Source organism: Plectropomus leopardus, chromosome 2, assembly GCF_008729295.1.
Source record: "Plectropomus leopardus isolate mb chromosome 2, YSFRI_Pleo_2.0, whole genome shotgun sequence".
NCBI classification, from domain to species: domain Eukaryota; kingdom Metazoa; phylum Chordata; class Actinopteri; order Perciformes; family Serranidae; genus Plectropomus; species Plectropomus leopardus.
The window spans coordinates 2,514,149-2,586,237 of record NC_056464.1 but is presented as its reverse complement, the minus strand read 5'-3'; the positions used below and the strand labels follow the sequence as shown (position 1 = coordinate 2,586,237).

General features: G+C 41.2%; 2 protein-coding genes across 2 annotated transcripts in view; both read right to left on the bottom strand.

The window, feature by feature from the left end:
- Positions 1–32,359: 32,359 nt before the first annotated feature.
- LOC121950534 (Krueppel-like factor 15) lies at positions 32,360–48,316 on the bottom strand. Its single transcript, XM_042496567.1, has 3 exons — positions 48,229–48,316; positions 43,733–45,212; positions 32,360–32,919 (listed from the first exon to the last, which is right to left on the bottom strand). Exons 2-3 carry the CDS (start codon positions 44,980–44,982, stop codon positions 32,751–32,753), a joined length of 1,419 nt encoding a protein of 472 aa, XP_042352501.1. The 5' UTR covers positions 44,983–45,212; positions 48,229–48,316; the 3' UTR covers positions 32,360–32,750.
- A 21,118-nt stretch (positions 48,317–69,434) lies between these two features.
- Positions 69,435–72,089, bottom strand: part of si:dkey-156n14.3 (zinc finger protein ZXDC) — a 19,029-nt gene continuing 16,374 nt past the window's right edge. The window contains exons 9-10 of the mRNA XM_042498350.1: positions 72,035–72,089; positions 69,435–70,169 (exon numbers count right to left, since the gene is read on the bottom strand). The exon at positions 72,035–72,089 is cut by the window's right edge and continues 47 nt beyond it. Of these exons, the coding sequence (XP_042354284.1) occupies positions 70,083–70,169; positions 72,035–72,089 (142 nt within the window). The 3' untranslated portion in view covers positions 69,435–70,082. The remainder of the gene's footprint in view (positions 70,170–72,034) is intronic.

The following is a 72,089-nucleotide window of genomic DNA, read 5'->3' as shown; positions in this document are numbered from 1 at the left end:
GAAAAGAAGGACAAAACCCTCAGACCCTGTATTGACTATCGCGGCATCAACAACATCACTGTAAGGAACAGGTACCCTCTCCCCCTCATCTCAACAGCCTTCGAGCTGTTGGAGGGGGCCACGATTTTTACCAAGCTCGATCTTCGCAATGCTTACCATTTGGTAAGAATTAGGGAAGGTGACAAATGGAAGACGGCCTTTAACACTCCCACGGGTCACTATGAATATCTTGTCATGCCGTATGGTCTTACTAACACTCCTGCTGTCTTTCAAAACCTGGTTAATGATGTGCTTCATGATATGTTAAATGTTTTTGTTTTTGTGTATTTAGACGACATCCTGATCTTCTCCCCCGATGAGGAGACTCACCCCCACCATGTCCGCTTGGTGCTGCAGCGGTTGCTTCAGAACCAGCTGTTTGTGAAAGCGGAGAAATGCAAGTTTCACAAGCCCTCGGTCTCGTTCCTTGGGTTTGTGCTTGCTGAGGGGGAGATCAGGATGGACCCTGGGAAGGAATCCGCAGTTGCGGATTGGACCACTCCCAGTTCACAGAAAGAGGTTCAACGGTTTCTGGGTTTTGCCAATTTTTATAGAAAATTCATTCGTACTTATAGCACCATAGCCTCGCCTCTGCATGACATTTCCTCTCCTCACAGACCATTTGTTTGGAGCCCTGAATGTGAAGCCGCATTTCAGGGCCTCAAGAAAAGCTTTACCCCCGCCATTGTCCTCATCCTCCCAGACCCCAGCCAGCAGTTCGTGGTGGAAGTAGACGCTTCTGACGTTGGAGTCGGAGCGGTTCTCTCACAAATTAATCCCAGGGATGGTAAGTTGCACCCTTGTGCATTTTTGTCCAAGACACTCTCTTCGTCTGAACGAAATTATGATATTGGTGATCGTGAGCTGCTGGCTGTGAAAGTGGCCTGGAGGAGTGGAGACACTGGCTGGAGGGGGCTTCTCAGCCATTTCAGGTATGGACAGATCATAAAAACCTTGAGTATTTGAAAACTGCTAAGAGGCTTAATGCAAGGCAGGCTAGGTGGGCTATCTTTTTTAGTCGCTTTGACTTTACACTTTCTTACCGACCTGGTTCTAAGAATGTGAAGCCTGATTCTCTGTCCCGCCTGTTTGCTCATGAACCAGCCGAACCTGAACCCAAATGTATCTTACCTGAAACCTGTTTTGTTGCTATGCTCTCATGGGAGGTGGAGAGTAAAGTCAAGGGGGCTAATGAAGGGGTCACCATTCCTGTGTCCTGATGACAAGCTTTTTGTGACTCAGGCCCTCAGGGGGGAGGTGATCCATTGGGCTCATACCCATAAGACTGTTTGTCACCCTGGTATAGGTAAAACATTGTTTGTAGTGCAGCAACGTTTTTGGTGGCCTAAAATTGCTCAAGATGTTTCGGACTATGTCAATGCTTGCTCTGTAGGTGCCTGTAACAAAGTCTCTCACCAGAAGTCCTCAGGAGAACTCAGGCCCTTGCCCATTCCTCGTCGCCCCTGGTCCCATATTTCTATGGACTTCATCACGGGGTTACCCCCCTCTAACGGTAACACAGTGGTTTTGACGATGGTTGACAGACTGTCTAAGATGGTTCATTTCATTGCCCTTCCTAAGCTTCCCTCAGCCAAAGAAACGGCTGAGGTGATGATGAATAACGTTTTTCGAATTCATGGTTTCCCCAAGGATGTCGTTTCTGACCATGGCCCTCAGTTCATCTCCCGATTTTGGAAGGAGTTCAGCAGCTTCCTTGGTGCCACAGTCAGGCTCTCTTCCGGGATTCACCCACAGACCAATGGACAGTCCAAGTGCCTCAACCAGGAACTGGAGACCGGTCTGCGCATCACTGCTGCCCAGAATCCAGACACATGGTCACAGAAACTGGTTTGGATTGAGTTTGCTCATAACACTCTCCCGTCCGCTTCCACTGGTCTATCACCATTCCACATTGTTCATGGTCATCAACGTTCTCTGTTCCCCTCCATAGACTCTGAGTCCTCGGTGCCCTCCGCATTGGCCTTGGTGAGACGCTGCAGGCGAACCTGGGAGTGAGCTCGCCAGACACTCCAACGTCAGTCCGACCTCTACAAGGCGGCTGCGGATCGCAAGAGGACGCCTGCTCCCCACTATAAGGATGGCCAGAGGGTGTGGTTATCCAGGTTCTTGGTTAACCAAGAACCTGCCCCTTCGGGTGGAATCCAGGAAGCTCGCTCCCAGGTTCGTCGGCCCGTTCCCCATTACCAAGGTCATCAATCCTGTCACCGTCAAGTTGAAGCTCCCAAGGTCAATGCGGGTCCACCCCACCTTCCACGTCAGCCATGTCAAACCCGTCAGGACCAGTGGGCTGCCCCCTCCTTGTCGGTGTGCACCTGATCCCTGATTGTGTTTCCCGCACCTGTTTCTCATCACGCCCCATTAGTCCCGTATATATTCCCCCTTTGTGTCTTGTCTCGTCGCCAGTTCGTTGATCCTCCTCATCCACGTTACAGCTTAGTTCCGCAGGTCTTTTTTGTGTTTGAACCTCGCTTGTTTTTTTGACCTTGCTTTCTGCCTCGTGCTCTGGAGTGCTCAGCTGGTAATAAACCTTGTTTCGTTGCTCTACCTGGTCTGAGTTTTGCATTTGGGTCCTACCTTCCTGCGCCACAGTTCATGACAGGATGGGTTTACATTGGCTTTGGTTGAAAGCACGGTGCATCTCATATAGGTGCTAAAGGTGCCTTTAGCATCAATATTATACGCTGAGGGGAGTGACAAAGCGACCTGGACATAAGAACGGGCTAAGATACCCATTAACTAAGCTAAGCATGGCCAAGCTCACTAATGAAACTGTATCCAGAGACATCAAAAACAGCAAAGAAGGCTGAATACAATCTCCTCCAAATCCCTACTGTTTTCTTTTTTTGGTGCTTTTAGCCTCTGAAACAGTCTTTATTCAGACACATCATTTGGGGAGGAAGTCAGCAGAAGTTTCAGCTTTCATTCATTTCCAACCTTAATAAAAAGGATTTGTGTTTCTGCTGTAGTGTAATGTCTCTGGTTTACATTAATCATCATGAGGAAACATTACATTACCAAAACGTAATTTTCTCATCATGAAAAAACACCATCAAACCGCTGTTTCATTGTGTTATTGCATAACTTTTGGCTGTTTGAGTGAGCGAGTTTCCAAAGGGATATTTCAGACTGTACTCTCCAAAGAGAACACGCTGCACCAGTAATGCACATTCCTCATATGGAAATCTTTATCATCATTTTGGGCCATGTTGTATTCTTTTAAATGTAATTGAAGACATAAACTGTTGTGCTGTTCACCGAGTTCTTATGTGGATGAGGAGTTCATTTACAGCCGAGGCATTCCTATCAGAAACATATGTTACTGTTGGGAGCTACTGACACTGAAATTGCAGCGTTCTACCCCCCAACACAAACACACACACGCACACACAACTGTGTATTTCTATACTTATGAGGATCCTCACTGACTTAACGTTTTCCCAGCCCCTAACCCTAACCTTCACCATCGCAATCTATGGGGCGTGTCCTTCAGCAGGTTGGTTCTGTGAGATTTCACAAAGGAATTGTGGATTCAAAACTTCTCAATGTCCGCTAAATTTTAAAGAGTTTAAAGAGTAGCATCTGCTGCATCATGCCTGAGGGAGACAGTTCCTGCTGACAAACACATAGCCATAGTATCATGTGACCTAGAAAAGCCTGAAAAAGTGTTTCCATTGAAGTTCTGCAAAATATACTTTTTTCTAATTGTGTGAAATACCACCTCATGCGAGCATAGACACTTTTTTGCAATAAATGGGAGGGTTTTTTTTTTAAGTTGACGCAATTTAAATTTGCGCAATTTAAAGGTTAATAAAACCCGCCTAGTGTCATGCTCACAGCCTTTCTCTCCTGTGTTTTCCTGTGTTTCTCTTCTCTCCCGTGTGTCCCCTGTTTATCTCTGTGTGTATATGTGTCTTATTACTGTCTTGTGGCTCACCTGGACCCAGCTCTCCACACACTTGAGCTTGTGATCCACAGTTTATCTGCTGCAGCTCTCCTTCCACTCATCATGTAATCACAGTTCCAGTCTCAGTGGTGGCCACACTCAGGCTGAGCTCTTACAGAACGCTTTTTTTTTTTCAGGCTGAGGTAAAGCTAGATATCAAAATCACTACTTGAGTTAAAGTACAAATAATTACTGGAGTTACTTATTAAGTAAAAGAAAAATAACATCACGATTCTAACTTTGTCCCCTGTCTTTTCAAACACAGATAACTAATAATTCTTAGCGCTGACTGAACTGACACAGTTACTCCTCTGTCAGTTCTCTGACAACATACTGACCTCAGAACAGTGATCACACCCACAGCCTGCTGCAAGGTGTGCTGTAGTCTGTTGATATCAGTCTCTAGCGCTGTTTGAAAGCTGGTTGAGAAAGAAAAGGATGTTTTATCTCATATGATTCTTAAGTGACTTTTCAGCAATTATTATGCTGTAAACAGTCATGAGTGGGCCTGGCTGAAGCAGGAGAACAAAGTGTCAGCAGACCTGGAACCAACAGATCTGTTCTTGGCAGGATGTGCATGAATGCATGGAAAAATACATGAATCAAAGCAGCACTAAAAATATATCAAAATGTATCTGACCAAAAATACATAATTTTCTCTAAAAATCTATTAAAGTTGAAGTATGCTGCATTAAAACCACTACAACAAGTACAATTTACAAAAAAATAAGAATAAAATTTTAACACGTCATGGAGAAAATGCACCATGTCCCTACCCTCCTCTGCTTAACATAACCCTGTCCAGCCTCATTACCTCTATCATGGAGCTCACCAGGTCTGTTTGTCTGATCAACTATTGACTTTATTTTCATGAAACTTGTTGGAATGATGGAGCATGGGTTCAGGAAGAACTCATTTAATTTTGTGACAAATTTGAAACACATGGCAGATACACTCATTATTTTTTACCTTCTCTGACACTGAGAGATGAGAGGCATTTGACCTCTCAGAGTGCCGTTCTAGATAAACCATAGTTTTATTTTATCATTGGTCTGGAACCATCAGCTTTCTGTAATTGTGTCACAGCAGCTGTAATTTGCATTAGTTTTCTCTCTACAGTGGTAAATAATTTGTGTGATGTTGATTATACATAACTGTTTCCATGTATCCAACACGTTCTCATTCCAAGTCGTCACAATTGCAGCATCTAGTATCATCACCTTCTGTGTCTGCTGGTTATGTTTAGACAACAAAAGCACATGGTCACCAACAACGGAACGTCAACAGATGCACGTGGTGGCGTGGATGGTAAGGAAAAGACAACAAGGGCACATGGTAAGGTGTAAAAAAAACCCATCAAATTGAGATTAGAAGTTAACACCACACTCAGGCATAAAAGTCCAGGGTTTGTTGGACCCATCCACCACCCCTCCCGCCCACCTTACACAAACGTTTTTGCTCCTTATATTATGTTGTTACTGGCAGTGTTTCAACCTGACACCGTGTAGCTGCCTATCATGTGGTCACAGCAGGTTCCATGTCATACTGCCACAGCAGGTGCCGTCCTTCTTTTTGCATATATAATAACACCTTAAACATTTCTGTCCGGAGCGGCGTATCATGTGGACATAAAAGGTGGCTTTTGGGGTTGGGATTGTGCTGAAAGCACTGCAAAAGTGGCAGTATTTGACAACTTCAGAATGAGAACAGGCTGATATATGTGATGTTTGCCACTGTGTTGAGACTGTTGTCCACTGTATTATATCATGTATTATATCATGTATTCTTCAGTCACCTGAAGCAAAAAGCATCAAATGTATCAATTGAACAGTCATAATGGTACCTTTAAAGAAAGAGCTGAGAGAGGTTCTATAGAGTTCAATGCAATTCAGCCAGCAGGGATATAAAAAGTCTCTGACTCATGCAAACACACACACACACACACACACTTTCACCCTTGAGAAATCCCTACACAGACAGCTGACACTGCATGTCAAAATTTTGCATGTTGTGCAATTGACCCATCCCTCTGAGCCCCTCTATTTGATGCTTCATTACATAAGTGATTTCAGAGGGCCCGGTTAGCCTGACCTGCTCACCTTGGCAGCCCTCAGATGAAGAGATAATTCACAGGCGGTTGGGCCCACACCTGCTGGTGGGAAGGATTGGCACTGCAATAGGTTTATCAAAAATACAAAGGAGGAATGCATTGCACACTCTTCATATTGCCTCTTAATTTTAATGCTACTAAATCTGTAGCTACAAATATCCTATTTAGTGGTAGTTACACATTAAATCTATATATTAAATATAAAATAATACGCAAAAGCAAAGGAAGAAGTAGAGCGACACAGTTAGTGCTCGACTTTGACATAAGACACTAACAGAAGCTTGTTTCCTACTAAAACTAAATGTTGGCATCATTTAACCATAACTATCAGGGACATGCACGGGTATGGGGTATGCTACTTGCTTGAGATGCTTGCAAGTTGCTTGAGCACCAGTCTATTTGCCCTCTATTTGAAAGAGATTTACAAGTAGCCCATAATTAAAAAGGTGATGGAATGTGATTTAAAACACTGGCTCTATGACCCCTATCACACAGCACATGTTGCATCCAACATTGTGTTCTTGTTCCAAGTTGGCACATTTTGCTGCTTTGTAGTAAACTTCTGCGTCTATTTATTTTACTTACATTTATTTAAGGTAATCATCTGTGTCTGCAGTTTACATTCTGGGATGGCACCACTGTGATGTCAACAAATGCACATTGTGGGCTTACGCTGTATGTGGTTATGTTTAGGCAACAAAAGCACATGGCAACCAATACCTCGTCATCAACAAATGCATCTACTGGCACAGATGGTTAGGGTTAGGCAACAGGGGCACATGGTAAAGTGTAAAAAAAACAATCACATACAGTCAGGAAACAAATACCAGACTGCTGCATGAAAGATGAAAGTCCACGGTTTGTTGGTTTTTGTTTGACCCATCCACCATCCCTCCCACCAGCCCTATAGGGACCTTCGTGCTCCTTATATAACACTTTTACTGGCAGCATTTCAATCTGATGCCATCCAGCAGCGTATCGTGTGCATGCAAGTTCCGTCTGCTGGTGTATAAATGGTAAATAGACTGTACTTGTACTGTGCATTTCTAGTCTCCCAACCACTCAAAGGGCTTTTGCACTATATGTCGCAATCACTCATTCACACACACATTCACATAGTGTTGGCCAAGGTCACCATACATGGTGCCCCCTGGTACTAAGTTACGAATCATGCACATTCACATACCGATGGAACAGCCGTCAGGGGCAATTCGGGCCTCAGTATCATGCCTAAGGATACTTCAATATGTGGAGTGGAGGAGCCGGGGATTAAACCACCATCTACTGATTAGTGCACAACCTGCTCTTCCTCTGAGCCTCAGCCACCCTCTGTATACTAACACTGCTACTGGTTCTGTCTGGCTGCGTTTTCACCAGACACTGTCCAGCAGCATTTCATGTGGCCACAAAAGGTGGCTTTTGGCGTCTGAATCTTAAGCCAAAAGCTCTGTTAAAGCACTAGTATGTGATGACTTAGAAATGAGAACAGGTGTATCCACACTTGGTATTGCTTTAGTTGTGAATCTTTTTTAGTTGTGGAAATGATTAAAGATGAAATGTTTAACGAATGGGATGCTTGGCAAGTGAATCTCTACATATGATTACAAACTATCAACAGCTTGTCACTTTTGCATCACAGCATGCAAAAATGCCATAGGTTATGTTATCACATGAACTTGACAGCAGACTGCATGCAAGAGACACACGCTGGCATGGATGGTTAAGATTAGGCAACAAAGGAACATGGTAAGGCATAGAAAAAAAACCATCACATTCAGACAGGAAGCAGGGACAAAGTCCAAGTGTCTCACCTAATGCTGATCGTGCACCTGTAAAAGCTGCTTTTTGGTGTCAGGATTGAATGCCGAAAGCACTAACAAAGTGGCTGTATCTAATGAGTTTGGAATGAGAATGGGATGGGTGGTAAGGTGTTACCATGTTACACCTTACAATGTCTGTGCACGTCTCTGATGACTTTTATTCTTTCCTTTTCTTAATCAAACAGCTTTGGTGCCTAAATCTAACCAGACCTTAATCAGAGTGATGGCAGATGAGGAAGCACTCACATTGACCATTTTGGTAGAGTTACAACAACATTTTCTGATGTTTCCAGCAGAAAAAAAGCTGCTGCTGGGATCAGTCAGTTCCCACTCTCAGTGAAAGTCTCTCTAACCACTAATATTTTTAGTCTGGCAGTTTAATTGAGCTAAAACCCAGGAATTAAAACCTCTAAACCACACTGGACAGTTGACCCCCATAAAGAGGCATTCAGTTGAATGGTTTCCAAAAAATCTGAGCAGTATTTTTAACAATTGTGTTGGCTAAGAGTTGGCCACTGTTATATTACTGTACTGAGTTTGTGCTTCTTCACTTTGGTTTATAACCACTAAGACAGTTTTTTTCTTAGTGTATGTCTTTTCACATCTTTTTTTCTTTGCCTTAACTTTCTCCTCCTTTCTCTATTTCCAGACTACTCCTACGCAGATATGCAACCTCTACTCTTAAGCAATTGTCTGTCCACTGAGACGTCTGCAGCATCTATTTTCACTCCTCTTCTCTGTCTCGTTGTGTTCTCTCCTTCTGAAACCACACAGTAAGGGGAGATTTCAACAGTAAACCGCTGTAAACAGGACTGCTGTAGCACTGTACTGTACACTAATGCCAGGAGGGATTTATGTGGGGTACATACCTGTTCGGATAACACCATGAACCAATTTGTCACAGTAGACTTCTGTGTCTACTTCTATTGCTTATATTTATTTAAGGTATCCTTCTGTGTCTGCAGTTATGATGCTGGCAAAAACGTACTCCTCATTATTTTCTTTTCCATGTGTCTAAATCAGTGATTGTCAATTTACAGCCCGTGGGTCAAATCTGTCAGAAGGGTGCCAGGCAGCTGCCCAACCATTTTGTAATTCACAATGAAATAAAATTGATTCACACTGGGAATTGGATTTTATTTTTTTGTACTTTATGTAAATACAGTGTCAGTGTGCATTTTAAAAGGCAGCAAAATAGAGCTGTTTAAAATAATAATAATTTGATCAAGAAATCCACTTGCAAGGTACATCGGCTATGACTCGTGTTCCAGCTCCTTTGTGCAAACCCAAGCACTCACATGAGGCTGGAAAAACTTTAATGAGGTTTATTTGGAAAAGCAAAAAAATCCCCCCAAAATACAGCAGGCTAAGTCCATCCAAAATTACATCTTGACTGGTCCACAACTGGCTTGATGTCCTGAAATGATAAATAAAGCATGCTCCAGACTGTGATGCACAATTATGCATGGTGATGCACGAAAACTTATTTCGAACTGCGCCTATGCCGACTTCTTCTTTCCAAGCATGATGTCATCACATCCATGTTTGTCATATGCACTACACAAAAGCTGCGGTACACAGGTAGCCCGCATTCTAATAGAAACACTATAGGTAATACAAATATAAGCATGCACACCACTCAGAACACACAGAAACTGCTAAGTAAACCTTAATAAATCAGAGCCTATATTATGCGTCATAAGCCAGCACAAACATATTTACCAAGTATGAAACCTGTAATCAAGTCGCTCCTACACTGAATGTCCTCAAATCCTAAAGACGCCCCTTCAGACACCATAGCAAAGTGGGAACAAAGTGTGGGCATCCGTTTTAAGCGTTTTGTGTCAGTAGGTAGGTTTCCATTAACCCTCAAAATGCACTAACTGAAATTGCAAATGTATAATACCCCTATGGAAAAAAAACAAAACCTCCCTATTGCAAAAAAAGTTTTTACACTCACATGAGCTGATTTGAAAAAGCTATATTTTACAAATTTGCAATGGAAACACTTTTTTGGCTTTTCTAGGTCACATGATGCTATGGCTATGTGCTTGCTAGTAGGAACTGGCTCCCTCATGATGCAGCAGGAGCTACAAGAGCTGTTACTGCATCGCCTAACTCCTCAAACAAACCCCCCTGGAAATTTTGAATCCACAAATTCCTTATATGTGGCCACTGCCAGTATAAGGGGCTTGCCTTTCCATCACTGCTACATAACTTGGCTACGTGGCCTTGGATTGGAAATAATAATGGTTAGTGCGGTGGCTGCAATAGAAATAAACCTGCAAATTTTTTGAACATCCATCACCATGCTTCTTGGAATGTTAACACCAGAGGAGAAGTTGCAGAACATCACTCAGTGGAAACACAGTCATCTCTGAACTGTATTTTATTTTCTGTCCCCTTGTGCTCAGATCACAGAAACACATGTTAATACCAGGGGTAAACAGGCTCTTGGTAGAGCAGTACTCTGTTGCTGATTTGTGCTCCGAAGCACTTTGCAGCAAATCATTGCAAATATGGTTTTACATGATAAAATGCCTCTTTTCTTCACTGTAAATTCAGTTTAATGCAGCTGTGAAGTGTCAGTGTTTAAATGGTGTACTTGCAGTGTAATGGATTGTTTGATTAATGATCTCATGAGTTTGATGTTAAAGGTTCTGCTGATTTGCAGCTTCATGATGTTCAGTTAAGCTGTTGTTTGAAATTCCCTATGAGTTATAAATGATTTCCTCCTACACGCTGCTGCACAAAGTGCATAAAGAGGTGTAACTGCAAGTCATGGAGAATACTGCTAGCTTTGTTCCAAACTTGTCATACTGGTAGTTAGGAGGACGTCAAAATCACACACACGCGTACACACACACACACACACACACACACACACACACACACACACACACACACACACACACACAACCACATGATCATATGTGTAATGGCCCACAGATGTGTTCTCAGCTCTGAGGAGAGGATATCCTGATGACTGCCTGTTGGAGCTGCCAAATCTGCACTCAAACACAACAAAAGAATAATGCAGAGACAAGATGCAGATGAGAGCATTACTCACATTTAATGTTTTTTTTTTTTAAAGACACTGAAATTGGACTTATTTTGTTAGAGCCAACATACTCTATATATAGTGTTGTGTGTTGAGATGGAGCAGAGTACAGTCTGAAGGGAACATCTGCACACATGATGGAACAAACTAGACAAAATAAGTTCTTTATCAAGTCAGTCTTTACCTTGCCTTGGTATTATGGTGCTCACACCAACAAAAAAATCAGTTTAAGTGGTATTTATTTTACCTACACCAAGAAATGTTTATATTGCTTCTTGCGATTAAGGAGCTCAATATTATATTGTTTTGGGATTTTAAAGCTTAATTAGTGTTCCTGGCATTAGCAGGTAGCAGCAAAGTCAGACACGTCAGACAAAGTGTAAAGTAAATTTTTATCTTGAATTAGTTGGCGGGTTTCCATTACAGATTTGTGCAAAACTTAAGTGATATTTTCAAAATGTCAATAATACACAATTTCCACTGAGTAACATTCTTCAACTTCTTCTCCACTTGGATGTTCAAAACATCAGCAGCTTTATTTCTATTGCAGCCACCGCACTAGCCGTCATTAATCTCAATTGAAGGCAACGAAGGCGTGTCATGCGAGCGATAATGGAAAGGCAAGCCCTTATACGTGGGAGAGGTCATGGGAGGTGATAGTCCACGATTTCACAGAAGAATTGTGAATTCAAAACCTACAGATGATCCGCTGAACTTTTGAAGAGTTATGTGATGCAATAACAGCTCTTGTAGCTCCTGCTGCATTATGTCCGAGGCAGCCAGTTCCTACTGAAAAGCACATGGCCATAGCATCATGTGACCCTAGAAAAGCCAAAAAAGTGTTTCCATTGTAGTTTTGTAAAATATAGATTTTTTGAATCTACTGACATACCACCTCATGCGAGCGTAAAAACTTTTTTGCTATAAATGGTCATTTTTTCTAAATGTTTCCATTAGGATTTGCAGTATCAATTTGCTGAATTTTAGCGTTAATGGAATACTACTGACCTAGTATCACATCCACAGTCTTTCTCTCCCTTGTTTTCCTGTGTTCCTCTTCTCTTCCATGTCCTGTTTGTCTCTGTGTGTATGTGTGTCTTGTTATTGTCTTGCGGCTCAACTCGACCCAGCTCTCCACACACCTAGCCACAATCAGCTCATCATCCACAGTTTATCTGCTGCAGCTCTCCTCCCACTCATCATCAGATTGCAGTTCCAGTCTCAGTGGTGGCCACACTCAGGCTAAGCTCTTGAGTCTTACAGAATACTTTCCTTGTGATGTTGGTAGCAGTACAAAAGTGGGTTTGTGGTGATGGAGAGAACCTTTATAAAGCATTGAAGATTTCTAGCAAATTGGTTCCCAAAAAGGTTCCTTTTCTTGAGGCTTCATTTGGACACAGTTCAAGGTTTCTTTATTTGCAAATCCATGTTAAAACTAAAACTAAATTAAACTTTACAGATGAAAAAAAATAACAAGAAAACATTACAGCGTGGTACAAAAGCCAGTTTTGGTCTCTGTAGCTAATTCAAACATTCGTGAAAACTGTACAGGATATTTTCTCTTTTCTTTGTCATTTACATTTTTTTATTAATTTTCTTTTAATCAGACATTCCACACAAAGACGTGTGGCTTATAAAACAACAAACAGAACAACACAAAACAAACAACAACAATACAATGACAGTTTAAAACTACACAAACACACACACACATTTGTATATAACTTAACTGTTCACATTTTATTAAGGCTTGGGGTTACACATTTAAGAGCATGGTTCTGCTTGAGTGACAGACTGTCTTTCTGTCATGGTTATAAGTCAGATCCACGCCTCGCTCCTTCACATCTCCACACTCTAATCCAAGTATAGTCATTTCTAGCTCCAAAAAGCCTGGATAGCGAAGTCTGAAAAGCAGACCACAAGGCTTCAAAACAGTCGTCTTGGATCAATTGGTGAAGTCAAGATAGCACAAAAACCTGACCGGAAGCTTGTACATCAACCTCTGTCCCTTGGAGGGGTCCTCCAATTGTCCAGTGCAAAGACAAGTACAGCTGGACCACCATCATGCCATCAGCCATCACATTTTTGGTACCACACTGTCGTCCATATGATGCCACAGTTTGTTACCTGAGATTAAAGCAGACCGTGTTAGTGAGTGTAGTATTTATTCCAAATTGACCTTAAAACCAAAAATAAAAATGACCTAGGGTTACAGGTTCAGCATCCTGTGATGTTGATGGCTGTTCTGATGGTGATTCAAGGGCCTAATCATGGCTGCACACTCAGATGAGATGTAATAATGATAATATTTTTTCTTTAAATGGTAAATGGACTGTACTTGTATAGTGCTTTTCTAGTCTTATTGACCACTCAAAGCGCTTGCACACTACATTGTCACATTCATCCATTCACACACACTGGGGGCCGAGGCTACCATACAAGGTGCCACCTGCTACTCAGTAATCATTCACACGCACTCACATTCCGATGACGCGGCATTGGGAGCAATTCGGGGTTCAGTATCTTGCCCAAGGATACTTTGACATGTTGCCAGGAGCTGGGGATCAAACCGCTGATCTTCCGATTAGAGGATGACCCACTCTACCTCTGAGCCACAGCTGCCCCTAAGTATGTAACATCACAATGCCATCCATGGGACGCTAATATGAATCAGCCCGTTCTTATTCCAGAGTTTCCAAATACTGCCACTTTTGCAGTGATTTCCACGTTAAATCCTGACACCGAAAGTAAGCTGCATTATACGTATGTCGCCAGATGGTGTTGGGTCGAAATGCTGCCACTAATGATGTAATATAAGGAGCATAAAGGTCCCTATAGGGTAAGTGGGATGGTAGGTGGATGGATCCAACAAACCCTGGACTTTCATGCGGGAGTCCAGTGTATACCTCCCATTTGACTGTGTTATCCCAACCATCCGTGCTGGCATGTGCTTTTGCTGATGTCCTAATGTTGGTTGCCATGTGCTTTTGTTGCCTAAACATAACCAAGTGCAGTATCATCCCATCTATCTACCATGCCATCATGGTAGATAGATAGAGTGACTTTATTGTCCACCTCAGTGGAAATTTGTCTTTGACTTGGCTGTCAATGCACAAATTTACAAGATAGAATAGTGCAAACAGGTATTTATATTTATATATAAATATAATCATATTATAAAAGAGAGCACATAAAAATAGTAGTTTTTCCCTTTCCATTCTAGAATTTAAACAGCAGACACAGAAGGATACCTAGAGCGTAAGATGTAGGCAAGAAAGTCCAATGACAAAGCAGCAACAAGTGAGGACTTTGAATGTGTTGTAAGAAGCATTGTATGAGGATAAGTGACAGAGAAAGGCCCTCACACTGGTGTATTCACCAGGTGTCAGTGTGAGGATATCAGTGTGTAGAATAGCTAAAGCTGCCCTCATTGGCTCTCTGAGCTCCATCAGATGAGGCAGCATGTGGTAAGTGCTGCTCTCCTTTTTAAAAAATCCAGCATTTACAAGTATCCTAACACAACAGTAACACAAAAAATAATAATAATAGCTTTGGATTTAATGCCTTTTAAGAGACCAGAGGATGCTTTACACAGTAGAGTAAACTAAACAAAACAACATACAGAAACAAATACCAAAAAAAAAAAAAAAAAAAAAAAAATGCTATGATAAACAATAAAGACAAAACATAGTATTATAGAAAATTCTCAAAATTGTCAAAGAGCATACCTTAGCAGCGGTGCTGCTTCTGAAATATCTCACCAGTATGAGTATGTAACATCACAATGCCATCCATGGGACCAAGTTTCATGAAAATTGGGCCAGTAGTTTTTCAGTAACTTTACAGACAAACTGAACATACTGAAAACACAGCTATAGGTAATAAGTAAGCATACAAATGGTAGTAGGCATATGTACTCCTCCCAGTCTGTACAATAACCAAATGCATCATCTTTTAAAGGAAAAACCATGGTGCCCTACAATTTTAATCACAATCATTGTCTGGCTTTGTCCTATTGCTGATTACACAATGTATAACTATCAAAAAATTGTGCAGCTGTTAGTTTATAGAAATATATAGATACGTCGTGATTTATTAATAAAATTCAATTGCATTAACATTATTCAATTCAAGCCCTGTGGTCCCTACATCCCAAGGTACATGCCCTTATGTAGCAACATACAGGATAACAAGGATTTGCATAGTATTTTGAATATATTCATTTCCCAAAGCATGTGAGTTTTTTTGCATTTTGCTCTGCAACTCTGGGAGCTGCAATCTGACTAAACCAGTTTACAAGTAATAATTGTCACTGCACAGTGTGTGGTGTTGATTGCATCATGCAGATGTGCATGAGGTGATGTGTTCAAAGTAAATGAGAAAGGAGGAGCATGAGCGGTCCATTGTCTGACTCTTTCCCCTCTCACAGGAAATGTTGTTCCGTGTGAGGTACCTCACGTTGCTTGGCAGACATATAGATACACATGTGAGTAGAACAAGTGGGCACTCACATACTCACTTGTCCAAAATAAACACGCTTCCTTTTGACACACAAAGTGCAGAACACTCATCAGCCCATGCTCTATCTATCATTATGTCTACAGTATGAATGATAGATCACCGAGATTCTGCACAGCACCCGACAACTGCAGATCTGCAATCCTTGAAGCCAGTTAATCAGACCAGACTGCTCAGCCCTGGCTCACTGAACCCCATTCAGACATAAGCTATCACCATGTAACCTTGAGCCTGTGTGAACACCATAAAGCCAGCTGGGACACTGATAAGATACAGAAAGTGTATGCACACCATACAGTTTCATGTGTATGGCACTCAGTGTTACAGAACACGGTGATGTTACAGAACACTGTGATAGGAAATGAGTTTGTGGACTTAAATAACCTCTGGTTAACAGAAGTATTGTGCTGTCTACAAAAAGTGGGGAAAAGAAACAGTTTACTGAATGCTTCCAAAAGACATCAAGACAACTCAGTCTTTTCAGCTGTTAGCATTAGCCTCGAGATTGTCAGATGTGTAGTGCTTAAGTGTAAGGCTGCAACAAACTATCAACTCTTTTTTTTGTATTGAATATATTTTACTATTAGTTGATTCATTTCTCTCTCCAATAAACTCTGTCAACTCTGCTTAATTTGTGCTAAATTTGGGCTCTTATGTCTATTTTGCAAGTGTGGTGGTGCTTTTTGTGGTCGGCTTTTGATGGTGGTTGTGTGTGGCTGTGAGTCACTCATCAGGATAAGTAAATTAAATCACCAGTCTGTAAACTCTAGCTGACTTCTAGCTAGCTGCCAGCTAGCAAGGTCAAAGTTTTTTAATGTCAACATCAGGAAAAGATGGAGGAGATGGGCACCCGCTGAGCTAGCATCCTGCCCTCAACTGTACAGGCAGTGGATATTAAAGAGGATGACCTCCATGCTGTATCAGGTTGAAACAGGAACTTAATATCCTTTGATTCACAGAAACTTGACTAAATAGCTGCGTTCATCAGGTGATTCTTTTTCTAAATGCTGATCTGACAGAGCAGAGGACTCTGAGAGAGAATTAGAGGAAGCCTGTGCTATATGGTGAATGGACTGGTATGTCAATGGGAATATGAGGTGTTGTCCTGTTGTGCTGTGCCACACTCAGAAACTATAAATTACTAGAACCGTCTGGAAACATAGACAATCATGGATCATTGACCAGCAATGTAAGAAGACGCAAAAAGGACTAAATTATAGAGCACAAGCTAAACACTTGGGATGACATTTCACTGGAGTTGTACTGTGATAATTCCACAAATAAATGACAAATATATTATTGATTGATTAAGTCCAACATACTTTTAGGCCAACATGGATAGTGTATAAAAAATTTGTAGATCATGTGTAAGGGATTGAAATGATGAGTAGTTTAAGTTACAGTTCAAAGAGGTTGCTAATCTAACTCAATATTAAACTTTGCTCAATTCTTAAGGGACAGCAAGTGTTCAGTTAGCATTTCAGTGGAGGAATGTTAGCATGTCTACATGCTCTGCAGTCAGACTCACTCTTTTCTTGTTTGTGTATCCTGCAGCTGAGAAGAGGTGTTTTGGATGTGGTTGATGTTGCAGACAGAACAGTGTGATTTTCCAGGATGGCCAAGGTGGGAACCTTGCTTCATTTTCCTTCTACCATTTCAAAGGATTCTCATTCTTTGCTATAGGTGGTTTTGCAAAGTATATCAGTATCTCTTTCCTCACTGTTTTACTGTTAATGTTATCATCTTAATCAGTGTCTTCCTTGCTCACCTTAATCAGCACTGACGGCACGTGCTGTCATTCTGTCATTCTGTTCCAGCCAGTGATGCTACTGTGTTTCCTCTCTCTATGATCTTTTTGCTTGCTGTGCAAGAGCTTGAACTATGATTTGCACTTGTATGTGCTCCTCTGTTGACGGGACCATCAGTTTAAAAAATCATATCTCAAGGACAGCTGCAATAGTATACACATTTTGTGCATCATCTCTGAATGTGGTCTCCAGCTCCCATTGTGAAGTCATCTCCTGTGCAGCTGAAGGCTGGAAAGCCTAGACAAGCATGGTCTGATATGGTGTCCTCCGTGTGGACTTTTGGAGACCCTTCACCATCTGAGGCAGAGCAGAAACAGTGACCTACTGATGGTGGCCTCTCCACTCAGGATGACAGTGGCACACTCCAAAGTAGACTCTACTAACAACATCAACCTTTCTTAGTTAAAGAAACTTAACTAATAAATGAATATGCTGACAGATGTTAACAACAACTCTTTATGTGGCTTATTTTGTCAAGTAGCTCCTGAGCCAAACCAGGTGCAGCCTGTACACAGTGTTTGTGTCTGTGAGCAGTTGTCAAGGTAAATGCTTCTGCAGCGGACGGATCATATGGGATGAATTAACTGTTTCTTCTCCCACCTACCAGCTCTCTGTGCTCTCAATAACTACTCTACCAAACTAATACATGTACACACACACACATACATGCTTACCCCTTACATGCTGCACATCATTACCACTGTTCAGTCTCCAGACAAGATCTCTATGAATGGTTAGTCAGGAACTTCTTGTGACTTTAAGGCTCAGACTGTGGTGGTTTTGTGCTGTCTGGGAGTGTTTGTTACTGTGTGTCTGTGTTCTTGGTGTGTCATCTCCTTGTTCTGTGTTTCAGGGGCTGGGCGTGGCTTCCAGGTGCTGGAGCTCACGACACACTTCCTCACCTACTCCTCATCAGTGATCAACCCTCTGCAGTATATATACCGCGGCTTCTCTCCTGTGCGGTGCTAGCTTGTCTTTCCACCTTACCCGTGGTATATCAGCAGACTCTCATGAGTACTTTTTCCTGTGCTTCTAGTAACCGCTACTACTTTGAGATCTATTCTTGTTTCAGTACTTCCGCCTCAGAGCTCCAGGACATCGCCATCCAGTCCCCACCGCCTTTGTGTTTGGAACCTCGTCACTCACCTACAAGGATCTGCACCGCTCAACCAGCTCCACCGCTCAACCAGCTCCACCATTCCCTCCAGCTTCACCAGCCCTCACCACCTACCTCGCCCCTTCGTTTCTCCAAGCCACTCCAGCCTCCTCCGCCATCTCAGCCACTGGACTCATTCTCTCAATACCATTCCCTTCATTCATTCCCTACGCACATTAAAATCATTGTTATATGATTTAACTCCTTGTCTATGTTTGCTCTTGGGTCCTCCTTTCGTTTAGTGAACCCAGAGTCCATTAAGGACGTCCTTTTCTGTCAAGGAGCCCTCATTGCACGCCACGACGACATGCTACGTGTAGTTATGGAAACCCTGCAGAATCTTAATGGCCACATCTCCAATATCACTGCTCAGCTCTCCCAATTATCACTCCACTCTGCAACTTGCATTACCGCCAATCCTGTGAGTAATCCACCTGCTTCGGCAGCTCTGACTCCCCTTTCCCACTCTACTGAAGAGCCCTTTGTTCCTCCGCGTGAGCATTATGGGATTTGGGTTCATGTAGCCATTTCTTGCTCAAGTGTTCTAGTATTAGTATTCCAACAATAGCCCTCCAGTTACCCTTCCGACAAATCACAGGTAGCCTGTGTTATGAATTGTATAATAACGACACGGGACTCGCTGGACTTCTGTCGGAACGTCTGTATTCATACAAAAACAGGAAGTGCCCCCCCCGTAGGCACAAAGCATTATGGGACGTGTAGTCTAACAGTCCTACCATTACACCTCCTCCTTTTAGCTAAAGTCATACTCATTTTCAAGCAAACAACAATAAAGCATTTGACAGCTTATATGAACATTAATGTACTGTATACTCATTTCAACATAAACATTGTAATGTTTCTCTGTGTTTTCTTTCCATTAACACCATAAACACAAACTGTTTCAAACAACTGCATAAACAGCATTTTGAACATTCGTTTTGTCATTTAAATGAACAGCTGTCCTCTATTTCACCAATCTAGCCTATAAGGAGGTCTTACGACTCGACCAGACCGTGTAATGGAACCTGTAGGTCTAAGGTGACTCCTGTTTCTCCTTAGAAAACCTCTATCAGTCTCTACCACGTAAGATCTGGGAGTACTGGCAGGTCTAACTACTGCTCCTGTAGTTCCTTCTGTAGTAATCCAAACTTTCTGTCCCGGTGTTAGTTTTGGAAGTGGTCTGGTACGGTGTCTCCGGTTGTAGTGTTTTGCCTGCTCACGCCTCCCCTCCTCATCCTTCTTTCGAAAAGCTTGCAAGTCCGGCCACTTAGGATCCAGCTTGGCTGTGGGCTGAGGTAGAGAGGTGCGCAGGTTTCTCCCCATTAGCAGCTGAGCTGGCGAGAACCCATGTTCCAGCGGGGTGGCTCTGTACACCAGCAGTGCTTTGTTGAAGTCATTGTCCTTTTTCCACAAGTCCTTGATGGTGTGAACAGCGCGTTCGGCCTCCCTGTTGGCCTGGGGGTACTGGGGGCTGCTCGTGATGTGCCTGAACTGGTATTCCTTCGCAAACTGCTTGAACTGTTCTGATGAAAACTGCGGTCCGTTATCTGATACCACAGTCTCTGCAGTTCCATGTCTAGCAAAGGCCTCTTTAACAGCACTGATAGTGACCTCTGCCGACGTGTGTTTGAGTTGTGCTACTTCAATATATCTTGAGAAAAAGTCAATGATCAAAAGGTACTGTTTCTTTGACCACTCAAACAGATCCATGCCTACCTTCTGCCATGGGCGGTGCGGAAGTGGAGTGGGTAACAGTGGTTCACGGTTCTGTAGTCTGTATTTTTGACATGTTTCACACTTGTCCACCATTTGGCCTATCTGTGCTGAGATGCCGGGCCACCAGACTGACTCCTTGGCTCTAGCCCTGCATTTCGAGATCCCTTGATGGCCTTCGTGCAGACACTGCAGAACGTCTCCTCTCAGAGGTGATGGTATCACAAGTCTGTCTCCTTTCATGAGAAGGCCATTAGCGATGTGTAAATCCATCCTGTGTTGCCAGTGCGCTTTGATGTCTGCATCTAGCTTGTATTTCTCTGCCCAACCTGCTAGACAATAGTCCTTCACTTTTCTACACAGTTCGTCATTGTCCTGTGCTGACTTTATCTCCTCCAACCTCTTGTCCGTGGCTGGGAGACAGGATACAACTGAGTCCACAAAAACCTCCACCTCTTTCTCCAGATGAAGTTCACCTGCAGAGGGTGGACCTCCCACTGGAGCACGTGACAGGGCGTTGGCTGTGACAAGGTTTTTACCTGGAACATGGATGATTTTGAATGAGAAACGTAGCAGCCTCAGCCGAAACCTTAGGATGCGTGGAGGAAGGTCATCCAAACCTCTCGTGCTCAGAAGAGGGACGAGGGGTTTGTGGTCAGTAATCAGTGTGAACTGTAGTCCCATGAGATATGACGAAAGTCTTTCACATGCCCACATGACCGCGAGAGCCTCCTTTTCTATTTGCGCATAGTGCCTCTCAGTGTCTGTCAGCCCTCTTGAAATGTATGTCACTGGTCGCCACATACCATCTACCTGCTTCTGTGTAAGTACGGCTCCGATCCCGTACAGGGATGCATCTGCAGCAACTCTTGTGTCTGCTGTATTAGAGTACTGAGCGAGCACTTCAGGGGAGCTTAGTATGTCTTTTAGTTTCTGAAACGCTGTTTCCTGTGGCTCTGCCCATATCCACTCATTTCTCTCTTTTTGAAGCTCCTTAAGCGGTGTGGTTATCGTGGCCAACCGTGGCATGAACTTAGCGAGGTAATTAGCCATGCCCATGAGATGCCGTACATCTTCCACACACTTGGGCTGTGGCAGCTGCTGGATCGCTTTTACCTTGTTAGGGTCAGCCTCAATGCCTTTCGCTGAAACTTTGTGTCCAACGAACATGATTTCTTCCTTGGCAAACTCACACTTCTCGTTGAGAGTGAGGCCCTCCTTTTGGAACTTTTGGAGCACACAGTCTTTGGTCATGCTCCTGTCTGTCTCTACCATATACAAGCACATCATCAGCATGACAGACTATTCCATCAAAGTCCTCCAGCATCTGTGACATTCTCCTTTGGAAATGTTCTGGTGCTGATGCTATGCCAAAGGGAAGGCGGTTGAACTGATACCTCCCAAAAGGCGTGATGAATGTTGTGAGGGACCGTGACTCTGGTGTGAGAGGTATTTGCCAAAATCCGGAACGGGCATCCAGCTTTGTGAACACTTAAGCGTCTTTCATCATAGCCAGTGTTTGATCCACTGCTGGGAGGATAAGGCGTTCTCTTTTCACTGATGTATTCAGAGGTGTGAGATCTACACATATTCTGGGTGGCTTTTTGTCTGGTCTGGGAATGACAACAATGCCTGAACACCACTCCGTAGGCTCAGTGACTTTAGAAATAACTCCCATCGCTTCCATTCAGTTTAACTCTTCTCTCACTGCATCTCTGAGAGGGAGGGGAACACGTCGTGGGGCAGAGAGAGCTATTGGTATGGCTCCCTGTTCTAATTCTATGTGGTAAGGGTCTTTCAGCTTGCCTAAACCCTGAAACACATCTCGGTACGCTGCTCTGAAATCTGTCAGGTTCCTTGACTGTGTCTACTCTGTACACTAACCCCAATTCCTCACAGGCTGGTCTGCTTAACAGTGGCTGCACTAGGCCTGACACCAGGTAGACTTCTTGTGATGTACTGCGTTCTTTCGCTACCAACTGTGCCCTAAAACAGCCCTTAACTTTGAGTGGGTGGTTGCCTGGCCCTAAAAGTTTCTTTTTGGGTTTCTGCAGCTTACCGTCTCTTTTGGGTTTGTACAGTTTCTCTGGAATAGACGTGACATCTGCCCCAGTGTCAAGTTTAAACTCCACTTTTGTCCCATTCAGTTCTACCTTTGCAACCCAGGGTTCTGATGTGTTTGTGCCTACTTCTCCCAGGAACACACAATCCTCACAGTCTGTGTCGTCTTGATTTTCTGTGACTTCCCGTAATCCTGCAGCTTCACTACTGCGACAAACTACAGCAAAATGTCCCTTTTTCTGACATTTTCTACACTGTACCTCTCTCGCTGGGCAGTCTTTCCACGAGTGTCTGTTCTTACGACCACAGCGGCCGCACTCTTTTTCGACCTGCTGAACTGGCTTTTGTCCCTTCTTTAACTGTTGCCATGTCTGAGTTCTTCCTTTTTTCATGTTCATCCTTACAATGTCCATGTTCAGTGTTTTGTTTTCCACAGAGCTGCTATGTAATATTGCTTGTTGCTTCTTTACAGTTTCACTCTGTCTGACTTTCTGTATGGCTTTAGGAAGTGTTAACTCTGAGTCCAGTTGTAGCTGTTCTGAAAGTCTTTTGTCCTTTATGCCAACTACAATTCTGTCCCTTATGAGTTCATCTTTAAGCACTCCGAATCCACAGTTTTCTGCAAGTTTGTGTACAGCTGTGATGAATGATTCGGCACTCTCACCGTCCTGTTGACGTCTGGAATTAAACTGTGCCCTCTCAAAGATCACATTATATTTTCCCACATAGTGCTTCTCAAACGCTGCTTTAACAGCTTCATATTTCCTTTTGTCTTCAGCAGTTAATGGCAAAACTGCTAAAACATCGTCAGCAGCATCTCCTATTGCGTATAACAGTGAATTCACCTGATATTCCTCTGTTTTACTGTCCAAAGCAGTTGCAATACGAAACCTTTCAAATCTTCTGATCCACTTTGGCCAATCTGTCGGACATGAAAAGTCAAATGGCTCTGGGGGAGTTAACTGCACAGTGGTCGCCATCGCCGTCGCTGAATCCCTCGTCTCCTCACGTTCAGAATCCGAACTTGATGCGCCGTCTCCCTGCAGTTCGCCCCCTGCCGCCAACATGCGCCAAGTGGGGCCGTATGCTAGCAACGCTCGTACGCTAGCAGCTAGCTACGATCTGCCGTCGTCTTTTTGCCGGTCATTTTCGGTCTAAAACTGCACGAAAACTTCTTCCGCCAGTTTACTGCCCTATACTGCACCTGAAAATACCGCGGAGACTTGCAGTTCGCCGCTTCTGACACCATGTATAATATCGCTGGACTTCTGTCGGAACGTCTGTATTCATACAAAAACAGGAAGTGCCCCCCCCCCGTAGGCACAAAGCATTATGGGACGTGTAGTCTAACAGTCCTACCATTACATGAATCTTTTGCGGGGTAAGGCAGCTCAGTGGGATACTGCTTTATGGGAGAGGGGGTCCCCCATGTTGCATTCTTTCGTGGAGTTCTCTACTGAGCTCTGCAGGGTTTTTGATCATCCTGTGTAGGGTCAGGAGGCAGCTAACTGTCTATTGTCCCTATGCCAGGGCGCTAATTCCGCCGCTGGGTACTCTATAGATTTCCGTATCCTGGCCTCTGAAAGTGGGTGGGATGAACTGGCACTTATGAGGGTATTTCTCAGGGGATTATCTGACGAATTAAAGCATGAATTGGCTACTTGTGATTAGCCTACGTCACATGAAAGTTTGATTTCCCTAACCATTAGGATAGATAATCGATTCAGAGAGAGAGACAGGGACAGAGCAGGGATATTCCGCAGGTCTGCACAACCTCCCACTCTAAACTCCCTTTCCACAACTCCCAATGCCACTCAACCCCTTTCCCAGCCTCCAGTGCCCCCTGCAGTATCGGAGGAACCCATGCAGTTGGGAAGGGCCCGGCTCACCCCTGCAGAACATCAGCATTGATTGGAAAGGAACCTGTGCATCTACTATGGTCGAGCTGGACATTACTCACAAGCTGGACTCAAGCTCTCCCCCTCACATTTCCCTACCCGCCAATATCTTGTGTCCCCCTCACTCTTTCCAAATTCAAGTATTGATTTAGGGATTGATGACAATTTCATTGATAAATCTGTAGTCAACCAATTTGCCATCCCCCTCGAACCACTTGATTTTTCGAAGAAAGTTACGGCCCTTGACGGCAGATTAATCGCATCCGTTACCCATCGCACTGTTCCCATTTCCCTTTGCATTTCTGGTAACCACCACGAAACTTTCCAGCTCTTTGTAATCCCTTCCACCCTCACACCTCTGGTATTGCGGTTACCTTGGTTAAAAATTCACAATCCTCAAATGGATTCAGACTGGAAGACTTCAACCATTTCTGGTTGGAGCCTTTATTTTCATTCCCTCTGTTTACACTCGGCTTCTTCCCTCAATTGTCCTGCTTCCCATCCTTCAGCTCCTCCAAATTTGTTGTCATGAACTGTGGCGCAGGAAGGTAGGACCCAAATGCAAAACTCAGACCAGGTAGAGCAGCGAAACAAGGTTTATTACCAGCTGAGCAGTCCAGAGCGAAAGGCAAAAAACAAGGTCAAAAAACAAGCGAGGTCTCAAACACAAAAAGAGCTACTGACAAGGCTGCGGACCGGAGCTGTAACATGGACGAGGAGAATCAACAAACTGGCGACGAGACAAGACGGGGAATATATACGGGACTAATGGGGCGGGATGAGGATGAAAAGCAGGTGCGGGAAACACAATCAGGGATCAGGTGCACACTGACAAGGAGGGGGCAGGGCAGACAGGAACCTGGAACAGAGACAGAGGTGAGTGATACCAAAATAAAACAGGAAGACAAGACATGAAACATGAGGGAGAAAACAAAACACCAGACAGACCGCAGACCATGACATTTGTTCACTGTGCCCCCTGAATATCATGATCTCACCACAGTTTTCAGTAAAGACCTTGCCCTGTCCCTACCTCCCCACCATCCGTATGATTGTGCTATTGAATTACTCCCCAGAGCCTCTCTGCCCACCAGCCGGTTGTACAACCTTTCCCGTACTGAAAAGGAAGCTATGGAGAACTACATCCAAGACTCCCTTAACGCGGGTCTCATTCGCCTCTCCTCCTCTCCGTTGGGCGCTGGATTCTTTTTTTGTTAAAATGAAAGACACTTTGCTTCGTCCATGTATTGATTTCCGTGGCCTTAATGACGTAACCGTAAAAAACAAATACCCACTCCCTCACATCGACCCTTCTTTCGAGCCCTTCTGCCATGCCCAAATTTTCAGTAAACTGGTTCTACGTAACACATACCACCTGATTCGAATTAAAGAGGGGGACGAATGGAAGACCGCCTTCAACACGCCCCTCGGCCATTTTGAATATTTGGTCATGCTGTTTGGACTTACTAATGCCCTAGCAGTTTTCCAGGCCCTGATTAATGACATTCTTCGAGACATGCTTAACCGGTTTTTGTTTGTCTATCTTGATGATATTTTGAACTTCTCTCATTCTTTGGAGGAACACAGACGCCATGTGAGGCTGGTTTTACAGAGGTTGTTGGAGAACCGGCTCTATGTGAAACCAGAAAAGTGCGACTTCAATTCCCCCTCAGTCAGTTTCCTGAGCTACGTCATCGAGGACAACTTCAACTGGACCCATCCAAGATTCAAGTGGTACTGGAGTGGCCTACACCATCCTCTCGCAAAGAGTTGCAATGGTTCCTGGGTTTGCTAATTTTTACCGTAGATTCATCCGTGACTACAGTAAGGTGGCTGCTCCTCTCACCTGTCTTACCTCCGTCAATGCCCCCTACAACTGGTCAAGTGAGGCGGAGACCGCTTTTGTGAAACTCAAGCAAGTCCCTGTTTACCAGTGCCCCTGTACTAATCCATCCCAATCCTTCCCTACAGTTTGTTGTGGAGGTGGACACCTCGGACACTGGAGTTGGGGCGGTACTCTCTCAGCGTAACCTGAACACTCAGAAGCTGCATCCCTGTGCGTTCTTCTCACGACGCCTTTCTCCCACCGAGAGGAATTACTTTTTCGATTTGGACGGACCACAAGAACCTCGATTACCTGCGCTCAGCTAAATGTCTCAATTCCAGGCAAGCCTGCTGGTCTCTTTTCCTGAGTCGTTTCAACTTCACCCTCTCATATCGACCCAGTACCAGGAACACAAAGCCAGACTCCCTTTTGAGATTTCATTCCCCTTCCTCTGGTTCGGGAGACACTGAACCCATCATCCCTGACTCCTTTGTGGTGGGGGCCGCCACATGGGAGATAGAAGCTGTGGTGAGACAGGCACGGAAGGACGGATTGTGGGACTGTGGTGGTTTTGTGCTGTCTGGGAGTGTTTGTTACTGTGTGTCTGTGTTCTTGGTGTGTCGTCTCCTTGTTCTGTGTTGCAGGGGCTGGGCGTGGCTTCCAGGTGCTGGACCTCACGGCACACTTCCTCACCTGCTCTTCATCGGTGATCAACCCTCTGCCGCATATATACTGCAACTTCTCTCCTGTTCAGTGCCAGATTGTCTTTCCACCTTACCCGTGGTATATCAGCAGACTCTCATGAGTACTTTTTCCTGTGCTTCTAGTAACCGCTACTACTTTGAGATTTTTTGCGCTTATCATGTTTCTATGCTTGTTTCAGTACCTGCCACCTCAGAGCTCTGGCGCATCGCTGCCCAGCCCCCACCGCCTTTGTGTGTGGAACCTCGTCACTCACCTACAAGGATCTGCACCGCTTCACCAGCTCCACCATACCCTCCAGCTTCAGCAGCCCTCACCACCTACCTCGCCTCTCCTCCACTGGACTCAGTCCCTCAATACCATTCCCTTCATTCATTCCCTATGCACATTAAAATCATTGTTATACGATTTAACGGCTTGTCTGTGTTTGCTCTTGGGTCCTCCTCTCATTTATGGTACTCGGTACCGCAACACAGACACACCAAACCATGTCGGTTTGGAGAACTAGTGGCAATGAAAGCACCCTGCTGTGTCACCTCACATTGCTGTGTCTCCATCCATCAATAACTTGCACATTAACACACCACACACAACAAGCAACTAGTGCCTGTGTGGGAGGAAGTATGCCTCCACAACAGCAGACAGTGGTTGTCTGTAATCATAATCCAAAAAAGGAAACCAAAAGGCTGTCTTGACGCTAGTTTGCCAGTTAGCATATTAACAACACAATCCAGTGTGAAAGAACAAAGTATATTTACCAGCAACACAAACCATCAGGAAATGTTTCTCTCTAAAGAGCTTAATGGCTAAAAATAAATAAATAAATAAATAGATAAATAAAAAAGCTCACCTTAGCCAGTTGTTTACATTTCTTACTACTGTTTCTCCTCTCGTGTTTTTCAAGATTATTAGGATTTAGGGCTTTTTCCACCTTAATTTGATAGGACACATCGCGAGGGAGACGACATGCAGCAAAGGGCACAGGCCGGAGTCGAACCCGTGACCGCTGCGGCAAGGACTCAGCCTTGGCACATGGGGCGCCTGCTCTGGCGAGGACTCTGCCTCTGCACATGCGGCGCCCGCTCTATCCACTGAGCTACCGACGCCCCTGACACTCTTTTTTTTACTTACATCTTTTCTTAAAAAAAAAAAAAAAATAAATATATATATATATATATATATATATATATATAAACTATCAGTCTAATTTGTGCAGTGAGCACTGTGATTGGCAGTTAAACACTATGATGTCACCCCTAAAATAAGAAATGACTCTCTCCACCACTGGCTTAAGTTTTGACACACCAAAATTGGCCTTCAGATATAGTAACAAAGTCTCCTGGGTTCAACACTGCAGGAGGTCCCAAGGAAAATCATGTACACTGATGTGTCTAAAGAGAATCTTCATAAGTTATACTGGCTCACCTATGATTGTACTTTTGGAATTAGACAGTGTAGCAGCTATCTTGTGACTCTAAAGTTAATAGTTAATCTCAGGATGAATACAGGGCTCCCCTTTTATTTCAATGTATAGATGCTGCAGATGATGAACAATCACCATGTGTTTAACGCTGTAGGTAATATGATAACATGTCAGGAGATAGAGCGGGTCGTCCTCTAATGGGAAGGAAGGCCCAGCTCCTCCGGTCTGCATGTCGAAGTATCTTTTGGGAAGATACTGAACCCCAAATTGCTGCCAGTGGCTGTGCCATTGGGGTGTAACTGTGTATGAATGTGGGAAAGTGGCACCTTGTAAAGTAGCCTCGGCCACCAGTGTATGAATGCATGTGTGAATGGCTAAATGTGACTCATAGTGTTAAAGTGTTTTGAGTGTCAAACAACTAGTAAAGTGTTATGTAAGTACAATTCTATTTACCATTTACCACGATCAGCCATGCACCACAGGCCATTCTTTTTCTAGAGACTGACTGGACGGTAAATATTGGTTATGATTGATTGTATTTACATGCTAATGTGATTTTTGATTGTGAATCAAATTAAAGCGTGTAACAGACAAGGAGTGGATTTTTATAAGCTAGCTTTACAGTTTACAGGGATTTTTTTTTTGGGTTGATGCCTAACTCTGAGTGTTGACTTTATGCTCAACTTCTGCGTAGCTTGCAGCTACTATTCATATCCTCTATCTTTTGCTCAGAAAATACTTGAGAATCTGCAGAGCAGTTTATATTTTATAACTTCAAATCAAAGTGTCCTTTTGATCAAGAAAAATGAAGACATATATACATATGAATAAATACACATTTAAATAACTTTGACCACTACAACTTATTTAAAGAAAACAGCTTTTATTGTTACACAGTTTTCAAAGTGTAACACTGTGGCTCTCTCACACAAAATCATTTGACACTGCAGAAAACATAAAGAGGTGATGATTTTCAGACTAGTTCTGTAGTTATAAAGGGTGTCTATCTTTGATGACTTCTACATGGTTTTCTATGTGATTATTTATGAGATGATATCCTCAGGCAGTGTAAGACACCAAATCTAAAAACATGTATCATGGCTGCGTTCACATTTGAATAATTCATTACTCATTTTTTCACTGCAACTGATTACAGAAATCAGGTGCTTAGGCTTTAATCCTTTGCAACCTGAGGAAATAAGCTTGATATTTTTTTCTTAATCATGGGAAAGAGGCAATGATCAGCTTAACAAGAAATGGCCCAACAATTAGCAAGAAATTTGTAAAAAGTTATGAGAAAATTATCTGAAAATAAGAAACAGAAGTAAAAAACGGAAGAAAAAATAGGTGCCAAAAATATATATTTATATGTTAATGTATGTTTGTTATTCTGTAACATAATTTCAAATATATCATTATAAGAATTAAAAATATAGTTTTTTGGACATTTTCCAGATTTTTTTGACAATATTTAATAATCCCTCCGAGCTATTTTTTTTTCTTGTCACCTTTCACTTATTTATTCCAAATTGTGGGATAATTCTTGTAAAGTTGCTTATTATCTTTCCTCCCATGTTCTCAAAAGAAATCAAACCAAATTTTCAGAGGTTTAAATGCTTGTGAAAGGCATCTGAATGCAGTTTAAGAAAACTGATGTCGACCTGGGTGTTAAAGGGTTAACATGGTTAACATGCCTACTGTAATTGCCTGCATGACCTATGTAACAGCCTCACAGTTTGAAAACCTCTGATTTAGGGAACACAACTGTCATTACATGCATAAAAATATATAATAAATAAATATAAAAAATATAAAGGAGAAGTATGGACTATCCAGAATGTCTTTTCAAAATGATCTTTGACAGCTGAGACCAAAACAAACAAAGTCCAAACTAAGGTCCGAACCAGGGTTTGCATTTTTGTTACATTGTGTGCATTTGATGCTGTTAGTTTTGCTTTCACACTGGAATTATGTGAAAGCAGACTCTATATGACAAACCCATATGCTGTCTTCAACAGTCACTTGAGCTGTTGTTGTTAAGCTATCCTCGTGTAGCTATCTCATCCTCTTAGAAAATAATTTAAAAGTGTGAACGGAGAGCGTTGTTTTTGCGAATGACTCTATGAAGTCGTCTCCTTCTCCTCATGCCACCACTCATTTTGTCATTTTGCGTTGTTCATGGACAAACTGAAACCTACTCCGTACATTTGTTACTACATAAAAACTCAACTGCTAATTTCTCCTTTGCTGTGATTGCGATCTGCTGTCTACTCTGATGTTAAACCAAATACACACTCCCAGGTGCCACACTACTCTTATCACTTAATGATAGTCTGCTAAAACTTATATAATTGGTCCAAATGTCTGAACAATCTAGAAAATGTTTTCACACTAGAAACAAACCAAACAGTGCTTTCATTTGATCAACATTGTGCTCACCTGTTTGTCGGACCAAGGTTTTGCTGCTTGAGTCCAGATGGTGATCCAGTTTACACATTGATTTTAATTCAAATAAAACAGATAAGTCAAAAATTTTGAACCGAACATGCTTGGCCTGAAATAGCCCTTAGATTTATAGTACTTCTGAATTCATAACCATGGACCTGGTGAGATGAAAAATGGCATGCTTTTACCTGCAATTTTGGCTGGATTGAGTGTTATATTCTGGGCTTTACTGTGTCACCTCTTATGCAAGTAATGGCCGATTTACTCAAGGATGATGAAACAGGTGTGGCTGGATGAGGGATTGACCCTCAAAACGTGTTTGCAAAAGATTATGTCACTCACTTGGTAAAAACAACAACGGTGTAGACATGTTTTTCTTTCTTTTCAGTTTTATTTGTAAATGCATCTTGGATAGAACAAACAAAAAAATATAATATATTCATATGTACTGAAACGTTAAGTTATGTACACATTTAGAGTTTACACAATAAATCTTCACAACCACTGATTTGTTTTAAGATATGGTATCAGAATCGTCTCTGTGTGTTTCCTGGATGCAGCCATGTACACTCCTGCATATTTACATACATTCATAGGATGCGATAAAACACCTGTGTTCACACAAGCATTAAAAATTCAAAAATTGAATGAAAGGAATGATGTACAATGTTGTATACCCCTGCTTGTTGTCGCTGTACACACATGAATTACACATGGACGGCATCGTCACACCCCTACATACACACAGCAAACAATGTTTGAGAGCAATTACAAAGTGTGTCATGGCCTCAAAAGGGATGTTGTGACTACATTTCCCAGAAGTTTTTTGTCCTGGTAGTTCAGCACCATGGTGTGTAGTGTGTCCACTGATGTCACCTCAAAGTAACGCAACCTGCCGGCTGAGGTCGAAGGCTGTCAGGGTGTCTCCAGTAACAGATAAAGCAGAGTTGAGGCAGATTTTGTGTCAAGTCGTCAGCAAAATAACATTTCAAATAATAATAGCAGACTGAGACATTCAGTTCTGGGGCAATGCACTGGCTGACATAGCTTTCAAACTGTCACTTAACACCTTGTTACAATATGGATCACTGAAAGGCCCGATTTTCCAAACCACTTGACTCTCCAGTAAGGATTTTGTAGTACAGTAAGGCCAGAAAAGCAATACAGCAAGTAGATACACATGACTTAGCTTCATAAAAAAGATCACATAACACTGATCAAGGCTGATTGACATATCACTGTGCACTTAACCTTTTAGTTGCATTTCACATTTGCATTTCTTTTGTTGTTCTGCCATTCTCCTCCTCAGGTCCCAGCACGCTTACAAAGTTACTATTAAATGCGAAACCAGACCCAGGGAAATTCTCTCTCCTAGGTCTCTCCTTGTTCTTCTCTAGGTCATCCCTAGTTCTGTCCTCGGTCTCTCCTAGTTTTCTCAAAGTTCTCTTCTAGGTCTCTCCTAGTTCTTTCTTAGGTCTCTCCTATCTCTCTTCTAGGCCTCTTTTAGGTCTTCCCTAGTTCTCTCCTAGATTTCTCCCTGGTCTCTCCCTGTGCATCAACGCCAAGTTGAATAACAAAGGTAAACTCAACCAAACTGTCAGTAAACTGTGATGCAAGGCAGCAAGAACTAGGACAAAGCTTTCAGAACACCCTCACATGAGAAACATCTGTGGACCCCTGGAAGAGTAACTACTGTTCTGGTAGCAGCTAATGAGGAGCCCAATCAAATTCCTCGGACTTCCGAAACATTGCATAAGATGAGGAATGTCCAAGACATTGGCAGCTTTTGGGAAGATTAAAGGCAGTTGTTTTGATCCAGGTAGGATGGACACACAAGACTATTAGCAAAGCTATCACATAATCCAGGCTGAATGAAAATAAGCTTATCTTATCTTGTGCTGAGGCAGGCGATAAGGACAGAACAAACATAAGGAGTACAACATACTAAAGCACCAACAGCAAAAACATTAGCTGATTACAGACAGGATGCTCACTGTGCTGGTTTACTTTTGTACAATAAATTAGAACAATCACAGACTGCTGAAACAAAGAGCAAGGCATGCTTCCACTCACATATTCAAACTGACTTGACGTTGGTGCAAACATTTGCGCGCACACTCATGTGCGTTCACACTCACACTGTGCTCCCCTGGCCTATGTCTGTATGAGAGTGATCCCAGCATTCCCAATGATCCAGCAGGGCGTCAGTTTGCTGAACGAACTGTCCGGCTGTTTCTTGGAAAACGGTGGACTTTGATGTGTTTTGACAGATGGTCACTGCGGGCGAACTTTTTCTCACAGACCGGACACTGGTAGGGCTTGACACCTGAGTGGGAACGCCGGTGTCGGGACAGCTCGTCCGACCGGGAAAACCTGAAAGAAGAATATGCATTGTTTGATATTCAGCAAAGACAAATGGAAAAAGTCAGAATTGTGGACTTGTGCCACATAACTTGGTCTCGAGTCAGGAATCTGATGACCTAAGAGTCAAACTGACAAAATCAAAACAGACTTGCAACTTGACTTCAGCTTAACAAACAATCAGCTCAGTCCCCAGATGAAAATGTTGGCATTGTACATTGCTGCAAACCATAAATACATCACATCTGTACATTTCATACATATATCAACATTTCTACAGTAATATATGAGCTGACTTGTCACTGAGAGGTAGAGGGGATGGGTGATGGTGTGACACCTGTGCGAGTCATACAGGTGGGAGACCTATCAAGCTGCAGATCACTGTCTGAGACCAAAAAACAACAAAACCAGTTGTTCTTTAGTGAGTCATTGCTGTATTCTAGCAGCTTTTCAGTGCCCAAACATGGGTGTTTTTAGCAACATGTTGCTGCTTTTCTAGCAGGAATACAGGTGCAGAATTTTTCTTTTTTTCTTTTTTTAATTAAGACATCGCTGCATTTCCAGCAGGACCTAGGCCCCTAAAACCAGGCATTTTCAGCCAGACACCCCCCTAACTTTTCCTAACTATATCTAAGAGGTAAACATAACATGTTAACCACAGTGTTGTTGACATGTGAGGTTTCAGCATATCCACTGTATGCTAACATGCAAAATGGAATGTATCCTTTCATTCAATGCATCCTAACATTTTTCTGATGAATGAGTTGCAAAAATTACTCATTTCACTTTAACCTTTTGACTTGGGATGACTTGATATCCAAAAATAAGATTCAAATCAATGTCATTAAAGTGTGCAGCAAATCCTCTTGTTTTTCCTGACAACAGATAGAATTTTAGTCAATCTAACAGAAGCAAATCATGTTGCACAAGCAGGAGAAAATCCAGCACACTACCACACTCAGATATTAAAACATTCAAACATACTCTTGGCATTTTTTCCTTTCCCTGCTTGAGATGATCAGATGCTCTTTCAGATCACAGAAGTTGTATTAGCTGTAGCTAAAGGCCTAGGTGATTTGCCAAAAAACAAATAAAACTTGTCTGTACTCAGCTGCAGATCATTTGTTAGGCAAAACAATCATGACTCTGTAACACTATCATCATATCACATGGAAACCAAAAGAATGGTGAGTCTTCACTGCTGAAACTATGTAGTTGCTTCACATTAGTTTGGGTGTGACTAAAAATGTCACTACTTCTAATAACTGTAGTGTTTCTGCTGTTAAGCTTTGAGTTTTATTTAACTTTTGCTGCAGCTGTTAAAAGCTGAAGACACATGGAAACAGTAAGAGATTCCATACTAGATTCAGATTGGATGAAATGCTGTTGGCACACCCCATCATTATGCTGTCAAAAAACATACAAAACATTTATTTATTTTTTCCATATCTAGTAATACCTTGCAATTTGCAGGACAGCATTCAGGATTGAACACTGTTGGTTTTTATGTTAATGTGTTTGTTATCTTACCAGATTAGACTGACTGGTCATATATACCCTCTTTAAAGGTTTGTTTTTTCACGTGACTGGGCAATAATAGCAGATTCTAGCATGTATAAGCATGCTTTAAAAGGGTTTAACTCTTTGAAACCTGCACAAATTGGCTTGATTTCTTTCAAAAAGGCAATGAGCAACAAAAGAAGAAATGAACCAAAAGCTATAAAGAAATGAATACGTATACAAAGTATAAGAAAATTACATGGAAGACAAAAAAACAAGGAACTAGCCTGGAAAAGGTGCTTAAAAATTATCACAATTTTGTAACATAATTTTAGATATGCAATTTAAAATGATTAATAGTTTTCCCCCCTAGCTTTTGGATTTTTTTCCCCTGGACATTTTCCCCTAACTTTAAAAAAAAAAATCTATGAAGCTACCTTTTCCTTGAATATGTGGAAAATTTCTTGCCAAGTTGCTCATTGCCTTTTTTTTTTACGAATAAAAGAAAAGAAAATATCTCTGCCTAAATGCAGCACCAGAAAAGTGATGCCAATCCAGATTTGAAAGGGTTAAAAAGTGATTGCTAGAGAAGTCCTGCTTTATCAGTGTGTGTTCCTGGCAGAGATTATCCCGCTCCACGTGTCAAAGCAGCTGCGTACAACACATGCAGAAAGTGTTCAGTTCATGAGGAAACTATTCCTCTTTGGCTCCTCCGAGCAAACCACGACAAAAACATTTACATTTACAGTAAACACCCCTATGTGTTCTGAGGATATTCAACAGTTCTGAATTTGGCGAGTGACTCGTGAGGTAACCAAAGATGGACACCTTGATGTTTCCGCCTTCATGCTGTTACTTTGTATGTAGTTGTAGCGACTCCATTTGTCCTAACATGTACACAACACAAGGCCAGAGATGCTCTCACTGAGCTACACAGCATAATTACCCCTCACAACCAGGAATGCTTCACACATTGATGCTGCAGCTCATTTGTCTGTTAGTCATTTGGGTGAGTGAAACATCGCAGCAGGGTTAGCATGCGAGGCTACTTGGCTACAGCTGCAGCGATGACAGCTACACTGCTTCTTCCCGGCAACCTAGTTCTCTGAAAGCGCCTGTCCCCTGCCAGGCTCTGCGTCCCAGATGCTGCTCTGCTGACCTGACAAGATGATGAATCGATACAATCGCACCCTGTAATTAAGCAGCAACACATAAGGAAGGAGCTACAGTAAAAACCTCTGTTGTATGTAGATACAACAATTTCACAGCTATGGGTTAAAGAAAAGCTGCTGCAGTTACAGACATGATTCAATTGCAACATGCAACATCTGGCAGCAGTTAAAACAGGAGGAAAGTGCCAATACAACCATTCCAAGAACATCCAACACACCTTCCACAAACTCAGGGGTAAAGATTGAAACAAGCTGATGAAGTCTGCACAGGGACTCGAGGATTTGATTCTGTTTTTTACAGAGGTTCTGACCCAGTTCTATCTTCTCACAAGAGGACCAACAGTGCACTGGGATCCCAGAGGAACCAACACGTGTCGCATGTAAGGCTGGATGCAAACATTTAGCTATTCAAATGTTCGATAATTGGGCAGGTTTTTGGTTTTTAATTTATGGACTTGGATATTCGCAGTTTTTTTTTCAAAGTGTCATTTCAGTGTTTGTGAGAAAAAATAAATAAGAACATGTTAAATTTTAGATTTGTTGAAGTTCGTACACTGTTTGTATTTCACAGAGCTTTTCAGGTTATTATGAGTAGCTTGTAGGTCTATAATAATTTGTCCATGATAACAGAAATTATCACAAGCTGCACAATGTCACAAAAAGTCACTGAACCCAACACCTTGGGCGTTTGGAATGCCTTTAACCAGTCCCTCCAGGATTTCACCATGTTGCGATCTCAACAATTCATATGAAATCAGGCAATCCCTGTGAATTCTGCCAGCCTTGCAATTTTGTCAATTCACTACAACTTTACCCCAACTTTGACTCATTTCATTGTACAGCTGCACACAGTGTATTGATCAGACCAGCCCCTCTCTTTGTCTCTCTGTTTATCATGATCCTGTTGCTGCATCTGTCTCACACACAGTGACAGGAATGATAATTTTACTCAACATTTATTGAATGAGTCAAGCCATTTTCATTTCAGTGTGAGCAGCACTGCAATGCAATAGCCTGAGCTCCCCCGCAGCCCAGTCGTGCAGCACAGAACAGGAAAATTTTCATCTTCCATAGTAAGGACACTTATCATGTCAGATGCACATGGAAGTGGAAATTTAACTTATTTAGAACAATGGACACAGATTATTGTATTGAGTAACTGAGTATTTTAACCTTCCAAACAATAAAGTGTCACATCCACTGTCAAGCAGTCTGAGTCATCTAATGCTGAAACTCTGGAGCACGATGTCTCTCCTTCACCTGATACTTAAAATGTTAGGGGTGATGATCCAGGGCTCTCCCTCTCCTGACAGTGAAACTGTGAAGCACACAGCGTCTCTCCCTCACCTAACACTGAAACTGTTGGGGGTCAGGATCTGCACATTGACGGAAGCTTCAAGTAATCACTGTTGATCAGTGCCAAAGATACAGAGCCCCCCCAAAAAATGGTATTGGGGACAGTCCTAGTTGCATGCAGGATATATTTAGTGTAATGAAGAGCAGTCAGCATCATCCCTGCAAGATGAATGTGGGATGAAACTTTACACATGAACATAAAAGAGGCTACTAGCTCAGACAAATGTCCTATAAACTGCACTGTCTCCCACTACACTGCATGCACAGAAATCTGATCTAGAATCAGTTTATGTAGTTTGTAAAGATGGTCCCATTTTGTAAATGGTAACACCGTCACTACCACTCTGAAGTCTGAGGCTCCAACATCTGCTTTGGATCTGCTGCTGCGCCAAATCACAAAGAATCAGACAAACAGATATGATTTTTTTTATGTTTTTGTCCCTTTTTATAGTCCCAACTAAATCAATCTAAAGCAGTTTTCTTTGTTTCAAAAGAAATTTGTTTTCATTTCATGTCAGCTAAAGGTGCTTTCATTTAAACAGTTGAATAACAGATTTTGAATCAAACCCAAGAAGGCTTTAGTGCCGACTGATTTTCAGCAGAAACCAGTGTTGGTGCATCTGTAGAAGCAGGCAGGAATAAAAATCAGTCCATTCTCTGCAAACCTTCTTCTGACCTTGAAAGAGAGAGGTGCACTGCATCCAGTAAGTTTCTGTGTGTGTGTGTGTGTGTGTGTGTGTGTGTGTGTGTGTGTGTGCGGGCACGTTGCTCCCAGAAACCCCCCCAGGGACTCCCCAGCTTCATACTGCCAACAGTCAGCCTGACAGAGTTTAGTAACACAGCCTGGGCTTCATGATATTATACTCTCTTTCGAGACAAAATAGGCACCATTGTACTGGACAGCTATAACAGTCAGGCATTTAGATTAATGGAGAGTTGCTCAGTGAATACTGAAATACACAGTATGCTGAGAAAGGTGAAAGCGCTGTATGCTCAAAAGCTCTAAGTCGACTTTTAGAGGATGACACAAAGCAACGACTGTAACTAATACCTCTCAGAATACCTTTCTTTGACCTGTTTTGCCACAAAGGAAGATATACAGTATTTAACATGACTTATAGGTGGGTTTCCCTTAACTCTCAAACTGTGCAAACTGAAATTGCGAATATAAAATATGCCAAATGGAAACACGTCAATTTCGAAAAATTTTTATGCTTGAATGAGTATTTTATAACTTCAATGAAAACACTATTGGCCTTTACTATGGGCCTTGCATTGGAAATAACAGCTAGTGTGGTGGCTGCAATAGAAATAAAGCTGCCAATGTTTGGAACATCCATCACCATGCTTCTTGGAATGTTATCAACAGAGAAGAAGTCGCAGAACATCAATCTATGGAAACACAGTCATCTCGTAATTTGTGTTTTACTGACAGTTTGAAAATATTGCTTCAGTTTTGCACAAATCTGAAATGGAAACCCGCTTATTGACACTATGGCAGATGCAGAACCCTGCTGATGATGCAAACTAGTAATGTTGTCTTTATTGAGCAGAAATGAAAAACGCAGTGTTCTTACCATTCTTATCATTTTAGTTCCCTTTGTATGACCTCCACTGTTTGCTGTCTATGTCATCAAAACACCATCTTTGTAAATGTGAGCAACTTTCTTTGGGTGCCACCACTTTGTTGTTACAACACAGAGCTTTAAAACTAAATATAGAATAGACTATATATTTAATTTCAGGGTGGAATTTTTTCTTCAGCCCACTGTGTGTGTTTGTTAGTGAACTTTACTTTTGCTTGTGAACCCACCAAAACAGGGTTTAACCCTGTAACACCTGGATCGGCCACCGTTTTCTTTTTCTTTTTTTTTTGCCTTTCACTAGTATTTAAACTTCTGAAACTTGAGAAAAATGCTTTGATTCAAAAACAAAGGAAAAAAACATAATGAGCAACTCAGCAAGAAATGTCCTGCAAACAGCAAAAAAAATGTATATATATTAAAATATATATATTACTTAAAGTAATAATAATTAGATGTGATGAAAAAACAAGGGAATATGTTCCAGAGAACTGTTTTATAATTCTTCTAATTATATATTTAAAATATGTTACAGAAAAATAAATTAACTTTCTTGAGGTCATTTTCTTCTTTTGTTTCTTTTTTGCTATTTTCAGGTAAAACTTCTTAAAACTTTTTCTAAATTGTTGGTAATTTTTTTTGCCATTTCTTATTAAACTGCTTGTTGCTGCCTCCCTGAAGAACTTCTGGTTAGTCCAATTGCCCATAATATGGCATTCAGATTTGCCATGACCTGGGCGACAAAGAGTCTCACAACATTCAGTGTTATTATGGAGCACTAGAGATCCATAGCTCTGGAGACAGGAGAACGGTTCTGGAGTCTATGTTCTCACAATATATGAAGTGCAAAGCTGACCAGCAAAGCAATCCACTAAAAAATGAGCTGGGATATTTTGGGAGGTTGGTCTACCTGTAAGAGCCTTTGCACTGTACATTAGAAATCTACAGTTGCATGCAGAGTGCACAGTTCCCTCCCTGTTCCTCCAGCTCTGTGTGAGGAACTTCGACTGATCCCTCTCTTCCTTTTCATGCAGCGTGGCAGCCTGGACGTTCCTGGCCCACAGTCATGGTAACTATTCAACACTTTGTCTTTGTTCGCTCCACTTCCTCACTGCTGCTCCCTTCAAGTGATTGTGTGCAAAACTGAAACAGGCCTTTTTCTCCCCCTCTGTCAGCCTCTCTAACCCCCACTCTCTGCCACTTCCACTCTCCTCCTGTCTTTTCTGAAAAAAAAAAAAATATATATATATATATCATATATTCTGTGCTCCTCATCCATTTGCTTGCTTCTTTCACAATTCGCAAACTTTTTTCCTTGGTCGGCCCCCTCATTTACCCCATCACACACACACACACACACACACACACACACACACACACACACACACACAAACTTGGTTCTCACACACACTTCCATCCAAACTACATCCTGCCTTTTGTGTCCAGACAAGAGCCCTTTGTTAGTGGGAACACACAGCCTGGATTACTACTGGACAAATTTCTGCAGCTCCCTTTTTGTATTAGAACGTACACAGCATTACAAGTACAGTACATGATGGTGGCGGGTTGCCAGCTCGTTGCTACACAGTTAAATGGACCAACACAAAGCTTTTAAGAGAGATTATTGATCACTCAGTACCTGCATGCAGACAGAGGCTTTGAAATGATTGAATGTTTAAAGAGGAGGCTCCTCTGACACTGATCTGTGCAGGCTGTGGCAGCTACATGCAAATGACACACCGGCTTGCTGGCTGGGTTTGACTAACGTGTTCATGCAAGTAAATGTCAGCATACCATATGCATAGATCAATGTACGCATGCAAAACACATCAAAACACGCACACGCACACGCACACGCACACACACACACACACACACACATATACACACCATGTTAGCACTTGCCTCTGACTCACAGGTCTCAGTACTGAGTGTGTGTGGAGCATTTAGACCCCCCAATGATCTAGTACTAGGGCTCATATCTGTCCTTATTACATCCCCTGAGGAATTTTTTTCAGCGCACTTTGTTTGTCTGTGTCAGCAGGATTATAGAAAAAAAACTACTGGCCTGATTTCTGTGAAACTTGGTGAAGGATGCAGTACTGGCCGAAGAAGAACCAATTGCATTTTGATCCTGATCCAGATGGTTGTGCTTAAGCACAAAACCCCTTGATTATGGTTAGAAAAAGGTTATGTTTTGGCTTAAAATACCCACTTTGGGGGGCACAATCACTGCTAGAAAAACAGCAGCGGGTCGCTAAAAGAAAAAATGATTTTGTTTGCTGGTCTTAAACAGTGGTCTGCAGCCTGACAGACGTCTTGCTGTGCTGATATGCCATCCACTATCGCCTTCATATCCAGATGGCAGTCAGCTCTACATCACTTTACAAACAGTCGGTATCACAGTGTTCGAGGATATTTAGAAATCCCAAAGGTATAGTTTTTTTAATACCGTCATAAATACAAATGCTCCTCTTTCTGTTTGACTCATTGTTTGTAGTGCATAGTATGCACCACCAGAGCTCAGTCTCTAGCCTCAACTGATGCAACATGCAGCTGAGCTGAAATACACAGAGACACCTAGTGGTGGAGGGAGAAGTTACTGGACTGTAAACAGCCAGCGGCCAGCAGGCAGAAAGACTTTGGGGAATAATGGCATGTTTTTACATCTAACTTGGTGAATTAAGGATTTATTTGGATCAAACCGGTGCTGGTGATTGTTGGAACAGTGGACTTACTAACTAGATTACTATCCAGAGTAACCAAGAGGATTTGGGTGAGTTTTGAATGAAGTGTGTTTTATGATGAGTTAACTAGACAAGAAAGCTTTGTCAGTCTTAAGTGACTGAGAGAAAGTTGATTCAAAAGGTGTGCAGCTGTATTTCTCGTTTCTTTTGTGTATTTATTAATCTGAAAAGCTGGACAAAAAAGGTACTGAAACTTATACCATCATATACCTATACCCCAGTGAAATTTAATAAAGATATGAAATATTATATACCCCCCTCAAGCCTAATGCAAATGTAATGTATTTGTGGTTTACAGAAACGTAGCATGCTAACATGGTGATTGGGCTGCTAACACAATCACAATCCTTTTTCTTTGTCTTTTCTAAGGAGTCACTGATCAGGGGCCACCAGTCAGGGGCAACCGGTCAGGGGCCACCGTTTAAAGACAATATGACTGAGGAAGTGAAACACTGCACTTATTTAACCAGTTTGATCTCACTGGCTGACCTGGTGTCCTCAGGAAAACTGCCAGCTCAACACTGGCAACACACACACACACACACACACACACACACTTACAGACTGATAAATGTAAAAAAGTGTCTAACTTTAATGAGTAAAGAAATTGCCTCACTGATACAGTCATTCAAGTTCTCTCCATTACACGCAGCAGGTTCCAAATTAGATCTTGCTGCTTTATACTTAGAATACACAAATACACACACACACACACACACACACACACACACACACACACACACAGATACTGCCCCAGCAACTGCACAGCTGTCGAGTCTCACCAGGAGGTGCCCATGTTGTGTCCATGTGACTGTGGCCCTCATCCTCCGTCCCAGATTTAGTTTACACTCTCAAAAAAAGACAGCCCAGCTATTCTTGCACTGATATCTCACTGCCTGCCACCAAGTATGATTGTGTAAGCCAGCCTGTTTATGTTGCCACCACATCACATCGTTCCAATTAACACTTGGGAGGCTTGCATGACAGCCTTTAAGATGTCTACAGCTCCAGGGCTCCGTGAAAAGAACTGCCGTAGCTCGACTTTTCTATTGCAGATCCGTGAATAATTGTGAGTTCTGTCTCGTTGCTAACTCCACAAACACAGACCCAGTGCAGCCTTGCTTGCATTGTAATGAACCTGATTAAGAATAATGACATTCATGTTGTCGAGCTGCTTCTCTTAATTTTGGGTTGACTGGAGCTTTAGGGGGGTTGAGGGAGAAGGAGGGGTTTGTCTAAGTCCCCTCTCCAGTGCTACAGGATGACCCTCAGAGCGACAGGTCAGATCAAATGTCAGTTAAAATCTGTACCAAACTTGGCTCCATTGAGCAACATGACACCATGCACAGCACATGCACATGCCCCACTGACATATAATTACTGCAGCTTCCAAACAGGCAGCTATGACAAATAAAAGTTAACTCTTTGAAACCTGGTGCTACTTTAAGATGCCTTTCACAAGGATTGAAACCTTTGAACCCTAAGCAAATTGGTGTGATTTCTTTAAGAAACATGGGGAAAAAAGGTGGCAACTTGGCAAGAAATCATCTACAAATTGCAAGAGAGATAGATTGAGAAAACTATTTTTTAAGCTGGGGAAAATTTCAAGGAAAAAGAAAAAAGCTAGGAAAAAACTTTCTTTATAATAAGTATAATTACATATTAGAATTATGTTACAAGGTCGGACTCAAGGGTTTTTGCAGAAATTATAGAAACCATTGAAATCTCTGGGAGTTCAATATAATTTTGACTTAAACAGATAAAAACTGTGGACAAATGTCTGAATTGAGGACACTGGATTTGAATCGTATTAACATATTCAATGATTATCATTTAACTTCATTGTATTGTGCCTCTTATTATGCAAGTGCAATGCATCCTTTTTTTTCATTAATGGACATGGTTATGGTTATTGTTACTTTGTAAACTTACTTATTGAAAAATATTTAATTTTCTTTACAGTAATCCATTTGCCAAACAGCAGGGGATTTCACAAATCTTAGGTAGACTGAAAAGAATTTTAATCAGAATAATTCCAATAAATATAATTAACAAAGAAATCCTGGACAGCAGCATGTAAAGCTCTTTGTGCAGACGATTTAAGACATTTTTTAAAGTTTTTTTAGTATCAATTTAATCAGAATAAATGGACAAAACAGTTAATCTAAAAAATGTTACAAAATTGTTGTAACTTTTTAAAGTGGATTTTTAGGTAATTTTCTTGTGCTTTCACGCTAATCATGCTAATGCTTGCTCAAGTGTGCTGTTATTGCCCAGTCGTGTGAAAAAAACAAACGTTTAAATAGGCTTCATACAAGTCATATACTGTATATGAGTCTAATCTGGTGAGATAAGGAACACATAAACATAAAAATGTACAGGGTTTAATTCTGATGCTTGATGTAGTCAGCCTGTAATTTCAAGTGCACAAAGCAGCACATTGATTGACACAGTAAGCAGTACCCACCTCCATCCACAGCCCTGCCAGTTGCAGGCGAAAGGCTTCTCCCCCGTGTGCCTCCTCAGGTGGGCCTTCAGGTGGCTGCTCTTGGTGTACATCTTGGTGCAGCCGGGAAAATTGCATTTGTGCATTTTGATAAGATCCGCCACTGGGTTCTTCTGGAACTTCTGACCTCCAACGAGAATTCCTGATCCCTGGCTGGCTGAGCTCTCCCCGAGCCCAAGAGGCTTGGCCGCGATGGGTACTGGGGCGATGCGTACAAACTTGGAGGAGATGTTGAGACTGGGGGAGGGCAGGATGTGGGGCACCAGGGCAAAGGTCTGACCTTGGATGTTGACGAGTAGCTGCGTAATTTTGATGTCTGATGGCGGGGCGGGCAGCGGGGGCTGGGCCGCAGGGGTGAGCGGTGCGACTGTGGGCTCCTGCTTGATGTGAAGGGGCTGGATCTGCAGGATGACCGGCATCCCACTGCTGTTTGTGCCACTGTCTGCTGACGAGGGTTTGCTGGCTGAGGCCTTCTTGGCCCCTGTGCTGGACTCATGTGAGGAGTTAACTGATGAAGTTTTGGTCTCACTAGAGGCAGCAGTGGTTGGGCCAGCAGTGCTGGCAGTGGGGACAGTCTGGTCTGAATACTTTGCCTCTGGCTCCAGCTTAGGCTCAGGGGAGGCATCCCTGCACCAGTCCAAGCCAACCTCTAAACCAAGAGCCTCCTCCAATTCTGCTCCCAACTCTGAACAACCCTCCCGGGTCTCCTGCTTCATCGTTACCACCTCCATATTCTCCTCCAGGAATTCTTCGATCTCTTCCAGTGTGGGCTGGAAGGACACCCCCAGCTGCTCCTCTGTCTCCACATTGGACCAGGGAAGGAAGTCAAAGTTCTCCTCCTTAATGGGCTCGCGTTTGGAGGGCTCATCTTTCCGTGAGTCCCAGAAGAAAGTGGATAATGGGACAGGAGCTGCAGACCCTGCCGGTACACCACTGGTACCTCCCAAAGAGGCCTGGGACAGCAGGTGGTCAAGGATGCTGTCCTGACTCTCAGCGCTGGAGTTGCTGCCGTAACTGGAACTGAGCACCTGGGAGTCCGGGCTGGAGCAGGACCGAGGGCTAGACGACTCGCTCAGGTCGTCCTCTGAAAACGGTGACGGCATCACCTGGTAGGAGCTCAGGTCCGTCACCATGTCAGAAAGCCGGTATGCCTGTGGAGAGTCGCTGTAAGGAAGAAATGTCCCCTTGCTCACTAGGGAGTTATCCACCATCCCTGGACACTGCCAAACGCCTGTCTCTGCTTGGACTAAGACTCTGTCTTTAGGAAGGATTTGTGAGATAATTATTCCTAGTGCTGCTGGGAAAGTAACGTCAAACAGACCCGGGTCACCAAGGCCACACTTCCCACTGCGGTGAGATAGTGGAACACCTGGTGCGCTCCCTCAGTGAGCGTCGGGAAACACTCTTACAATCCAAGGTCTCCAGCCAGGACACAGTACGTCTAAACACAAGTAAAGAGAAAGACACAAGTCTGTTAATATTCACCCCAAACCTGCATTCTGCTCACATGCAAAAAGACAGACTCTGACTCTGAAGCAACAGTGTTACATGATTGCAAGTTTGCAAGTTTTCTTTTAGTTCCCAGGATGTTCTTTCTAAAGTTAGGGTAACATTCTCTATAAATATCAAAAAATGTTAAGTTTTTTTTCTTTTTTAAAATATATCACATTACATTACATTTTCATTAAAAATGTGTAATTTCTGGCCTCAGTAATATATTACGAATGTTGCTTTGAAAATGTTCCTCCTTCAAGAAACATTGTGGGAACGTTTTATAAAAGAACAGTCTATGATCTGTCACCTCTCAACATCACCAAAACATCCCCAGAATGTTGCAGTCATAACGTTGCGTCTAAGTCAGCATGTAACCTTATAGGAACATTATTTGAAATGATAAACATCCTTATAATGTTCTTGGAACATTTGATTAAAATGTTTTCTTTAAAACATAATTGCAACTTAACTTATAAGTTACATTAGCCACTGCTGTAGGAACTTTTCCTGCTTGCTGGGTACTTCAGCCCATATAACTGAGCACAATGGCTTGATTTCTTTCAAAAATGTGGGAAGAAGGCAATAAGCAACAAACAAAGAAATGACACAAACATTTTCAATAAGTTAGTAAAAAGTATAAGAAAATTACCTGATAATTAGTTTTAAAAAATAAGTTAATTAATTTAAAAAAAACAAGAAATGGCCTTAATTTTGACATAATTTTAATATTTAATTATGATAATTACAAATATAGTTTTTCCCTAGCTTGTTTGACACAGCTCTTTGACCTTTCCACCAAACTTTAAAAAATTGCAATCTGAGGGACATTTCCTACTAAGCAGCTCGTTGCCTTTTTCCCCAAATTTTTGAAACAAATTGCACCAATCTGCTCTGGGTTCAAAGGGTTAAATACTTGTGACAGACATCTGAAAGCAGCACAAACAAAGTGCTGTCGCTCCAAGTTTCAAAGGGTTAAGTGACTGATAGCTTACTAGAATATAAAAATCTGTCACTTTTTCAGCCCTCTAGATATATTTTGCGGCAATAAAAAGACCTCGGACATTGGCTTTTAAATAAAACTGATGTGGACAGTTCTGAAGTTTTTCTTTCCTATAAATTACAGCTGAAAAAGATAATAAAGCAGTAAATGTTATTGGAATACTTAACATTTAAAATCACAATCACCATTAACGATGGTCAGTCTGTGTACATGCAAATCCTTAATTGCTGCAGGAGCATTTTGCAGGTTGACAGTTGTAGGTGAGTGTCACTTGAAGAGCAGCCATGTGACAATATGAGTGACAAAAATATGAACTTAATGACATCACACAGATGACACTGAGTCACTTTTTATCTGCTGCATTACATGTCTTTATTTTCTATGATATCATAACAAGGTTATCAATCAAGAATTATTTTTTTATGTTGGCTTATACAAGTATCTGGCAAAGTGTATGATTTAACCCTTTTAAACCAAAATTGACATCACTTTTCTGGGGCTGTGCTCAGAGGCCTTCACAAGTAATTAAACCTGGCAGAATGGTTTGTTTTTTCCTTTTTCCTTTTTCTGAAGTGGAAAAGAAGGCAAGGAGCAACTTAACAAGAACTGTTCCACATATTACAAGAATTTAGTGGATTTTGAAAATATATTTTCTTAAAAAGCTAGGAAAAAACGTCTGAAAACATGTACATTTTTAAGAATCAATACATATTTGAGATTATTTTTAAGAATTATTTTTATTTTATGAGCACTTTTTCAGTTCATTGGGTTCTCTCTTACTTGTTTCCCCCTTTTTTGGTGGTAGTTTTCGTGTACTACTTACATTGTCTGCTATTTTTGGGGTCATTTTCTCATGTTTCTGACAGAAATTAAGCCACTTTGCTCAGGTTATATTAATTTTAACGCCTTTTAGGTCATTTCCTTTGGGGCCACTCTTGTTTTTTTTCCCTTTATTCTTTTTTAATATATTTTTGCAAATTTGCAAATTTTTGGGTCAGTTAAGTTGCTTATTGCCGTTTTCCCATGTTTTTGACAGAAATCAAGCCAATTTGCTCAGGTTTCAAAGGGTTAAACATCAGTAGGTTGCAGTTATGTCTCAGCAACAATGAGAGGAGTTGTTAATCTGTTTTTAAAAATGTCCTGGTACACACTTCATAAGTAGGTTATTTTCTTGCGTCGGTCATTCTCAGCCCCCCCCGCCTCTGTCCGCCCTCCCTGTCCGGGGCCCCTGCATGGTCTGAGTGACCGGGAATAAACCCGGCCACCGGGGGAAAAAAACACATGATTATCAGACAGCACCGCGTGGGGCAGCCAGGAGCAGCGTGCGTAAATCAGCTCGGCTTGTTTACGGGACACGTAAAGAGCAGTGAATCAGTCACAGCGCCGCCTCTCAACTTTATGCAGAGGAAGATTTTAGACAGCAGCCTTTAGATTTATCATTAGACAGCAGGCTCGTGCGTTACTGTCGACTCCTGCGGGCGCGTTTTGATTCACCTCACGTGTTCTCTGAGAGGAAAGCTTCTTCTTTTCTAATTATCTTTTTTTCATGAGCAACTTAACATTTCTTAAAATAAATCAATAATACGTCATCTTTTTTAAAGCATAAAAGTAATCAAATTTACATCATTTTACTGTTCCACACCATCATAATTTGCAGGGAGTGTGGGTCGGAGAACTTAAAAATCCTGTCATATACACAGCTGCAAACACAAAACCAAAACTAATTCTAAATCCATTCATTTCCATTGTTGTTAGACTGCAACAGACCTCATCTGACAGTCCACAACACGGATTGCGCGCTGTTTTGCTGCCGTCCTCTCCCGCGGCGCACAACGCATGAGTAGACGCGCGTCTCCGCTCTCAACGTAAACATGTTTTCGTCCTGCCTGCTGCAGCATATGGCAGCGAGCGGACACACGCGCCCCGCAGCCTGTCATTACATAAAACAAACCTCCAGTCTTACCTTGTTCACTCAAATCAAATATAATCCCACTGCAAGAGGCGCGAGGAGGCTTGTATTTCTCCGGTGCATCGGTGTGTTTTCAGAGCAGCTTTTGCCCTTGAGACTCTCCATGCAGCAGCAGCAGCGTTCGCACTGGACTGAGGCTCGCTGAGTTGTACTATATGACCGTCACATGACTGCCAGTGTGTTCCAGGGTTACTGTAGTGAGAAATAAGAGGCTGCTGATGAAGGCTCGTCCCCGCTCTGCAGCCTCATTGGTCAGTTGTGGTGGGCTGGGGGCGGGTCTTTTGTGCTGTCACTCACAGACTCTACTGCGTGGAACAACATGTGGGAGTCCCAGTGAAGGACGGCAGCTGAACTGAGAGCTGTGCACCTGATAAAGAGCAGTGTCTAGGGACATCATAAAGTGTGTCAGATGAATTCATGTTTTCATCAGAAGACACAGTTTAAAGGGTGAAATTTAGAGTCTTAAAGTTCTGTGCACATGGTTTTCAACATGGAGGCTACTCAGCCAGCTGCATGCATGAGCAGACTGAACTTGTGCAGCTTGCCTGCTTGTGGTATTCACACAGACAGTTGTTTGACTGTTTTCCCACAATTAATACTCCACTTATTAATGAAGCTGTAAAGTTTCTACATTGTCAGCAACGCAGTTCTGCAATTGTTTCACAGAAAAATGCCTGGTTCCAACAACTGAGGAGATTCTGTTGACAGAAACATTGTCAGGGGGCTTTTATTTTGAAACGGAAACAGGAAAGGTTGAGTCAAACGGATATATTTGTATATCCTGGTGTCTGTGACAAAACAAAAAACCAAAAGGTTCGGCAATGCACACATGCTGCTCATGTAGGCAGTGTGGCCCAGGCGTAAAGATGCATACTCCTTAAAAAGCGTGAGATTTTAAATACCTCATGTATTCATGTGCATCCATAATTAACGTGTTAATATTGGTTACCTGAGTAACCTGAGGAATCCAGTGGTATCATGCCATGCCAGCTTCGCAGAAAGGGGGCTAAATAACGCCCCAAAATAAGTTTTGGTGATGGAATAGTGGCATGATCATTTCAAACCTCTGACCTTCAGATATCTGAATGAAAATGGGTTCTGTGGGTTCCAATGAGTCTCAGCTTTACTACAATGCCCACTTTATGCCAATCCCATGCAGTTTTTTGGTGATTCCTAATCAAGACAATGTGGTTAGAAATAACATACCATACTCATTTGGACTGTTTTTTAATGCAAAATAATGGAATTGAAAACACGGCATTAAAAAAATGCAAGGAATCTCAATATCCAGATGAACTATTGAAATTCTGAAATTAATTGTGATTAAAAAAGTAGTCGTTTGACAGTCGGAATATATATATCTACAGTACATACATATATATGTGTGTGTGTGTGTGTGTGTGTGTGTGTGTGTGTGTGTGTGTGTGTGACATGTAGTGTGAAAGCACCTTGAGTGGTGAAAAGACTAGAAAAGCGCAACACAAGCTCAGTCCATATACCATTTAGCTCCTGCTGCTGCTGTCCCAGCATGATTACAACACATCAGCTCAGTTGCTGGCTGTCGGTTGGCCTATCAGAGGCTTGTCAGAGGTAAGTGTGGGTCACTGTGGGTCAGAGGCACTCAGAGAGCATCAGTAAGTGGCCCCACATCAACAGCAACACTTCCTCACACAGAGGAACTCACCCTCTCAGGAACAATGCGGGTGAAGCAGTCGAGCTTGACAGGAAGTGTTTCAGAAGCAATGAGTTGTTGCTTAACGTGCTGTTACTCCAAGACTCTAAGAGACTAACAGATCACAGAGCTGGTTATTTTGGGAACAGCAGCTGTAATGAGGTTTAACCACAGAAGTGGCTGTGAGGTAGCAATCTCCTGTACCTCACATTTCCACATTTTAGCGCCTAGAGGAAGCAGCTGAAAATAGAGTGTGAGGCAGCGTGGTGTTTTCAGCTCTCTTTGGGATGATTGTGTTTGTGATTACATGGAGAGCCTATCTGCCCTGATGAGCCTTTGTTCTTATTTTCCTGTTGAGAAAGGGAGAGTGCTGCTGATGACAGGGCTAAATCATCACTTACACTAACAACAGCTGTTACTTACTGTGACCAGAAGAGCCGTGGAAATAAACTTGGGCTGTCAGCGTTTGCACGTTACTCACAACGCATTTACCCTTAGGGCCTGCTTTAATATTACACACACTCGTATTTTTAACCAACATCAGTTCTAATCTTAAATATCAAATTCGTTTTCAGAATTTTACTCTTGAAATGCAAGGTTTGTGTCATGATACCACAATGTTTCTAAAAACATAAAAAAAGTAAAAATGAACTATTTTCAATATTTTATATGCAAAATAGATTTTTTTTTATGATAACAGTCTGGGATATGTCAGTGATCAGCAACAACACTGATTTTTATACATTGTGTTTTTTGTGTCAAATACTCACGCTCATACCACTCTGTACACAATATGCACTTTCAAAATCAGGCTATAAAAATATAACATACATTAACATGATTTTCTTCTTTCATTGAGTTAATTGTTTTTTAACCAATATCATATATATATAAATATCAGTCCTAATCATTCATATCAGATATTCATTCATTTTCCTAATTTTAACCCTTTAAATGCCAGGTTTTTGTCATGATGCCACTATATTTTTAAATGACATAATCCCAATAAATACGTTATTCATTGGGATATGTGAATTATTTGCAGCAACATTGATTGTCACAGTGCACGTAGTGGAAACAGCATGTATTTCCTTCATATGCCAAATATGGTCAAAATGACGTCATCAGGTGAGAATAGTAAAAATGACAAATTCCAAGGCAAAAGCCCAGAATGACACACAGAAAAAATACAATGCATGTTTTTATGCTTTGATGGCTGTGGGATCAAAAATTGCAGTTTGAATGGGTTTCAATGGAGCATTTTTTGAACTTTTTGAACAGTATGTGTGAAACAGTTTTGTGTTCACAGTGTATTTTAGACTTATTGTAGGAGCTGAGATGGGGATTCCAATATTCTGCATATTGGGGTCCCTAAACAGCATTGAAATGGTGAAAGCACACAGCTGCGGCTAATCAGACTAATGTCAGCAGGCGACCGCATCACCAAAGCCAGCAAAGCACTATTTAGGAGTGTGAGTTAAACACAGCAGTGCTAAATGGTGGAAACTGACTTCAGAGCAGACAGCATCATGAAAGATTCGGGTCTGAATGATGTCATCAGGTTGGCATTTTGTGACCAGTCATATGTCTTACCATCACATGGAGCAATAGTTTCACACATACAGGAACTGTATAAATCAGAGACAGCAGTTAAACTGGAACTCATGAAAAGTACAAATGCTACCATCATTTGATTCCTTATCAAGACAATCTGATAAGAATTGCTTTACCTTGTCAATACGGACTTCAAAACCTTTTGATATGCACAATAACTCATTTCAACAACATTAAACCACTTCAAGCACAGAACAAGTACAAGTACAGTTTTTAGTACAGTAACGGAACATTTCAAAGGGAAATATTTTCCTGCAATTTGTTTCTTTGATGGCTACTAATTACTTTGCAGATTAAACTGTTACATACAGCATATGATCAGCATTTTAAATGTGATGCATTGTTATAGAAAAACACCCTGAATACTAGTTCCACCACCACCCTCAACATTTAATACTGCTTATATGTTTAAATATCAGTGATAATGATCCAAAATTGCATATCATATTACAACATAGAGGCATTCTGTTTGAGGATTACTAATACTTTGTGAATTTAAGGTGTATTTAGCTGCTAATACTAAAGCACTTTTACTTAAACATAATATAAAAGTAGGACTTTTAACAGCATTTTGACAGTGAGGTGTTCCTACTTTTAAGAAGCATGAATTAATATTTTAACTACATGGAGACAGCACAAACCAGCCTACTTTGGCTAAAAATACTTGGTTTTGGTAGTTACGTGTTATAAAGCACCCATTTTGGTTTGGAACCTAAAAAGCAGATGTAAAAACAGCAATGACTTACTAAAACAGCCAGTTTTGTTGATTGTTGGTGTGGAACAGTGGTCTGCAACTTGGCCGGCTTCTTGCCACCATGTCAGTTTAGAAACATTAATATGTCATATATCAAACATGCAAATGTGACACATTCTTAGTTTGCAGAAATTTACAATGCCAACATTTTCTTCTGGTGACTGGGCTGCATTTTGTAAGATCTGGACATAATTTTAGTTTAAAACATTCAAAAAATGAACTAACCCTATCAACAGAGAGTGAAGAAGTAACACCTTTGATGTTCTGTCCAAGATGCCTTTGTATTGTATTACAGGGACAGGCTATCCCCTCTGTAATAATGCAACCTGGCCTGAGAAGCGACAATGAGCCTTCTAGTGAGCCGCAGAGGAAGCATAAAGTCAATGGATACAGCTAGTGCACTGGAATAAACAGAAGCCTGACAACGGAAGTTCAAAATGCTTGAGAGTCACATGACTTACATAGACTGTAGATAGTTCCCCGAAAGTCTTTGGCAGGCTGTTTGGATACATAATACGGGGAGACAAAACTAATATAGTACATGTAGCACATCTTATGTAGTGACATCTTTTGTCGCTTTTAAAGTAAAATGTGCTAAAATTTGAAGATTAGTGTGAACAGCTAGGGTTAGATTACACTTTATTAATCCAACACTAGGGAGATTCACACATTTCAGCAGCGAGTCAGAGGCAACAGAAAAAAAAAGTGATTGAGTGATAAGTAAAGATAATAACATGATTAAAATCCCAAATGTATATAATAAGAAAAATCTATGTACATTTTAAGTATATACATATATATAAATATAAAATATAAAAAAAAGAAAGGTATGAATGTGCTTGAAGACCATAACATTTTTACATTTCAGTGGTTTCTGTAGCTGAAAGACACAGAGAAAGACAGAAAGACAGACAGGTTTTGATTTTACAAAAATACTTTATTTACATTTATGTACCCAACATATTCATAGGCACATCAGTATATCACTAAAAAAAATCCATACTCCTTCCTTTGTTAGAGTTTTTTTTTAAAAATCACTCGATACATGTGCAAACTGCAGCTGCCACTTCATTGGGTTTGTCTTTCTGTAACCTGCACCCGAAATAAAGCTCACCACAGAAAACTTTGCACCAATCAGAATAAAAACGTTCAGTAAAACAGTAAAAAAAAACTCTATGAGCCTCCTGCATTCAGCAAAGATGTGGAATACAGTAGATCACAGAAAGGACATTTGTTAGAGACAGTGGGGTTAAGAACAGAAACAAAAGCATATGATAGCATCGTGTAAAATCCTTCACTGGAGGTCGGCTGTCTGTTTGTTGAGGGGAGGTTTGTATAAAATCCTCCACTGTGGGCTCAGTCCATTGTTTCCGCTAAGCTTGTCCATCCACATGCTGATTGGTCAGTTTTCCTGTCTGCCCTGTGAAGGGTTAATTTTCCAGGATTACATGCCGTCAACAGAGGCCACTTAACTCCTTAAACACATTACTCAGGAATATTTTTGGGAACGGGTCTCTGTGATCAGGTTCAACAGTTCCCTGTCTGTGCTTCAGAGACCCCTTTCTTTCCCAGAAAGCCTCTGTCTCCAGAGCTCCAACACCCTCTGAGCCAGCCGAAAAGACCAGCCACCCAGGAGAGAAAGAAAGAGACAGCGTGACAGACAGAGAGAGAGAAATGGAGAGACAGAGGTTGAGAAAGACATCCTACAGCAAAAGACTCTCAGTTGTTTTGTTAAAATATCTTTACTGTGAGGACAGCACACAAGACTTTGCTGAAGACACTAGTGTATCATGTGTGTGGATAAAGTAAAAGATGACAGAGAAATCACAGGTTTAAAAAGTCCCGACACTGGGGTTTTGCTCAGAATGAAATTAACACTGCAGAATGGTGCTGGGAGGAATCTCTTGCTGCTTTAAGGCAAAAAAAGAAAACAAATCTTTGGCCTATTGCTTAAATGAGCACATGAGGTGAAAGAAGACAAAAATATCTACGTTTTGATCAACAAATTGTTTATGTCGATTGTGGGCACCACAGGAAATTTAGTGAGAAATTTTTGTCAAAGGCCAGAGGCAGAAAGGAAGGAAGAGAATGGTGACTGCTTACTGGTTATGATTCAGGAAAGGCAGTGCTCATCAGAAGACAAAACAGCTGAGATTTCATCAGCTACAGATACAGATATACAAATCATCAAGTTCATCATTGAAAAGCTGGTTTTGCAGGAAGGCAAAGATGAGGTGGTCCAGGCCTTCGTTATGTGTCTTACTAAAAGAACATTGGCCGAGTTCAAGGATGTAGACTTTGATATGACCAGAAAAGATTTAAAAAGCCTTGCTAAGGCCATTTTCCAGGACCTATTTAGGAAGTGGGGTAATGCAGAAAATGTGCTCATGGCCCTGGCTTTATGCGAACAAGCCTGGGTAGACTCCACTGTCATGTCTGTGAAATATCATCTCATGTCGCCACCAAAAAGGGAAGCTTAATCTGCAGGTTCCTCTCCTCGGTGGGAAGAGCCATCGCCGACATCTGATGATGTAGCTGTTGGGGCGATGTGTAAATAAAATGCAAGTTGTCATATAGGTTTACTCCGGGGGCTCCAGTTCACCCAAAATCAGTGAGTATAAACTTCTAACTACTTATTAAATTATTTTTAAAAAGTACATGTTGTATTCATTTTGAAGGAAAAATTATATTTGCACTCTTTTTTCCTTCAAAATGCATTTAGCCCAGAGCTCCACTCCTGCCTCACATTCAAGTTACCGCCTCTTCCACTGACCTTTGCCCTTCATTATAGGAGACACCAGTGGAGCTTGAGGTTACACAAATGTTGGGCAGGACTTGAGCTCTCAGGGCCAATAAATTATTATTATTATTTATTAAATCATCTAGTTCACCTTTTATATCTTATATCTAGTTCGCCTTTTATATCTTATCTCTTAGCACTTTTATTGTAACTCTGTATCCTTTATTATGTTTTATGTTGTACTGCTCAGTGAAGCACTTTGAATTGCTTGTTCTATGAACTGTGCAATACAAATAAAGCTACCTTGACTTGCCTCTGAATTTCCTACTGAGTTGTGATAGAGGAGTATCAAATTGTAGAAAATATAAATGTATCTAAATACATCTAAGTCATATTTAGGCAATTGGGTAAATGAGTGTGTTCCCCTGTAAAAGAGTGTTTCCCACAAGTGCACAAGGACAAGGTGACTAAGAAAATACTTCAAGTTTTCTTTATAAAAACTATACAAGGGCAGAGGAAGGATCACTTATGTAGTTACAGAGTTAAACGGATATTTTACTTAAGTAATTGTAATAATACAGCAGTGCAGAAATAGGCTTCTCTCCTACAAGTAAAAGTCTTGCTTTGAAAGTTTAACTTGTGTTATGCTTTGCTTATTCTTGCACTCCACTACATTTCATATGGAATACTGTACTCCTCACTCCACTACATTTATTTGACACCTGGAGCCAGCTTACCAGCTACTTTATAGATTAAATTAACCCTAACCCATCAACAAAACAAATTTGAAAAAGCATTTCCTTTGGAAAATGTGTGGGGATGCTAAAAGCTGAAAGGAATTCAAAACCATGGCTGAAAATTCAGAAACATAATTAGAATTGCCTGAAACATCTGAAATTCTGGCAAAAATAGAAGCTGACCTGCATTACCGGAAGGGGCTACAAGCAGGAATACATGCCAGAAAAGCTGCAAGTTAACTTATACTAGAAAATGCATTTCCTGCAGAAAGTGCCTGTGAATGCTGACAAATTAATTTCAAACCATGACTGAAAATGCAGAAATATAAAAAAGAATGCCGGAAATATCATAATATCTAGCAGAAATGGAAGCAGAACTGTGTTATCGAAAGAAACTAAGAGTTGAAATACAATACTGTGACAACTCCAGAGTTGGATCCTTTGGGTATAGAGTTGGGTCTTGTGGGCGTGTATACTGGGTATGCTTTGTGTCTCCAGGTCCTGGGCCATGTGGAGCGGACTGCATAATTAGGAACACCTGTGCCAGTGCTCCTGATTATTTAATGCATGCTGCTGATAGTCCCCTGTTTTCTTCTGCCTCGCCGTCAGCCAGCCTCACCACCCTGCACCATTCTTCCCTTTTATTTTCTTTGCACCGACAACACGCACTACACATCTCTTTCTCTTTCCTTTTTGTCATGATTGTATTTCAACTGTTATTTACGACATCTATTGCTCGTCTGTTTGTCCTGGAAGAGGGATCCCTCATCATCCTCTACCACTCTTACTGAGGTGTCTTCCTTTTTTACCCCCCAGTTACAGGGGTTCTTTTTCGGGAGTTTTTCCTTAGGTGATGTGAGGGTCTAAGGGCAGAGGGATGTCATACACTGTAAAGCCCTCTGAGGCAAACCATGTTTTTTGAAAATGGGCTTTATAAATAAAATTGATTTGACTTGACTTGACATTATCACAGCATCCATTCACTTGCAAACACCACTGATGCACCAATCATAAATAGCGTCATTTTATAGTATGTCGTCCAAAAATCATTTTAAAACTTGAAAAATCATAAAAAACAACATCATATACTGTGTCATCCAGAAATCAGAGTTTAGTTTGTCATTCAAAAATTATAAAAAAAAAAACCTGTTGTCTAGAAATCATAATCAAACAACATAGTTGTCTATATCATCCATCATCCAAAAATCCTAAAAAGTGACATAGTATATATAGTCCAAAAATCATAAACAACAAGGTATAATATATCGTCCAAAATTCGTAAAACAATACACAGTATAGTATGTCGTACAAAAATAATAAGAAACGACATAGTAAAGCACGTCGTCCAAAATCCTAAAAAGAGACATAATATAATATATCTTCCAAAAATTGTAAAAAAAAAAAAAAAAAAAAAAAAGTATGGTATACTATGTCATACAAAAATCATAAAAACATCATAGTATACTATGTCATACAAAAATCCTAAAAAGTGACATAGTATTAGTAGTAAATTAGTAGAAGTAGTATAGTGTCCTCAAAAATCATTAAAAATCCATACGTATGTCATCCAAAAATCATAAAGCTAGAGCTTCAGCTCCAACCTTCGGGAGAGCTTCGACCATGTCCCGGGGGAGGCAGGGGACATTGAGTCCGAGTGGGCCATGTTCCGGGCCTCCGTTGTTGAGGCAGCCGATCGGTGCTGTGGCTGTAAAGTGGCCATTGCCTGTCAGGGCGACAACACCCGAATCCGTTGGTGGACTCAGGCGGTGAGGGAATGCTGTCAAGCTGAAGAAGGAGTCCTATCGGGCCTTCTAGGCCTTTGGGGCTCCCGAGGCAGGTCAAGCGGCGCGCAGCTACGGCGGTCGCCACAGCGAAAACCCGGGCATGGGAGGAGTTTGGTGAGGCCATGGAGAACGACTTCCGGATGGCTTTGAAGAGGTTCTGGACCACCATCCAGTTTCTCAGGAGGGGAAAGCGGTGCTCCGTCTCCACTGTATATTGTTGGGACAGTGCGCTGCTGACCTTGACTTGGGACATTGTGGACCGGTGGAAGGAATACTTCAAAGACCTCAATCCCACTGACACGCCTTCCGGTGTGGAAGCAGGGCCTGCGGACTTGGGGGTGGGCTCTTCCATCTCTGGGGCTGAGGTCGCTGAGGTGGTCAAAAAGCTCCTCAGTGGCAGGGCCTTGGATGTTGTGGGGCTGTCATGGTTGACACGACTCTGCAACATTGCGTGGACATCGGGGGCAGTGCCCTTGGACTGGCAGACCGGGGTGGTGGTCCCTCTTTTTAAGAAGGGGGACCAAAGGGTGTGTTCCAACTACAGGAAGATCACACTCCTCAGGTCTATTCGGGAGTACTGGAGAGGAGGGTCTGCCAGACAGTCGAACCTCGGATTTAGGAGGAGCAATGAGGTTTTCGTACTGGTCGTGGAACTGTGGACCAGCTCTGGACCCTTGGCAGGATGCTTAGGGTGCATGGGAGTTTGCCCAACCAGTCCACATGTGCTTTGTGGACTTGGAGAAGGCATTCGACCGTGTCCCGCGGGGAGTCCTGTGGAGGGTACTCTTGGAATATGGGGTATCGGACCCCCTGATACGGGCTGTCTGTTCCCTGTATGACCGGTGCCAGAGCTTGGTCCGCATTGTCGTCTGTAAGTCGGACTTGTTTCCGTTGAGGGTTGGACTCCACCAGGGCTGCCCTTTGTCACAGATTCTGTTCATAACTTTTATGAACAGAATTTCTAGTCGCAGCCAGGGTGTTGAGGTGGTCTGGTTTTGTGACCTCAGTATTTGGTGGCTGCTTTTCGCAGATGATGTGGTCCTGTTGGCTTCGTCAGGCCGTGACTTTCAGCTCTAACTGGATCAGTTTGCAGCCAAGTGTGAAGTGGCCAGGATGAGAATCAGCACCTCCAAATCCGAGGCCATGGTTTTAAGCCGTTAAAGGGTGGCGTGCCCTCTCCAGATCGGGGAGGAGATCCTGCCCCAAGTGGAGGAGTTTAAGTACCTCGGGGTCTTGTTCACGAGTGAGGGAAGGATGGAGCGGGAGATCATCGATGCATCTGCACCGATCTGTCGTGGTGAAGAGGGAGCTGAGCCGAAAGGCAAAGCTCTTGATTTACCAGTTAATCTTCGTTCCTACCCTCACCTATGGTCAGTGACATAGTATAGTATATTGTCCAAAAATCATGAAAAAAGACATGGTATAGTATGTCATCCAAATTTTTTTTTTAAATATCTCATACTTTTGTATGTCGCCAAACCTCATGAAAAACGACATAGTATAACATGTAGTCCAAAAATCAACATAGTTTTGTAAGATGTACAAAAATCATCAAAAATGATATAGTAGTGTAAATAGTGTAGCATGTCGTCAAAAAATCATAAAAAAAAGAACCAGTATAATATGTCGCCCAAAAATCCTCAAAAATAACATAGTACAGTATGTAGCCCAAGACTCGTCAAAAACGACATAGTATACTATGTTGATCAAAGATAATCAAAAACTTCATAGTATAGTATGTATCCCAAAAATGAGCCAAAACTACATAGTATAGTATCTCAACCAAAAATCGTCAAAAACAACATAGTATAGTATGTTGTCGAAAAATCATGAAAAAACAACACAGTATAGTTTGCTTTCCAAAAATCTGAAAAAACGACATAGTATTATATGACGTCCAAATTCATAAAAACATCATAGTATAGCATGTCCAAAAATTATGAAAGTCGTCATGGTGTAGTATGTCTTCCCATAATCATTAAAGGTGTCTTAGTAATCATTAAATCGCTATTATAGTATGTTGTCCAAAAATCATGAAAAACGTTATAGTACACTATGTAATCCAAAAATCATAAAAAAAACCCTAATAGTATAGTCCATTTAAAAAAAAATAGTCATAGTATAGTATGTCATCAAAAAATCATTAAAAAAACTTAGTATAGTATTTCGTCAGAGAATGATAAAAAACGTTGTAGTATAGTATGTCATCCAAAAATCCTGAAAACATCATAGAATAGTATGTTGTCCAAAAATCATGTAAATCGTCATACTATAGTATATTGTCCAAAATTAATGTAAAACATCATAGTATGATATGTTATAAATAAAATAACAACTTGATATAATGATAAAAAATGTCATAGCATGGGAAGTCGTCCAAAAATCATAAAAATTAAAATAGCATAGTATTCTATTTTTTGCTCCTGTAAAGAGCTTTGATTTGCTTCATGTCTGAAGATAAACTTGCCTTGCTTGTACTGCTAGCTCTTGTCTTCTCCCTCTGACCCCACAGTGTCTCCATTGAAGGATAAAGTGAAGAGCTTGACCAGGCTCTGCATGGAGCCCATACAAAATGCATTATGGTAACTGGATGATATTAGGCCTACCATGTTGTACGAAAGGCACGTCTGATCCCACTTGACATCTTAATCCAGCCATCAAACAGCTGGAGCCAAAAGCCATGAGGCTGTCCCTGCAGGGAGGATCTGCCACAGATTACAGGCTCGCTGTGGAGGGATGTGAGTGCCGCTGAATTGAGGATTAGTCGCGTTCCTTTGCCCTACTTCTTTCTCTCTGTCTCTGTCCCCCCGGGAATGAGTACAGGCTCTAACTTTCAGATGGCACATGTAGAAATGTGGTTACTTTTTCCCTCCAGAGATGCAACAAATCTGAGGAGGACACAACACTGATGGAGAAGCTGTCATAAATAAGATTTATTCCAACCGGATTGAGCAGCTCAGAGCACCTATTCATACATTTCCTTTATGATGAAACATATAGCAAAATACAGGAAACAGTGACATTTTTTCTGTCTTTGTGTAAATTCAGCATGTGTAGGTGGTGAAAGACAAATTTGACCTTTTTAAACCCTTACAGTACATAACTTTCACTGTTCAGCACTTTTATCCACATATTTTCTTTCTGTTATTGAGGGTATTCCAACATATGTCTTTCACTTTTGTCATTTTACTTTATACACTATACATAAGCTTTAATAAAACATAGTCAAGTCAAGTCAAGTCAAGTCAGTTTTATTTATAGAGCCCATTATCACAAAACATGGTTTGCCTCAGAGGGCTTTACAGTGTACGACATCCCTCTGCCCTTAGACCCTCACATTATCCAAGGAAAAACTCCCGAAAAAGAACCCCTGTAACGAAAAAAAAAAGGAAAAAAAAGGAAGAAACCTCAAGAAGAGCGGCAGAGGATGATGAGGGATCCCTCTTCCAGGACGGACAGACATGCAATAGATGCCGTAAATAACAAATGAAATACAATCATGACAAACAGGAAAGAGAAAGAGAGAGGGGAGGAGAGGGGGAGAGAGGGGGAGAGAGGCACAGCAATAATGTAAACAGACGCATGTCATATTACAATAACGATAGGTGCAAAATTATCAAGTGCACTCTATAATGACATTGTGGGTCATTATGGGTCTGTGATGATATTGATAAGATTCTCTTGCATATGTTGATGCAGAGTTGTCCAAAGGCAAGATCACAGCATCGGCGCAACCAGGACCGAGAGCCCGATCAGGGCGAGCGGGGGGTACAGTATCAGTACAGCCACAGCACGAGCACAACCAAAGGCAGGGTCACAGCATCAGCACAGCTATCACCACGGTCAGGCACAGTCAAGGTTACGGCCAGGATCCAGGAAAGTTAGGAAACAAGGGAGCAGGAATGCTCCGGAGAGGCAACGGGATTAGCATTGTGCAGTTCAACAGACCCAAGGTGGTGAACAGTAAAAAGGATAGACTTGTGAGTTATATAAAAATTCACCTCCGATACAGTTGTCTTTCGAAAACATGGGGGGAAAAGCAGTGAGCAACTTCGCAAGAAGTGTCCTGCACACTGCAAGAAATTAGTGAAAGGTGACAAAATAAAGACAGGAAAATTAGTTTTTTTTAAAGGACATTAAAAACAAAATTCAGAAAACTATATTCAAAATTATTATTATTATTATTCACAATTATGTTAAACAATTAAGTTAGTCATTTTCCTGTGATTTTATTTCTTTTTTTTAATCTATCTATTCTCTTGCCCTATTTTTAATTTTCTTGTATTTTTCAAAAATACACTTTTAGAAACTTTTTGGCCAACTTGTTAACTTGTTAAGTTGGTCGTTTCCTTCTCCTCAGTGTTTTCAACAGAAATCAAATCAATTTGCCCAGGTTTGCTCAGGGGAGGAGACCTCTATGGATAATTTTGTTCCAGGTAAAAACCTGAATGTCTGGATCTTATCGGAGAAAAAATGGTGAGCACACATTAGCAGGTGGTGGATGAGCCGCCCGCACTGACATGCCAAAAACTATTGGAGAATTTTAACATGAAACCGCTCTCTCTGGTGTTTTTATCTGCTGAAACTACAATGTCTGTTTGTTTTGGAAAGGAAGAGACTTCGGTGAATTCAGCTCCTGGTAAAAATCTCCTGAAACATGAAGACTTGTCTTTAGGAATTCTAACCAGGAGAAGTTTCAGTTGGTTGCAACCTGCAGCCCTCATCCCTAGACATGACTGACCTTAAGGTGAAGCTAAGTGATCAGTGGTGTGTACAATACTTTACAATACAATACCCTGCTTCAGTGTGAACCCTGTAATGATAAATGCACCTCCACAATAATAAAATACAATATTTGTACTGTGGAAATGTGCCTGTCAGTCTGTGACCTCTTTAAGATCTTTGACTTCTCCGTGTCGCTGGACAGTGGTTCATAAAGGTCATAGGCCATTTAATGCCTCTGTCTGGTACAGTAAGTCTCTGTAAATAACAATGCAATATACTGTATGATGTAATTTACTGATGTACTGTAGAAAGTTCCTTTACTTATCTAAAACTGCAAACACTGGACATTTTGCCAAAGGCCAAAGATTTGTCTGTGGTCAGGTTAGAGAGGGGATGAGTAGAGCACAGACAGAGAGCTGCTCCTCACTCTGTCAACATAACTATCAGAGATGCACCACAAGATAAAATCATGGAATCCAGCCATAAAGACTGAGCTGTGTGGAAATCCTGCTCTCATTTCTAAACCAGGGACTGTAATCTTATCAAGAGAAAATACCCACTGGTGCGCGCACACACAGACACACACACACACACACACACACACACACATTCACACACTCACACTCACCTTTATTACCATTTGGTTCTTTAGGCTCCAGGCTTAAGGTCCAAAGGATAACACCATGGTATCATTTATTTAAGGTTTAGCCTCAAGGGCCATCCATACCAAGAATGATAACTATAATGATAACTATAACTATAATCAAAACTATAAAAACATAGTTTTAACTGAAGTGGTCGTGGGAAGGGAGGCAAAGGACTTGGTAAAGGAGACACTAAGTGTCACCGCAAAGCACACTATGAAAACATCCATGTAAGTGGAGTCCACACTGCAGTTACAACGACAACAAAAGTGGCAATCAATAGAGCTCGGCAACGTGACATCATCACGCAGTGCATTGTGGGTGTTGTTTGGTTGGAATGGTCTGATCGCCATATTGTGTGGCCACTCAGCAAATTCATAGCTAACAGGTAATAGGTAACAGCTAGCATTACTGGTTAGTTTATGCTCATTTTTCACTCAGTGTGCTGAAAAGTAGTTCAAAAGACAGTGGATTGTCCACGGAAAAACTTTTACCCGACACAAAAAAACATTACATTTAGAAGTTTAACTTTATCAGACGAGCAGATCTCTATTAAGTACCAAAAGAAGATCCGTGACCCAGACGCCTTCCCTCTCCTTATGGCCCTGATATTTTTAGTTATCTTGTGTGGTGTTAGTGCCTACACTGCTTCCCAGTTTCCAAATTTTAAATCTTAGAAGTCCACGTTTAGTTTACCAATGGCTTGGTACATGATCTGGAAATTTATATGATTTATTCACAGCTAGTAGTCTAGTGACATTACAATCATCGACATAAGTCCTTCTTTCCATGCTATTTCCACCGGTTGCATGTTCATTGCGTTACGGCTCCGCTGCAGCTTTTCTCCGTGCTCCCTCATCTGTCAACTCCCACCGGTGACGGGTTGAGTCCGGCAGAGCTCAGCACTCCCGAAACAGCTGGACAACCATAGAAAGGAAATTGCGTGGAAAAACTTATTGGGAGTTATGGGAGTGAATGGAGTTACTGCTTCTTCTTCTGTACTGATATAATGCGCGTGATTCTGTAATAACTGCAGGCTGAAAAGTGGAACTACAGTGTCACGTGATGCACACTGGCCCAGAAAGACTTTTCTCCATTTGTTAACATTGGGAAAGAGATCTCCTTAAATCACTGGATAATTTTTTTTGAGATATATTGACTTTTCAGAACGCATTTTTTTATAGCCATTATTAAAAATATTAAGTCCTAAAGACGTAAAATGCGCTATTTTCCAAATCAAGATTTGGAATTCGGTCTTTCTCCAGACATAAAATGAATGCGCATCGGACTGGCGGGACTCTACCATGAGAGCGCGCATGTAACTCTAAGAGTTTCTGACACAAAACAGGCTTCGCACCAGCTGTAGTAATGGATATTTTTGCTGTAATTCATCATTTTTTAATCACAATTCATCATTTTTACCATTTTACAACACATCCATACACTGTTGGCTGTAAAGCCTGTAATATCTGTCTTACCGTGTCTGTATCAGAGACCGTACAGTCTACGGTCTGTATTCAAACTACCGGTTATCAGTGAGCAGCGCGGAGCACTAGTGACAGTTACTGAAAGGTACTGAACATAGTATTTACTTAAAGTTGAGCTGTGTAATAAATCACGGGGCAATATTACAAGGCACCGCCTTTTATTACCTTTTTATGGGTACAACACGTTCCGATTCTGTTAATTTGATTTGATTTGATGATCCAGACTTCCTTATGATACATCCATGATTTTCTGGGTGGCCACACAATATGGCAGTTCTGACCCAAACAACACCCACAATGCACTGCGTGATGACATTGGTTTCCAAGCTCTATATTGTTTGGATCACTCCTAAATCAATTTCATGAACGAAATATATACTAATAGCCAATCAGAATCTGTCTTATTTAGATGCCACATCAAACATAGATCCTAACATCTAATCTGAACCACATAATGTTTGTTTTATGTTGAAAAAGATGAATGAAGTTGTGCACTATTTTACTGTTTGCTTTTTTTTGTTATTCCTGTGACTTTAGTCATCAGTAGTTGATCCGTCTCACTGACTGTTGCAGATTCTGGCCAGTAGATGGAGCTGCTGACTGCTGTCAGGAGAAGAAGATGAAAGAAGAAGTTCCTTTAGTTAAAAGAATATCACCTTGTCATGATGATTTAAAGGCTACACAGAAAATTTTGAAATAAGATCCAAATCTTTTTCTACAAAATACAAAGTTTCAGGAGTGCTTGAAATATCAGCTTCTTAATATCAGCTGATCTCTTTCATTCAGGATTTAGGAACAACCTTTAACATGCTGTAATCACTCAATCATGCCTACTGACGGCTGTGTGACCCAGTGCAGGGCTGCAGATGACACAGAAAAGGAATTTTTCGCTCAGACACTGGCGGGGGTCTCTAAAGTTGGTTTTGTCTTCACTGATGTCCTCTTTTACCATCGCCAGAATGTCAGCAAATTGATGTTGACTCGAACCAAAGGATGAACAAAACTCGTCTTCAAAGACGACAGCAAGAATCAAACACTGTTATCTCTAGCTGTCATCTTTTGAAGACTTTGGTGAACCTATATCGTACATTTGCGTACAGCAGCAGCAGCTCATCAACATCCATTTTTGTGGAGTGCGTAGCGCGTTGTCTGCGCTGCTGTTTACAGAACACAGAATCACCAAACCCCGCCAATCACCAAACGGTGGAGTCCACATTACAACTATAATGACAACAAAAGTGGCGATCAACACTGTCTGGACCACTCCTAGAGCAATTTCATGAACAACAGAAATACTAACAGCTTGTCTTATTTATATGTTACAACCAACATAGATCCACCAGTGTGGATGCTGACATTGTTATCATTATAGGCACATCATATAATGAGTCAGAATTTGCCAAACACCAAATGGTTCTTCTTTCCCTGGAATAGACCGTTTCCACAGTGTTATAAACATGGCATTGCAAAAAAAGCACTCATGTGCCCAATGACACCACATAATGTAAGTGTCCCAGTGAGCCATGTCCCTGAGACATCTGAGTGTACTGCAGCAATCATAAACAGTATTAATTATATCTGTGCTTTTCCTGCTGCATTGAGTCAAAGTCCACTCTGTCTGCAAAATAACATGCATGCAAATGCCTGTGCATTTAACAATATGCACTTTGAATATATTGTTATATTTAAGTATATTTCTATATTTATTACATTGTTGAGCTTGTTTATATTTAATTTTTAATTTAATTTTCACTTCTTTTTGCTTCCTAAGATCTGTTTTAGTTGCATTGATATTTGCCCTGTAGGACAGGACAGTGCATGTATAATATAAAGTCTCTGCAGGCTTGATTACTGGCTTGTTTTGTAAATCTATAAATTAATTATTCCTTCCTCACAATATAGGGAGCGTGCAACTGTCTGATTACATTTTATGTTATGTATTTTTCTTTTTCTTTGCAGATGCTGTTGTTTGTACTGTCCACAACAGTTTGTTAAATTGAGTGGTTCATGCCAGTACAAGCTATATCACATCACTGCTGCTGCTGTCTGTATGGAAGCCACAGGGAGTCTAATAAGTCTATATGACTTGGACGCCATCTACTGGTTCAGAAACAATACTGTACAAAAAAAAACGTGGAGGTGGACTACTTGGCTTATCGTGGCTGCAAACCTAATTTCCCTAGTGGGACAATAAAGCTGAACTATGCTGAACTGAATACTTGTGTCACTAGGCTGGTTTTCATTAACCCACAAATTGCGCGAATTGAAATTGTGATTATAAAATATGCCTAATGGAAACATGTCAATATCTAAAAAATTCCCATTTATTGCAAAGAAGTATTTTGCTCCCATGAGGCATTTCAGGCGATTTGAAAAATAGCCATATTTTGCAGAGCTGTAATGGACACTTTTTTTGGCTTTTCTAGGTCACATGATGCTATGGCTATGTGCTTGTCAGTATGAACTGGCTCCCTCATGATGCAGCAGGAGCTACAAGAGGTGTTATTGCATCACATAACTCTACAAAAGTTGGGTGGATCATTCAGAAGTCCACAATTCCACCGTGAAATCGTGGACTATCACCTCCCAGAAATCCCTCATATGTGGCTGCTCCCATGTATAAGGGATGACAGCTAGTGTGGTGGCTGCAATAGAAATAAAGCTGCTAATATTTTAATCATCCATCACCATGCTTCTTGGAACGTAAGGAACAGCCTTAATGAAGCCTCCCAGACAGCCTGTTACTCAAGTGCTCTGCACCAAGATTATGTGGAAATTAATACCTGAATAAAATGTAAACGAATGAGTTATATAATAATCCATCCCCCATACATTTGTCCTGAATGTTGAAATTATCCATAGAAAAAACTCTTTTTGTTACTATGCGCCACGTTTGTGGAGCAGCCCCGCCTGAAGACCTGAGGGCAGCAGAGGAGGCTGATATTTTTAAAAGCAAACTCAAGACCTACTAGTTTTGTTTGCTTTTTAATAGAACTTTATCTACTGACTATTTATTTACATATTTTTGTCAGTTTCACAGTTTTATTACTTCCTATATCATTTCATTTTATTTTTAACATATTTATTATTTTACTTTGTGCTGTTATCCTTTAATATTCCTTATTTACAGTTTGAGTAATATACTTATCTTTTATTATTACTATTATCATTTTATCTGTTTATTTGTTTATTTATATATTTACCTTTTTTTTAAAAAACAAAAATCTTTTTATTTATGGGTTGTACCATGCTTCTGCTGCAGTCTTGGTTTATTCATGTGTTAATGTGCTTTTGTGTTTGTGTGTGTACCGGGCTGTAAACATGTTTTTTTTTCTGCTGTATAGTGTTTTAACATGGGGATCTGTGAAGAATGAGATGCTTTTACAGTCAGCCTCTAGTGGCCATTAGAGAAACTGCAGTTTTTGGCACTAACGTGTTGGCTCCTTTTGTCCCTTAATTTAAAATCATGTTTTGGCTTTGCCATTATGGGGTAATGAGTGCAGATCGATAAGGAAGCGAGGGGTGACTTTAACAATTTAAGCATCAATCTGTAACATAAAAAAATTAGAAAAAAGTGAAGGAGTCTAAATATCTCTTACATGCAATATAAATACAGATAATACATGGGTGGTAACTATCGCATGCATCAAATTAATGTTCAACCCAGATATTCCAACAGTCATTAGTGTTTGAGCTGAAGAAGGCTACAATCTCTCAAGGTTCTAATTTTAACATTTTAAAGATTCTTGTCATTACAACATACCAAATTATCATGTAGAATCAGAACTTTGCTATTAGGTGGTTTTGTGAAACATATTTTGTAATATGACAAGACGAAGTGAAATGTTTCTATTAGAAGAAACATTCATTGTTAAAGCTGTGTTCAGAGTTCCCACAGCTTAAGGCAAGTAAGAGTTAAGACTTCTTAAGATGTTTTTAATGACACTCAGAATTAAATAAAAGACCAATTTTACAATAAACAAAATTGCAGTAAAACATGAACTCTCATGAATTAGGGAGAATTTTGTCCCAAATGTTTATGTAACATAAACCTTTTTGGTCAAGTTAAAAAGTCAGATGATGTGCTTCAAACGTTCAAGATTTTATTTAACTTCCTCCTTCCATCCTGAGCTGTGTGACATTAATGCGAGAGGCATTTGGTAAATTCTATTTAAAAAATAGATGTAATTATTATTATTTTGAGATTTTATGGTGCAATGTTTGAAAATAAAATCCTAATATCCTACTTCCTATGTCTTAGCATTTTGAGAGATTGATTTAACCCTTTAAACACTAAGCAAATTGAATTGCTCTTTAAAAAAAACCATGTAATTCTGTAACATATTTGCATAATTTTGATAATTATAAATATAGTTAAATGGACATTTACCCTGGTTTTTAAAAAAAAGAAAAAAAGAACCTTTTCTTAATCTACTAATTTTTGCAATTTCTTATACTTCTAGCCAAGTTGCTCCATGCCCTTTTTTTCCCAATGATATCAAAAGAAACCAAACCAATTTGTTTAGGGTTCAAAGATTTCAATACCTGAGAAAGTGATCTGAAACTGGCACAAGAAAACTGCTGTCGATCCATGTTTCAAAGGGTTAAGACATTTTAATGTCATTTAAGGCTTTGTTTTTAGATTGATGAATTTAATGCCTTTTAAGACTTTTTCAGGACACGTGAGAAATCTATTATTTGGTATCGAACGTAAAAAATCTTTCATAAATCAATTGTCATAAAATCCTGTCATAAATTAAAAATGAACATTTTTGTCAGTTTCTGGTCTGATTTTTTTCATTCTCTCCAATAAAGCAGGTATTCAGTTGTTGTTGAAAGCTCTGTATGTGCAATGTTCTCATCTTGAGCTTGAGCTGAAACATACATCATACAAGTTTAGTTAAATGACTTTCCCGCATACTGCTGAATATTACATTCACTTGCTTTCCTTCATTAAAGATTTATCTGGTCAAAATGAAAAAAAAACCCAAACATCTAATATAATCAAAGGCAGTGAAAAGAAGACATCTCCACAAGCTGCTGTGATTGTGCTTTGATTCTTTAATTCATCTCTGTGTTTGGCTCTGCCATTCTGTAAACCCACAGCTAAATAATAAATAACAAACAGATACAATTATTACAAGAAGATAGTAACTCCTCACATACTGTATAGAAACACATGATCAGGCATGTTCTCAACATGGACTTACTGCTGCCATAGAAAAATAAATCTAAAACTAAATCAAAATAGCAACAAATAAAGCAGATAACCCGCCAGTGGAGGAATGCACAGCGTGAGGTGTCAGTAAGGCAACTGGAGCGGAGACAGCACACTGTGTGTGCATGAGTGGCGATGTGGCACCATGGAATAGACACCGGTACTAGAAAAACCCACAGGACACAGAGAACAGAGAGCCTCCCAGGAAGAGAGCTCTCAGCTTTGATTTTGGTACAAACTGGACTTCAGTAATAAACATAATCTTCTGAACAAACAAATCCTAATCTCCTCTTATCAAGGTGCATTATCTGTGGAGTCGTGTCCACACGCCCTCCGAAAACTACGCTAACCTCATGTCCAAAAAGGCTTTTAAAGTCCTGGGAAAAGACGAGGCATCTGTTTGATGGAGTCAAACATGTCGGAGTATGTTTGTTGGTGTAAACTGTGGACGTCAGACCTGCAGCTCTGTGCGCTCACTCCAAGTCCTGGAGGTTGATTGTGCTTCCTGTGAACTGGGAGTTGTCGGAACCGTTGTCATCCTCCGTCATCACTGAAGGCTCCTGGGAGGAAAAACGTCACAGAGCTCAGTTCTCTTCAATCAAAACTCATAAGAAAGAATCCTGCAGAAATCATCGTGCTCTGCATTCATTGGGAAAGTTCACCTTCACTTCCACATGCTGGTTACTACAAAGACACTGCTCACATCAGCTGTCCAGTCAGTGGAAAGTGCTAATTCCAAATTCCCTGATTGAAATGTCACAGATTGCTTCTTCAAACAGACAAGAGTTTTTTGGGTCATTTTTCCATTACCGGCTGTGTACCGGCTGGTATTAATTTTTTAGCCTTGTGAGTCCATTTGCGTGTCATCTAGAGATATTCCAATACCATTTTTTTCCTTCCCAATACTGATTCTGATACCTGAACTCATGTATCGCCTGATACACAATAACAATGTGATAAAAAAAACAAACAAAAACTGTCGTGACTAACCCTATATGGATTTGAAATGACTGCTTTCGTTGTTGTAAAGCATGGCCACTCACTGTAACTCTTTGTAAAACACCAACAGATTCATACAGAAAACACATCATAGAACTTTTATTCAGTGTAAACCCCAGTAATGAGTCCTAAAACCCAGAAATGAGATAGCATTTTAGCAGCTCCGTCCACTCGTCTAACAGTCAATGTGTTTTTCAGTTAGATGCTTAATACAAGCTTAGGAGAGCACATACAATGAAATACATCAACATAAAACATAAAATACAGCAAAAAAGACCGCCTGGTAAATTCTGAAGCTTTTATTTGCCTTAAAAAAAGGTGGTTGCTAAAAGTGGCTAAATGAGACTACAAGATGTCATCACGCTGAGCTGAGCAGATCATGAGACGGGGATGCAATTTGTTGACAGCCTAACGTTAGCTTTGTACTTCTGATGTCTGCATTTAGGCTTCTGAAAGTGTTGCTCATTAGTGAAGATTATCTTGCTGAACAAAACATGTAAATATCATAAACATTTGTTTACCACTGAACTTATTTTCTACAGCAATCCAAAAAACAGAGAACCAGGGTGACGCTAACTTCCATGTCAGCCTGCAGACAAACCTCACTGGGGCATTTTATTTTAAGACTATCCCATTCTTCACTAGAAATCATGTCTTCTTCACCGCTCTTGAACAGGAGTTGTCAGTGGCTGCAAATGCAACCCAATGTGTAGGCTACTGTTTTAGAGTAGCAGAGAAGAACTGATTCCCTGGAAAACTGCTGTTTTCTCCATGTGTGACACTACTTTCAAGTTTATTTTTGAAATACTTGGAATCAGATCAATACATAGACTTGCGTACTCGCCGATATTCAAACAGACATTTGAGGAAGTATTGGAGGCATTTCTGATTTCCGTATTGTGATTGGAACATCTTTAGCGTCATCATGGCGAAACGTGGTCCAGGTGACACAATTTGTGGCAGGGACGAGCCCAGAAGTGGGTTTAAGTGTTTTTACGTCTGTCTGACTGTGGATAGATTTCGTGAACATGATTATGTCACAACAGTGTAAGATGCAGTCACCAAACTCTACAGGTCAGATCTACAGATCAAAATGAAGACTGCGTTTGAAGATGACTGTGGTCTGAGTAAGGTGCCGGTAGTAGGGGGACAGGAAGTAGGAAACGAACCACATTAATTTTAAGTCATGGATTACTGTATCACAGCTAGAGTGATCCCATCACAACATGGTCTCTATTTTTTATTTATCTAAAAGTATCATTCTGACATTGTCTATCATCTTTATTTCAGTTTGTGGTTGTAATAAATAATAACTATAAATCCAATTTCTGTCAAATAACACGTCACTGTATCTCAAGGTCAAATTGTGTGAGTGTTTTTGTTCTAGCAGCTGGCATCAGAAACAGCAGATAATAAAGTTTCTCACCTGTAGAATGTTGACGGGCAGGTCTGCAGTGAGCTGAGAGTGGGAGCTGGAGGGC

What these genes read in the sequence shown, in the direction of transcription:
- LOC121950534 (XM_042496567.1), bottom strand. Translation starts at nt 44,982, where the DNA reads ATGGTGGATAACTCCCTAGTGAGCAAGGGGACATTTCTTCCTTACAGC. An exon ending in TGGCAGGGCTGTGGATGGAG is followed by an intron (nt 32,920 to 43,732) that starts GTGGGTACTGCT and finishes TTCTTCTTTCAG; the next exon opens with GTTTTCCCGGTCGGACGAGC.